Consider the following 71,745-nt stretch of genomic DNA (forward strand, 5'->3'; position numbering starts at 1 on the left):
GCTCCCCCAACCCCGTAGGCAAGGATGAAAAAGTTAGAGGTGGTGTAATCTCTGTCCCCAGGGCTCCCCCGAAGCTCTGTGCCTGAATGCACTCATTGCTGCAGAACTGAGGGACAGGTGTGGCCAGGCCACACCCTGTGGGAACCGCAGCAGAGCCAAGGAGTGTGCAACACCAAGAAAACAGGTTCAAAAAACACAAAGACTGAGGGGAAAGGTCCTGGGGATGGCACACAGCTGCCACCCCAGCACTCACAGAAGGTGGAAGGAAGATGGTGAGCCTGAAGCTGGTCCCGGTTACACAGGGAGATCTTGTCTCTTTAACAGAACAGAACAAGAGTAGACAGCCCTGTCTGCTGAGGTGGTATCTTTGAGCCTGTTAGCCAACAAGAAGGCACATGGCAAGGGTATGGGTTTCCGGAAAGATCTACCAGGGTCAGCTATATCAGAGCATTGGCTTTAGATCTGTTTCCAGCCATTAAGAGGCTGCTGGATGAGAAGTTGTTTGTAGGTTGAGATCACACTCCTCTGGCTTTGTTTGTTTATGTTGGTGTTTGTTTTGAGTATAAAGTTGTGTAAACAACTCCATCATCTTTTTTTTTTTTTTTCCAGAGCTGAGGACAGAACCTGGGGCCTTGTGCTTGCTAGGCAAGCGCTCTACCACTGAGCTAAATCCCCAACCCCAGAACTCCATACTCTTAAGAATAGAAAAGCAGAGGAGAGAAAGAGTGAAATCAATGTAGGTGGCTGTTGGTTTGAGCTGTGTCCCTAGCATACATGTTGGTGTCTGACCCCAGTCCACAGTCCATTTCCCAACACTTTCAGTTTCAGCCAAAGATGAGTCACCGGCACACAGGGAATGTTGGGGTTTATGAGAGAGGTAACCCAGACCCAGAAGGACGCACATGGTATATACTCGCTTATAAGTGGATATTAGCCACACAGCACGGGAAAACCGGATTACAATCCACAGAGCCAAAGAAGCTAAGTAACAAGGACTGCCCAAGAGAGAACGCACGAATTTCAGAGAAGGGAAATAGACAGGAAGTGCCTGACGAGAGGAAACAGGACAGTGTTCAGTATGGTGTGGTGGGGGTTGGGACTGGAGGGAGGGAAGGCTGGAAAGTGTGGAAGGTCACGGGGTGTGGGGTTTAGACTGAGGTTTGGAAGTTTTAGAAGGTTGAAAGGTGTGGGGAGTGTGCTGGGGGCCAGAGGGTGTGAAGGGTCGACGATTTGGAGGGTGGAGGGTGTTAGAGGTGTGGAAAGCTGCAGGCAGAGTGTAGAGGGTTGGAGGGAGCAGAGGGTTGGGAGTCAGAGAGGGTTGGAGGATGAGGAGCAGTGGTCCTCAACCCTCCTAATGCTGTGACCCTTTAATACAGTTCCTCAGGTTGTGGTGCCCCCCCCCCTTGTTAAAATTACTTCATTGCTACTTCACAACTGTAATTTTGTTACTGTCGTGAATTTGTTACTCTTGTGAACCTGTGTTTTCTGACTGGCTTAGGTGACCCCTGTGAGACGGTCATTTAACCCTCCAAGGGGTCACAACCCCCAGGTTGAGAAGCACTGGTGTAGAGGGTTGAAGGTTTGGGGGTGCGCAGCGTTGCCATCAGGGTGTGGGCAGTTGGAGGATGTAGAAAGTTGGGGTGATACAGCTGCATCTGAAGAGCCGCGGCTTCGGAAGCGGGGAGAGGTTTCTCTGGCACCTTCATAGGCAGTGGGGCCTTGCCACTAACTGGATCTTGGGCATTTATCCCTGGAACTGTAAGGCAGCGAGATTTTGTTTTAAGGCATGTATCTCGTGGTTAACAGATGTATCCTGTCAGCAAAAAGAGCCCAGCAAGGGAAAGTCATGGGCTGAGTGCAGCTATCTCTCCTGTGGATGAGACCAAGGTACGCTCCTCTGTGAACTCAGGAAAGTCACCTGGTTCTCAGGCAAAACCTCAGGAAAGCGTCTGGGAGACAGACACACAGAGCACTAAGCCCTGCTCACAGTTAGCTGTGTAACTCTGCCACCTCCTAACTATCCTGGAAGCTTCCTTCACCTTTAAGAGAAAGGCAAGGCTTTAACAGTAAACACAGGATGGGGCCCCAGCTCATCACAGGCAGCACAGAGCACACACCTCATCAGTGCGGGCTGGGGTACCAATATCATGGCCCCAGTGACCTCAATTTCTTCCACTACATCATCTCCCAGAAGTACCATGGCCTGAGGACACACCCTTCAACACACTGGCTTCTGTGGGGACATTCTGCAAGTGAGGACACAGTGAAACCACTGAACTAGACCACTCCATGGGTAGAAAGGAACATTTATTGGGGAACCAAACTTCCAGACTGCCTCAGAGAGTAAAGGACAGCAGCTTGGTGGAAGAGCAATTGGATTTTAAATGATGGTCAGTAGGGTGGGGTCCCTGAGCTGCTGCAGCTGTTCAGATTAATCAGAAAACAGATGCCCATGCTGAAGGCAGTAACTATGGAGTACAGATAAGGGAAGTAGTGGCTTTGCTGGCAAACAGAAACCTGCCTTATGAGATTCCTGAGGAATGCTAAGTTTAGGTTTCTGTTTACGTAATAATGGCCTACTCCATCATCTTAGTGTACTGTCAGCCATTTGGGGGGCTCACTTTGAGCCCAACACATTCAAGATCTAAACCATAGCAATTCTTACAATACATTTTACATTTTGTTTGTTTTTTCAAGACAGGTTTTCTCTTTGTAGCCCTGGATGTCCTGAAATTCCTTCTGTACACTAGGCTGGGCTTAAACTCAGAGATCTGCCTCTGCCTCCAGAGTGCTGGGATTAAAAGCATGCATCACAACTCCCAGCTACATTTTGGAATATTAAAATTGCATTTATCTCTTGAGTTTGTGTGTGTGCGTACACATGTGTGCCACAGGACATGTGTAGAGGTCAGAGGCCAAGCTGTGGGAGTCTGTTTTCTCCTTAGTCCATGTGGGTTTGGGGGCTCAAACTCATGTCATTAGGTTTGCAGATTCTTTTCTATTATGAGGTAGAGTCCAGCTCGTTACAGAAGAACTTTCTTAGTTTTGATGGCCTGACACCAAAGTCAAGCCCGGGATGCTCTAGGCTTTTCTTTCATGGGCGAGACTGTCAAGCTGTGTGGGGTTCATAACACTTAGGCTGCATCTCTAGTCAAACGATGTAGTAGAGTCCTGCTTTTATACATGGTCTGACAATGTCTCTCTTGAGGCTCAACTGTGTAGCTCACTTGCATTTGATGTACTAGTTAGTAGAGCTGGACTTAAATTGTCATTTTTCTATGTTTTTAATTTGTTTCATTAGGCTTTACTTATCAATCTTTTTTTTGTGCTTGAATTCTTAGGTTTAATAAAATCCTTGACTAAAAATCTCCGATTTGTTGGTGGTGGGGGAGTGAAGAAATGGCTTGGCAGTTAACATACACTGTTCTCGTAGAAGACTTAAATTTAAGCCCCAGCACCCATGTCACATGTAGCTCCATATTCAGGGGATCTAACACCTCTGGCCTCTGTGGGTAAATGTGTTCACATGTACACAGCCCCTCTCCCCGCCATAGAAACATACACACAATTAAATGTAAATCCTTATTTTTTTAATCTCAGAATTTTCTAGGTAACTGCTGAGGTCAGTAAGCTCTAAATTTTGGATTTTGAACTTAATTTTTTTTTTTAAAAGAGTATTTTCATTTTATGTCTGTAGAGTAAAAGGTCCAAAGCTCACTTCTGGGTTCGAAAACCCACCGGTCTCTGGGTTCACTCCAATTCCACCACCAAGAAACTTTATAGAAAGCCTGCGTCCCACTCAGTTTCCTGACACTTCGCACCTGAGCAGAGGCAGCCACCCTCATGTCTTTCCCAGTGAGGCTCAAGTGTGAGGTTTGTTGCATAGGTTTGGTCTTCCTTGGCTACTGACTGCCAGGATACCTTTCCCTTCGAGCTGTAACGCTTACACAGGGGAACCTCTCCCCTCAGAGCAGCAGCACTTCCACTGGGGAAATCTTTCCCCTCAAAAGTGTTTGGCTGGCATGAATGTATGTGTACCGTAAGTGTGCCTGGTACCTAAGGAGGCCAGAAGCAATCACTGAATCTCCTGGAACTGGCGATGGTTATGAGCCACCAAGTGAGTACTGGGAGAAGAACCTGTATCCTATGGAAGAGCAGGAAGTGTTTATACCCACTGAAGCTATCTCTCCAGTTCTTGTGAAGTTTTGTTATACCACATTTTCTCTACTACACATGACAATGATTATGAAGTTAAAATCAGGTTGAATCATATTTAATTGAAATCGTTATTTGGGTGACTCAAATAGTGCTTTTGCTGTTGTTTTTCTTGTTGTTTTTTTGTTTGTTTGTTTTTTGTTTTTTTGACCCAGGGTCTCATGTAGCCCAGGCTGCCCTTGAACTAGCTGAGTAGTTACAATGAGCATTACTGCACAGCAGTTTATCCTCTGAGATTAAAACCTTCCATATTAAAGGGCAGCTTCTTAAAACATAGGATGCTAAAGGAGAGGTAAACACAAGAGGATTTTTGAAGAGAGGTGGAACAACAAGATGTTCTTAGGGGAGGTAAAACGATCTATTTGACTAGGAAGCTACTTAATCTCAGGAAGTTAACAACTCAAGGCCTTCAGGAAGTTCCTGAAACTGACCAAATTCACTAGGCAGCTCCCAAGCATACCTAAGTGGTAAAGAATGATCAAGAGACACTCTCAGAAAAACTGACCCATCTGGAAAAGGCTCACATTAACTGAGCCACCTGGATAGGATACTCTACAACCTCTTCAGCTGTCTGCAGGTTAGAAAGTATGCTCCAGGCTCCAGATGTAAATTGTCACTCATGATGGTGTGGACTTTGGCAATGCAGCTGCCTTTGAGGTATTTCTACTTGTGTAAGTAACCCCAATAAAACTCTTGCTTCACGAAGTTGAACTTTGGTGGGATCCTTACTTTGGTCTGTCACTGGTTTTCTATCTGGAGTAAGATGTTTGCCATGTCTTCCAGAAATAGTGTCACACAACAACCATACATTCTTGATCCTTCTAAGGTTTGGAATTACATAATTTATAGCTATGTGCTCCCTGCTCCAACACTGTAATGCCCTCCCCAATTAACATGCATTCTTTCTATCTGTCTATCCATCCATCCATCCATCCACCCAGTTTCGAGGGCAGAAGACAACTTGCAAGAAGTTAGTTCTCTCCTTCTACCGTGTGTGTCCCAAGTATCAATCTTAGCTCATCAGGCTTGGCACGAAGCTCCATTACACTATAAACCAAAATAACTTTTTAAGCCACTGTTACAGGCAGACAGCGCCAATACCAACCATATAAAGAAGCTGTAGAGAGGGTGAGAGCAGTGTCTGAGAGTACTTGTTACTCTTGCAGAGAACCCAGGTTCAACTACCGATAGCCATCCATAACCCCAGTTCAGTTCCAGGGGATCCAACAGGTATGCAGATACATGCAGGTAAAACCGTCATCACATAAAGGAAAATAATGTTTTAAGATCCATATAAAAGAGAAGCTACACATGGAAGAGATTAAAGCATGTGGTGATTGAGTAATCATGGGAAAGAAGACAAGTTAAAATGGAGGCAATTAACATTTATCAGTCCCTGGCTATGTTCCCAGAAAATTCCGGTTGTGTATATAAGCTGAGGAGAGAGATGCAGCCCTCACAAGGAGATCAAGGCTGATGGGAAAACGCACCTGCAGGCCTGTGAGTACCACCTTTATGGAGGTCCCATGACAACCTCACCAGCTCTAGCACATGATCCAGCTGTCCCCCTTTAGGCACATGGCCAAAGGCCACGCCTTCAGCAGATTGTAGAGACACCTGCCCTCCCATGTACCCTACAGCACTGCTCACAATAGCCAAGATATAGAATCACCAAGAGAGCCACTGATGGGTAGATGGAGAAAGAAAATATGTATGTGCACAAGAGAACAGCACTCATCCATAAAAAGAACGACACCACGTCTCTGCAGCAGAGTGGGTGGGAACTGGAGACCAATGGGCTACAACATAATCCAGATACAGAGAAAAAGAATGTTCTTTCTCACATGAAAAAGTTAAAAAAAATTAAAAAGTGGACCCAAATGTTCAAAACTAGTGTTGACTAGAAGTTGAGAAGGGAGGGTGGTGGTATGGATGGATATTGGGTACTGGGTACCCAAACAGTCAGGTAGAGTAAGGGGTAAGAAAAATGTTCAAGGGATGGTGGGCTTATGGTATATATTGTATGTATTATGTTGCATATTTGATGGAGAACTAGAGAGGAGGATCTCACAGGCTACAAGTGAAATAAAATGAGCTAGAAATGGTAATCATTCTCATTTGGTAAACTTTCCCTGCTGTCCAAACTCTTAGGACCATCTGCCGGAGCCCACCGGCAGAGATGAACAGTTCTTGAGTGGGGGTGAGGACTCAAAGAAATAAAATATAACACACTACATGAGACCAGTTCGAGAGGGCTGTGAGTAGAAGCTGTCACCTGGTTTATTCCACAATTCCTTTTTACAGTTGGAGCAAAGCACCTCTACACAATGAAGGGGTTCATCGAGTCAAACTTGTTTACCTTGACCACCTGACTGTGTGATCCTCACACAAACAAAGGGGAACTAACCTGGAAGAAATCCTGCCTATCCCTGTCTTTAGGTGAAGGCGAGGGTGAAAACATGTTTTTCACTGAGAACTCAACAACAAAACAGCCTGACAAGCAGCTCTCCACAACCTTCTCTAAAAAATTAGAGTTGAACCTTATGGACTTATAAATCATGGGATTACCCCTAAAAGTTTCTATTTGGCCACCCTGCAAAGAGGAAGTCAGTTGGTACCCTTAATGACCTATACTCCAGAAACATTCACCCCAGGTCCCAAAGTATTTCCAAGAGAACAGAACCTGGCACACCAGCTTACACAGGAAAAAGGGTGAGTTTACTGCCATGAATATGCCACCCAACTCATGATATTCATAAAAACCTTCTTAAATCCCATCCACAGGGTCCTCCGGGCAGCTACCACCCTCGGGGCAGCCCGCCTTACCTTTTTCTGCAGTGTACAAGGGTCAATTCTCTTTCCGAGATGCCTACACTATGCTCCCAGGGTGTAGAACATCTTACCTTCTTCCTGATGGCCCCTCTATTAACTTCTATTTTTTAATCTGCTATAAATGTCTTTTCAGGGTTCAGCAAGATGGCTCAGTGGGTAAGGCACTTGGCACCAAGCCTGAATTTGATTCCCAAGACCCACATGGAGGCAGAAGAGAAGGAACTCCTAAAGTTATCCTCTCACTTCTAGACTTGTACCATCACATGCACACGTGTACATATACACATGTACACACACATGTACATACCATACGTGTACACATGTACACACGTATGTGCACACATTTGCACATACATGCAATTTTTAAATTTTTAAATTTTTCGGATGGTTGTGCTTGGCTTCAATCCTCTGGAGGCAGAGGCAGGAGGATCTCTGGGAGTTCACGGCCAGCCTGGTCTATATATTGAATTCCAAGCTAGCCATAACCACACAGTGAGACCTTACCTCAAAAAGGAAAAAAAAGTCTTTTACTAAAGCTGGGGAATGGGAGGGCGACTTCATCAGCCAGTGCTTGTTGTGTCAAGCTACAGAAGGCAGCAGCTAGGAAGGCAGGGCAGGGGCAGCCCCTCCTGGACACTGAGGAGTACAGCCTTTCTGGGTCATACTTGATTTTAGTTCAGTGAGTCCCATTCCAGCCTTCCAGCCTCCCAGGCTTTAACGTCACTGAGTTTGTGTTGTGTTCAGCCATCAAGCTGTACTATCTATGCTCTAATAAGAAAGCACATGTATCTGTATTAAAAAGGAAAACCAAGGGTTTCCTGAAGCAGCCATCTGATGTTGTTATTATTTCTATCATTATTATCACACATAAGACACCTGACTGCCAACTACCAGGAAGAATGTCCTTGGTCCAACGGCATTAGGAAGCTCTGTGAGATTTTTGTTTGTCTGAGACAGTCTCAGTGTGTACTGGCTGACCGGAAACTCGAAGATCCAACCTCTGCCTCCTCAGTGCTGGGATGACCCAAGGGCCTGCTGGGTTTGCTTTCAAAAGCTCAAGGTGGGGCCTGTGAGGTTGTGGGTAATGGCACTTGTCCCTAAGTCTGACAACTCCCCAAAATCTGGGACTCCCAGAGTTGTTCTCTGACTGCCACAGGTGAGCACCTACACACATATTGTCCACACCCAATAAAAAGGGAAAGTGAGAGAATATTCTCTAGTCCTCACTCCTCAAGAGGGGCCCTGGACCAGCAGCACTGGCCTCTCTTGGGGTTCACTGGATGTGCAGAACATCAGCCCTGCACCACACCTGCTGAACCACACGGTTTGCTAACAAGATGACTGATTCGGATGTCTATAAAGACTGAGAAACACAAATCAGGTTCAAGTGGAGCACAGCCTCTCCCATTTAGTTTCTAGGCTACACTCTAGGGCAGTGGTTCTCAACCTTTTGGAGGTGGCCAAATAATCATAAACAGGGGTCATCTAAGACCATTGGGAAAACACAGAGATTTACATTATGATTTGTTGTATCTTTTTTGTTGTTGTTTTGTTTTTAGAGGTGAGGACCGAACCCAGGGCCTTGTGCTTGCTAGGCAAGCACTCTACCATTGAGCTAAATCCCCAACCCCTTACATTACGATTTGTAACAGTAGAAAAATTGCATTATGAAGTAGCAATGAAGTAACTTTATGGCTGGAGTGACCACAACATGAACTGTGTTAAAGGGTCACAGCAGCAGGAAGGCTGAGAGCTGCTGGTCTATGGGCTCAGCCGACCCTCCTGGCTTGACTTTCTGTAAGGATACTTATTACCTGCCCCAAACCCCCGCTGAGTGCACTCGTAAAGGTGCTCTACCCACTCTGACACAGCATGAGGTAGAAGGCAGTTTCTCCACAGAATGCCTGTGTTGGTCCTGCAGATGCCACAGCTGAAAGCGGAGAATCAGGGCTTTTGCAATAGGCCTTTCCAGAGCAGGTTTTGCCTGGCGGTCACATCACTGCCTCCCTTGATTCGTGCAGAATCTCAGCGAATGCACACAGCCAAGACTGCTCAGAACAAAGACTCACACTGCGTTGAGGAACAACCTCGCTTAGCACACCTTGACTTTCCTGAGGGCAGATCTCCACAGCAGAGCCTCTGGGAGCTGAGACCACCACGACAAGGAGCTAGATTTGAGGTAATCAGGGAAACCATGGCGGCATCTGTGCCTCCTAATGGCCAGGACGCCCCTTCATTGTTAAACATCCTTGAGGCTGCAGGTAGGTCTTCCCACAACCTCAGTAGCCCAGGCTACTTCCCAGTTACCAACGTGCACACCAAGAAAGGGTCTGAAACCTCGAGACCCTGGCTTCATTATAATGTCATTTTCTCTCTCTCTCTCTCTCTTTTTTTTTTTTTTGGTTTTTGAAAGACAAGGCTTCTTTGTGTAACTGTGGCGATCTTGGAACTAGCTCTGTAGACAGTCTGGCCTTGAACTCACAGAGATCTGCCTGCCTATGCCTCCCGAGTGTTGGGATTAAAGGCTACCACTGCTGGCTTATAATGTCATTTACATTATGGTTTTTACCCCAAAAAGGAGAATTGACATTTATTTTTAAGCTCAAGGGCGTGTGCATGCGCATGACAGGATTGTGTGTTCGTGCAGGCCAGAGGCAGACATCTCGTATCGTCCTCCATGCTCTCCACCATATATGTGAATGTATGTATGTATATAAGTACATATGTTTATATTTAAGGGTGTGTTTGAGACAGGACCTTACGAAGCCCAGGCTGTCCTGAACTTGTGTAGCTGAAGTGACCTTCCCACCTTTCTCTCCCAAGTGCCGGATTACAGGCATGCACCACCAAACCTGGTATGAAACCTTACTTTTTGAGACAGACTCTCACATTCTGAATCTGGCCTTTGCTCTTTTGGCTAGACTGGGGCACTAGCCCACTCCCTGCCCCCCGCCCCCTTGCTAATCTAACACACATGAGCCGCTGTGCCCAGCTTTTACATGGGTGCTGAGGATTTTCACCTGATGAGCCATCCTCCGGCTACCCCACTCTCAATATAAATAGGAGCAGTTGTTCTGAATTTTATCATTTTGGCTCAGTACTTCTTGTAGGTGGTTCCAAGTAAGTGTATTAAGACTAAGCCTTTGGGAGCTGGTGAAAATAGTTGATGTAAAAGAGCCAGGCTGGTGCTGTACTTCATAATCCCAGCACTGAAGAGGCAGGGACAAGCAGATCCCTGGGACTCAATGACCCAATTGGCAAGCTCCGGGACAATGAGAGACTCTGTCTCTAAAGGATGACACCCAAAATTTAGCCTCTGCATGCGCGCGCGCGCGCGCGCGCACACACACACACACACACACACACACACACACACACACACACAGATTAGGTTTCCCTTTTCTTCCACTGTTTTTCCTTACACCAAACTCAGCTATTTCTAGTTCTTCGGGTCTATCCCAAGAATGATAAAATCAAGGTCCTGAGCGAAAAGCCCAGCTGTTAAGACCAGGCTTAGATTTACATGATAACTGGATCTTATTTTCATGTCTCAGGTGCCTTCCAGAGTGATCTCCAAAAGCAGCTTCGGTAAAAAGACCTAGATGAGATGGCAGTCTAGCCAGAGCTTGGCCCTGAGGCTAGTACTTAATAATTCACTTCAAACAAGGCTATCTCCTGCCTGGCAAGGAGTGAGGCAGTCAGCCCCTCTCTGTGTGTGGCCTTGGATTCCCAAAGGGCCTGTCTGCTCTGAGCTGTCCACCACACTCTTAGAAATCACAAGTTCAAGCCCATCCCATGTCCCCCAACAGAGCCCACCAAAGCTGGGCCCACAAACATCTTTGGGGGGCCATGATGAAAGCCAGGGAAGCCCTTGGGATTCAAGAGAACAGGCAGACACTTGAACCAACAGAGGCAATTTCCCCCCTTGGTAAGGCCAGGTTGTATTAAAGACACACCATACCTTTGCTACAGGAGAATTTGGAGAACTCGGGGCAGGAACCAGAAGGCTTGTTCTAAAATGTAGTAAGCATTGTAGCCTGTGGCCCGGGTGATGTGTGTGCTGTCAGCTCAATTCTGCCTTGTGCCATGAAAGATCAGGCAGTACACACAATAATGTGCTGTTCACAAAAGCCGGTGCCAGGCAGGCTGCTGTCTGCAAACCTCAACTCTGGGCGCAGAGGTCAAAATGAGAGTTAATTCTAGGCCTGCTTGCAGCTGAGGTGGAAGAACGACTTTTCATGTCTTCATTTGACAAACATTTACATGGTGCTGAGGCGGGAGAAAACTGGAGGCCATGCTGCAGAGATTACCTAGGAAAGGCAACAGCCAGAGACTGTGGCCCTTAGTCCACCTGAGTGTCATTCAGCTGTGGGAGCAAGTTCAGAAAAGCCAGGGCTGTAGGAACTTGGGAGAGGTGGACAGTGTTAACTACCCATAAAAGGTCACTGGAAACCCCTTCCATCCTCTCTCCCCTCTTGCCCGGCCACAGGTGAAAAACACTTTACACTCCTCTGAATTGTTCTTCTTTCCTGTATGTCACTGCAAAGAGGCACAAAATCCTGGAAGCTCAGCGACTGTCCACTAGGCTCAGGTCTGCGCCTATTCCACAGTGTCTGTAAGAGCCTCGTCATAGTGACACATGCAGCTGTCTGTAAGAGCCTCGTCACAGCAATGCATGCAGCTGTCTTAAGGGCTTCATCACAGCGATGCATGCGGTCACCACAGTGGCCCTAGAAGCCTGGTGCCATATTCTCTGAAACCTGAGGATATGGTGGAGGGAACCCCCTGCAGTCACACAGTGGTAAGCGCAAGCTGGATCTGAAGGTGGGCAGCTGGCACTCTTCCCAGCACCCTCTGCCATGGAGCACAGGTGCCCTCTGCAGATGGATATCCACTCTGCCCCCTCATTGCCCTGCCTCGGCTGGCGGCAGCAATGAGGCACTCACAGCTCAAGGAGCTCCGGGCCTGTGGGGAGGGGCAGATGCAAATGGACAATACACCCACCAAGCTGGGGACTCAGAGCCAGAGCTCATTCCATTGACAGGAAGTTCAAGGTGAACAGAAGTCACCCATGGGGATAATGGTCAGAAAAGCAGTGATCCTGGAGAGGCACCCAGAAGCCTCCCCAGCACTGGAAAGGGTCCTGACCTTCATCTAAACATCTCATATACCAGGAAAGAAGTCAGAATGCAGGCATGGAACAGAAACACTTCAAGGAACTAGGAGCACACAGGTGTTGGGAGCTGGCCGGTGCGGGGCAGGAAGGGCGGCAGCTGCAGCTCCCTAAGGCCTCCTCTAGGAGCTGCCCAGCCCTTACTTCTGGGACCTGTCACATCAGAAGTCAATGAGAGGGGAACTGGGGTTTGGGGAATGGTACAATAAACTAACCTGTGAGGCAGCCTTTTCCATAACCTAATCTGTGCTGGCCTGGGGTCCTCAACACAAATCCTGGTCACAAACATGTATCCACAACAGAGCCATCCATCCAGACTGACCCAGAGAAAGGCTTGTTACCAGCCTAGACTCAGGCTCGTATAAACCTTCACGTGAAGCCCTGACAGGGGAGGCCCTGGTTGCACCTTGCCTAGGGAAGTTCAGTGGGTCAGTGGTCAGATACTTAGGGGCAGAGGTGTGGGCACTGGCCGGCCCTGCTTTGGGGCTGAACGGCCTTTAAGTTTGGCCCTGCACATCCTTCCTGACCTGAAGAAACGAAAGCTCTGTGCTTACTTCCACTCAGGTCCCAAATGTGACATTTGACTGGAAAGCCAGTCTCCCTTCAGGATGGACCTCAGTTCTTAGAATTTCAGCCCAAGCAATGCCTCCTACTGGTCATTACATTACAATTCCTAACAGCAGCAAAGTTACAGTTCTGAAGCAAAAACAAGACAATTTTATGGGTGAGGTCAGCACAACATGGAGAAGCGTACTAAAGGGTCTCGGCTTAGGAACTGCTTGCACTCTGTTGCTTGCTGACTGGGCCAGGCTGGCCAGTTCTGGGATCCCAGCCACACGCAGGTTCTCATAGCTGTTTGGCGAGCATTTCTCTGATGGGACTCTCTTCATCATCTCAGCCTCTAACCCTGGAAGCTTTCAGATACGGCAGGGACCTTAATTTACTAATGAAGATGTTGGTAGTTAGAAACTAGCAATAAAAACGAACACACCTTCTGACCTCTGACCTAAGAATTCCAATTCTGGGAATCTATACAGAGTAAAAAGCCCAACCCAAGGTGAAAAAAAAGTACAAATATGTTAACTGCACTGTTAACTTATGAAAGCACAGTTATAATATAAACAGTTAAGAAAACAGGACATGAAAACCTCATGCATACGCACTATGATGCTAAAAAAAAATAAGCCAACAAAAAAGTAACTTGAGAGTAAAATCATGTTTTTTTTACTTTAAAATTTTTCTATATTGTACACGTACACACACACACACACACACACACACACACACACACACACGTTTTATAAAGCAAATACAACTGCCTGGCACTGGGCTAAAGGTAGACAGCAGGAAGACAATTAGAAGCTGGCATAGCAACTTGAATGAACTGCCCAAGGGAGAATGGCTAGTGCCCTGGGACATTTAGGACAAACTGCTCCAGAATGGGCAGACATTTGTAGGAGCTCTATGTTCGAGATGTGTTGTCTGGGAAGGGTTTACTCTGCTTCGCAGACAGAGCCAACCTGCTCTGGTCTCTCACAGTGAAAGGAAACAAACCCATCTCTGCTGTTTCCTCTTTTGAGACAGTCTTGGCCTGGGCTGGAATGCATCACTATGCTCTGCTGGGAGCCCCCTGACCCTCTCTGAGAAACCAATCTCTTAATACCATTTAAGTTGATCCACTGTAGGGAGCACACGTATTAAGATCATAGCTGGGAGTCAGGGTCAGGGAATATTTAGAGCTTGGTCCTGAATGGCTAAGAATAGGGATAGTGTAAGCTAATCCCTGGCTAGAGTTCCCAGTGTGGCCAACACATCTCAGCTGCCTGAAGTGAAGAACACAGCATGGGGAGCCTCGCTGCTTCTCCACTGGTCTGCTCTTCACCCTTGCCTTTCCTGTTGATAGCCGCTGTAGCTGTGGCCACGGTGTACAGCAGTCACAAACTGCTAAGAATGCAATGCTCTTGAGGCTGCGCTCAGAGCATCCAGGGCCCCTATCTGAGCATCATGGCTTACTCCACCAGATACACGAGGCAGCATGGGAAACCTTAGCAGGCAGCTCCATCTTTCTCCTGACCCTGTGGGCAGTGTGAAGCTAGAAGCAGCTTATATGCCCACTACTTGTGGGACCACCTAAGTGAGCTGCCAGACTGATTTGCAAAGGCGCAAAGAGACTGTACACAGGAGCTGACGTTAGAAAGCAGACACAGGCCTCCCTCCAGCTTCTTGGCTAAGCCACTATCCATGTTCCTCTTCAGCTCACAGAAACCAAAATGTTTCCAATTCACTTACTTTGCAGAGGTCCTCTTCGCACAGGGAAACCTGAATGTAATGGAAGGCTCTAAAAATTAGTGTCCTTCACTTACCCAAGCAAAGGAGGTGGACAGGATGTGACAATCTGCGATACAGAAATATTCTAGGCATGAGGAAGAGTGAGCAGAGCGAGCGTTGAAGCTCAGCTGGCTCCCCTGGCCCGGTGCCTGGGCGGCACTGCCTCTCTGCTCAGCCCAGGCATGTGGTGCTCTGCTCCAGACAGCAGTTCTGACCACAGCCCCTCTCCAGGCACAGTCAGAGCTGTGACATCAGTGTGCCAAGCTTGAAAGAAGAGTTCTGATTTCTGATTTCTGGTTTTGCAGTGCTGAGGATGGAACCCCAATCCTTGCATAACCTAGCCAAGTGCTCTTCTACTGAGCTACACAAACCCCAACTGTTTAAAAGTTTCTCGGACCTGTGCCTGCCCATTGCCACAAGTCTCTGAGGTAGGTATTATCAACTCATTTCACAGATGAGGCAACTAAAATACGATATTCACTTAACACCTGCAAAGGCCACTAGACTAATTATGGAGACAAAGATTATAATTTACAAGTATTTTTGTCTTATTTGTTAAGAATGTGTTTGTGCATATAGACACATATATTAAACAGGTATTTGTGTTCTTTCGTCTATTATCATTTAATGTAACATTGAGATAACAGTGTTTAAGTACTGTAAATCTGAATCAGAATCAAAAGACTAAGTATTCCTCAAAGGACTTGGCCACCTATGTTAAAATAAGATATATCTGCAGCTGCACGTGGGGCAGAATTATGAGCTGGTTATTGTTTTCATTTGTAAATTAAGCATTACATAAGAAGTGGGTGTGTGTCAAGACGTGATGGCTAACCTTGTGAGCTTGAGGATGCTGGGGGCCTCTGCTGGGTGCTCCTGTGAGGGATTTTCTTCATCACATTATCTGAAGGGGACCCACCCTAAATCTGGATCTCACTTATGGTGGCAGCCCATGTAGGAGGACATGAAAAAACGAAGCTTGGCTTTTTGCCTGCTTGCCTTCACTCTTGCTGGCCAGCTCGTCTATCCTGTTGCTGTGGCCAGTGTTAAATCTAACTTCTTCAGGATTCCAATACAGACTGGCAGCGCTCCATAAATCTAGCACTCCAGCACCAGATAGGGAATGCAAAGTGATCCAGCCTTTGGAAGTGAACTACCAGAGTCTCAGCCTTTCGAAACATCATGATAGCCATTGCTGGACTACACAGATCACATTCTGTAAGCCAGTCTAAGTAATCCAGCCCCTTCTTACATACATGTGCATAGATCTATATACATAGATATAGATATATGTAATAATAATTGATAAATGTTTCTGCCATATATGTGTGTATTCATCTCATCAGTTCTGTTCCCTTTGCAAACACTGACTAATACAGATTGACAGTAAGCATCAATGTGAGGTGATAAAAAATCATCTGTAATTGTCAGGGATACCTACCTGAATAAGTGGTGAGGGCGCAATCACATTACCTGGCATTTACTTTTAACACTCATCACATAAAAAATCATCTTTAGAAATATGTAAAACAGGCAAAGATAAAGCTACACTGTATAAAAGAGAAAGGTAAAGACCTTAAAACAGATGTGGAATAGAATTAAAGCAATCATAGCCTTCCTCAGCACCAGGGAGCTGGAGACAGTGCCCTTGAGCCATTCTGTCACACCCGTGCTTGACATTCACCTAAGACAGTTGCAAGCTGGTCTCCAGGTTTGGGACATGTGGCTTCCTCAATTTTACTTCATGGGGCTGATGAGTGGCCCCATCAGCTCACATATTTGACTCGTTGTTCCCCAGTTGGTGGAAGTGTCGGCTTGTTGGAGGAGGTGTGCTACCATGAGACGTCAAAAGCCCATGCCACCCCAGTTAGCTTTCTCTCTGCTTCATGCTTGTGTGTCAAGGCATGAATCTCAGCTCTGTTTCAGTGCTGTGTCTGCCTGCTGCCATCATGTTCCTTCCCATGATGGTTGTGGACTCTAAACCCTGGAACTGTAAGCCCAATAAACTCTTCTACTAGTTGCCTTGGTCACTGTGTCTCATCAGAGCAACAGAAAAGTGACTTGGCCAGGACTTATGAGCCATCATCAACAGAAACCTTTAAAAGGCCGGAGGTGCTTGGGAGGAAGGAAGAAAACAAAAAGACGCTAGATGGTGCTGCTCTGAATTCTCAAACAAACAGAGATTCTCAAAGTGACAGAGCAACATTCCCATCAACGCAGGGATTCGAGCTGCAGATGGAGCCTGTGAGCAGAGGATCCAAACAGTGTGCCACAGGGTAAAGGTTTAGATATGCAGGCCAGTGTACTAGAAAGCATTCAGCTCCTTCTGGATTCTCAAACCAACCCAAAGGCCACAGAGCAAGAAAGAAGCCTCTGCTCCTCATCAGACACAAGCTGAGTGCAAACAACTGGGCAGAAGCCTTGGCTGTGAGCTGTTACAGGATAAAAGATTTTTATTTGAGAGTATCTGATGCTTTTAGAAATGCACTCACTGGGTCCACTTCCAACCTCTGCAACACAGGAAGCAGCTTCATTCTGCAGACAGGGCTTCCAGCTCTGCCTGCGCCACCCCGCTCCTCCATTCTGGTGGAGCAACTGTCCCGAGCACCGGAAGGGCCAGGGAAGGCATGGAACAACTGAAGCTACTTCCCAGAGTGAACTCCTTGTACCAGGTCACTCTCCCTGCAAGGAGATGCTGACAGGTAGATCAGGTAAAGCAGCATGGAGAAGGACACTGAGTACACTGTTCCTGACTGGGACCAAAGTCAGCAAGAGACAAAAGGGCTTCAGTGTCCCATGAGTCCTCTGGAATTCAATGACAGCACACCACAGGCTAGGAACAGGGCTGGATTCAGTCCTCACACCTTATAATCTCTCTTCCTAGGACAGCAGAGGGCTGTGTGGGCACTGCGGATCTTCAACACCTTTCACATTTCTTGAGTGCTAACACAGGACAAGCAGGCCCTCGGGCAAACACTTCAGTTCAGAAGCTCTTGTGTGCTCATTCATTACTGTGTGGAAAGAGGATGGCAGAGTCACTTGCTGCTGGCTAACAGCGGAGTCCAGGATGCTGCTGGAAAGCCACTCCAGGACGGGCTGGAGGGTTTCTGGATGGAAAAGCTGCCTACTTGTTCCACTGCGCATGGCTTCCACTCAGGTAGCTGGGCCATGTGGAGGCTATCACTCACAGGACAGCAGGGCCCGCACTGCTCCTGAAGGCCCATTCTCTGACAGCATCCACGGTCCTCTGGGAAGAACTGGGTTCACCTCAGCGTCGGAGCCGCAGGAAGAATGCATGCTTACACGCTGCACTTTCCAGTGGGTAATACTTATCATAGAAATCCAGAACATACTCCTCAGTCTTGAAGCCGAACTTCTGATATAGCAGCATGGCAGGGTTGCTTGCGGAGACGTGAAGCGTCACATCCTTGCCCATGCATGTCTGCCAAGGAGTGGAAAACACACGGTGAAGCCACAGGGCCAAAGGGAGACGAGCAAATGAAAACACTCTTCAGAAGGAAGCAAGTTGGGTATCAGGGAACGGGGCTGAGGCACGGCAGCACCTAGCAACCAGTGGAAACCAGAGCACTGCCTCTAAGCCGTGTCTGAGGCTAAAGGATTCATGTGCTCTAAAGGGCCGTTATAACCCTGAAGCAAAAGGCCACAAGGATACTTTATTACATTACATTTATTTACTTATATCATTTATCTTATTTTACCATATGCACGAGTGAATGTATGTGTGCAGGAGCCTTCGGAGGACAAGAGGCATGGCGCCCCTGGAACTGGAGTTACAGATGGTTGTGAGCCACCATGTAGGTACTGGGAACAAAACGAAGGTCTTCTGCAAAAGCAGCTAGTGTTCAACAGCTGAGTCATCTCTCTAGACCTGCTTTATTACTTCAGTTATACTTTATTTACCTACTTAATATTGTGTCTGAGCGGTGGTGTGTGTGCGGGCCCACGCATTTACCTCAGGCCATTGGGGTCAGTGGACATGCTCTTACTCAATGAGTCATCTCACCAGCTCCCATATTACTATATTTATAATTCAATTAAGTTTAAATATCAGACATACCAGTACCAACAATATGACAACCTTGAAGAGCTAGAGAATGAGAATTCCTCTTTTCAATATAGATAACAGCTATATCATCTCCAAAACCTGTAATAATTCCTTTCTTAGAAATGCTAGAAAATAACCTAAGTTATATACATTACTTCAAAATACTAATCTTTAATTTATAAAGCCTGAAGATACATATCTGAGTCCTTAGGTCCCTTTCCATCTGACAGAATCAATGTCCCAGAACTGAGGCCTCTGGACTTAGGAAAGAATAGCAGAGATGTTTCTATGAACACGAAGGCATATTTTTAGATTCTTTAATCCGTCACAGAGAATGATACTCCAGGCCACACAGACATGAGCTTGTTTAATGAGGAAGGTACCAAATGCTACAGTTGACAGTTCTTAAAATTGATGATTTCTGGCTGTCAAGGACACCACAGAAGGCAACTGACAGTTTCCTTCTTTTTCTATTTATTTTTTCACCGTGCCCCCTAGAACAATTTGAGCCAATATTTGGGCCCTGGGGCTACAGTTTGATTGGGACCCAAAGTGCCCTCGATATAAAGATGAGCCGAGCAAACAGTCAGCAAGAAGCAGCCTCCCTGCCAGACCTCACACTAAGCACCAAGGACGCTTCTGAGCTGTCATCCCACCGCAGTCCAGCCCCTGCTGGGAACACAAGAGCCAGACACGTGCATAGGCACCCTTTGAGAGGAAGATGGAAACCGTGGCGATGCATCCTGCATGGAACATGAAGCACAGAGAGGGATGTGGGAAACACTGAGCTGCTTCCAACAGAACTGACACAAGGCAGCACGTGTGAACAAGAGATGGCTTGCAGCCTCTGCCTTAGGAGTCTTCTAGGAAGATGCTCTTCAGACTCCTACCCATGTCCAGGAATTATTAAGTGCATTTCATTAACAGTTGGAAAGGCAAGCGTCATTAACCATTAGAAAAACACTATCACTTTTGCCCTTTCTCAAGGCAGGAAAATATAAGTTCCAGGCCAGCCAATGCTATACAGGGAACCCTTATCTCAAAATAAAACAAAGAATTTTGTCTAAATCAATAGTGCATAATTTTCTATACCAAACAGTTTCTAAATAGATTTACCAGAATAGTTCTTGAAAAAAAAAAAAAAAGTTCTTGCTTGTTGGTGTTGTACCTGAAGAAGCTTAAGGTTCAAAGAGACAAATAAGCTGCCTATATTGGGGATTTAGGTCAGTGGTAGGGTACTTGCCCAGCAAGTGCAAGGCCCTGGGTTCAGTCCTCAGCTCTGAAACAAACAAACAAAACAAACAAACAAACAAACAAACAGCTTCTTATACTTAGCTAATGCAATAAAAATATTTGTTTTATGAGAAAAAAGTTCATTGTTGGGCCAGAAGTGGCTACACAAGCCTTTAGCCCCAGCACTGGGAGGCATAGGTAGGCAGATCTCTGTGAGTTCAAGACCAGCCAATGCTATATAGTGAGAACACTCCTTGCTGAGGCCTGTAATTTGAGCATTCAAAGGCCTGAGGCAGGTAGACTACTCTAAGTTCAGGGCTAGCCTGGGTGACTGTGGTGGTTTAACTGAGAATGGAGCCCCTAGGCTCATAGATTTGAATGTTTAGTTACCAAGAGCACTATCTGAAAGGATCAGGAGGGCCGCTCTTGTTGGCGATGTGTGTCACTGGGTAGGCTGTGAGCAAAACCCAGTGGTCTCCATTCCTGCCAGATACATCAGAGAGTAACACAGTAAGTCTCACACCAAGCAGGATCTCCTATCAGCACCGCTGCATTCACTCATTTCAGATGGACGACTTACTAGGCTGTGATAGATGGTTGTAAACAGTGTGCCACTTTTTGAGGCATAAGAGCAGAGCAGTGTCAATGCACGTGCATGTGCCTTGCTCACATGCATGTTTTGCTGTTTCATTTATGATACATGTTCACCTAGGGCTCTCTGACGCCAGGAATAAAATCTTATTTTAGAGGCTGGAGGTTTATTTTAGGGGCTTTCACAGTCTCATGACTGGTGAGAATGGCTTCTTGTTGCTTGGGCTATGCTGGACAGGCCAGCTCAGCCTCATGCCTCCTCTGGTTTTTCAAGGAAGCCCCGAAAGGTAAATCACTTCACTTAAAGTTAAACCCTGAGCAGAGAACTTGCCTGAATCAGATGATAGATCATGAATGTGGCAATCCCCGCTCTTCTCCATTCCGGATGAACAAGAAGAAATGAGATATAAGCTTCGTTGTACTTCACGTCTGGAACCATGAAGCCGAAGGCAACAATGAGCTTTTTATAAAGGACTACGACACTGAAGTCTGGGTACTGCAGACACTCAGAGAGGTCAATGCCTAAAGAAAAGAACCAGCCAGACACTCAGACCATGTGCCTTCTGGGGCTCATCCACAACAAGCGGTTCACGTGTACTCACTGCTACACCTGCATGCTAAAACATCCCCCAAACTGGAAACCAAGCCATTACCATAGATACCACATATTCCGTTCAGAAAAATACATTTTAGAAAATATCAAAATTAACATAGTCTTTTCTAAGTACCAATGTTAGAAGCAGAGAGACAGGACAGGTTGGGTAGCAGAGAGCACTCCAGGTTGAGAATGGACACACCTGGCTCTGACTCAGCCTCGCACCATGTGTATGACTTGGCACATTTTAAAATGTCTCATTTCCTGCACTGTGTTAAGATGAGGTACACCCTGAGGCCTGACAGAGCAGGGGTAAAGGTCCCTGAAAGTGCCAATACCATTCCCCGCCTTTCCTTCAAATGTTGTTATTATTGCTGCTGCTGTGTACGTGAGTAAGTGTGAGCACAGGTGCACACGTGCCGTGCGCAGCGTGTGTGGAGGTCCAAGGACTGTGGGAGCCTGTTCTCTCCTACTGTAGACTCGGAGGAAGAATTCAGGATGCAGGTTTGTGTGGCAAACACTTATCTACTAGACTATCTCATAAGCCTGCTAATATGATTTACTTTATCCCGTTTCACACCTTGACAAGCTTTCTATGAAAGCTTTCACAATAAAATAAAGTTTAAAGGTGGTGTGCATAATGTGTGGCTAATCCCTACCATTAGGGCAGAAGTAGGAGATACTCCCAGAATGTGACTTTTTGACCCAGTACCGCCCCTAAAGAGACAGAACCACATTGTTAGACCATAGGCAGGGCATAAAATCTGTGGCATCTGCAGAAGAGATGTGTCCCGTAGCTTTCAGAGCAGACCCACAGAGAGTACGCTTACATTTAGCAATGAAATTGCAGATTGATGGCCTAGGTCTTGGCTGACGAAATGACAAGTCATCCTGGCTTAGCCTGGCTTCTGAAGTCAGGGGGCATCTGGCTTCTTTAAAAATAGCTTTTGGGTGTCCTAAGACTGTCTAAGAAATAGCCAAACAACAAGATATAAAGAACTGTTAGGCCTAAAGCAAAAGCGTCCACATGCCCAGCCATGAGTCTGTGTATTTTGGAGAGACATTACCTGGTATCTAAACTTAGGCAGAAGCAAAACAGGATGAAGCTTTTATTCTAGAAGCAGAGACAAACAGGGAAGAAAACAAACAAAAACACTGTTGATTACTTTAATTGCTGACTTCTTGATCTTAGGAAAGCGAGAGGCATTTATGCTTTACTGTTTGTATGTTAGTAAAGACAGACCAGATGAAATCTAAAGTAGAGAGCTTAGGGTCATGGCAGATACCAGTTAAAAACAGAGCTAGGTGAACTATCTACAGGAAAGTCGATCTGCCTGGCTGAGACACAGAGACATACCAGGCCAGAAAAACTCCTGACACATGGAGTTGATCGTTGGGATGTGGTGTGGTCGGACGTAGCAGTAATCGAGAGGCGCATCAGGCTCAGCTGTCCAGTAAGGGTCACTCCTGTGCACGTGGGAACGAATCTGTGACAGGAGCTGTAGTTTGGGTGGCTTGGTCTCATAATCACGCCTCCAGCACCACAGAAAATAAACAAGTTAAAGTCAAGAGAAACACTTATTGCTGCGAGCTATGTACTCACAGCTACTCTGAATGCTTGCATTATCATCCTAAGTCGCATTGCTTTATATGCTTGCTAGCTACATGCAACTTTACTGCTTTCTGAATTCACTCTGAACACGGGTTAAGCCAGACCCCTCAGGTACCCACCAGGGACTGCATGATGCAAAATGAGAAACAGAAACTGTACCTAGATATACTAAGAAGTGCCTGACATGGGGATGTTTCTCTAGCATGACCAGAGGCCAGAGGAGGCACTGTACAAATCTGCTGACAGCAGGAGAGCATGAGAGAAAAGACCACAGCGGGCCTACAAATGGCCTTTCTACAGGTTTTCCCAGAAACCTAGTGCTAGGCAAGGTGGATCAGGTTGATGATGGAGTTGCAGAGTAAGCATGGCGGCCTCAGCTTCCATTCATTGCTTGGACAACATTCATTATCAACTTCTAATAAGAAGAAAAGCACAGGGCTAGGGAGGGCTGAGGAGGAAAGTGCTTGCTATGCATGAGCACTCAAATCTCGCATAGCCATGTAAAAGTGGGGTATGCCAGTGTTGGAGAGCAGACACAGGGAGATCCCTGGAGCTTGTAAGCCAGCCAGTCTAGGCTGAAACGGCCAACTCTAGATTGACTGAAAGACTCTTAACTCAAAAAGTAAGGGGCTTAGGCCATAGATAAGGACATTGCAACCATCCTGATGATACCTGATAAGCTAGGGCCAGACGGAAGGAGAGGAGGACACCCCTTCTCAGTGGACTCGGAAGGGGGCAGGGAGGAGATGAGATAGGAAGGGGAGGATTGGGAGGGAAAGAGGAAGAGGGCTACAGCTGGGATACAAGTGAATGTATAAAATTATTTAAAAATTTAAAATTAAAAAAAAAAAAGTAAGGGGCAATCCAGATATGGTGGCACTCAAGGGGCAGAGGCAGATTTCTGTAAGTTGAAGGCTAGCCTGAGCTACACAATGAGGTCCAAGGCAGCCAAGGTAATACAGTGAGAACCTGTCTGGAAATTAGTTAAATTTAATAAAAAGGTTCTGAGTGCTGAAGCAGGAGACCCAAAAAGCAACCACAGTTCCACATGTCAGTGCTCTTGCATGCGCACGCGTGCACTCCTGTGCAAACACAGAGTGTACCCAAAATATGCACAACAGCAGCTCTCCCCGTACTCAGTTCAGATGTTGGCTCAACTGAGACAGCTTTCCTTCTCTCACTTTTCAGTCCAGACTATCAACTCTACGTGCTGATGATATTTAAACTAAAGCAATGAGATCGTGGATACCTGATAAACGGCTTCAAGATCCGAGAAGTATAAGGGCTGACAATACTTTGATCCACAGCCAGATCTTCTGAGCCCACCAAACGATACAAAAACCTAGTGGTCTGGTGCCGGAATCCTTTCCTGGTTGGCAAGGCTGTCTGTGGGAAGAATATATATACATACATATACTCAAGAATGGTTCTCTTCAATGTCTGTCAGGAAGAGGTCTTTTTGCACTACCTATCTGGAAAGCTGAAGTTTTGACATAATGTTCATAGAACTTTGCCTAAAAATAGATTAAAAAAAAAAAAAAGCTACCATAGATGGGCTATTTACTATTTATTATACAAATATGCTTTTACCTTAAGAGCCATCAGGGCCAATGGACTTTTTTTTTAACTGTTTCCTCCTTTACCAAGGAAACACAGCAAACACAGGAGTGATGTCGGTTACTAGTCCTAACCCTTGTCACTACAGCAAGGAGGCCTCACCAAAGACTAGGCAGGAACTAGGCCAGACTGGTGGGCTTCACAGCCGTGCTTTAGAAGCTGCAGAGCTGCACTGGCCACACTGGCCACACTGGCGGTGTGCTGTTCTCCAGTAAGGGTTGCTGGGGCCCCAGGCCATGTAGCAACAGAACACCTCAATTAGGGCTGTAACAGCAAAGAGCTCCAACAACGATTAAAAGACCTTCACACAAGGGGTGCCAAGATGAAGCTAAGAAATCAAATTGTCTGTTAGTCAGTTTCTTCTTAGCCTAGAAAAGAACATGTTGAAAGGGCAAAGTTTTTTCCTTTGTAATTTGCCTTCAGACTTTCCCAGGCTAGACACCCAACTCCTCAAAAGCCAGCTCTGAAATTCTTCCAAAGCTTCAAGTAAATTTCAAAGCAGTCTTCAAAGCTGGGGCATGCAGTTTCCAAACACAGCCACTAGCAACTCCTCCCGTCTTTGCAGGTATAACAGCTCCTGTATCAGGAGTAGTGTACCCCAACCCAGCCATCTGCAAAGAACTTTGACCCATCAGACTGTGAGCAGCAACGCCTGGCGCGGGCGTGAAGCCCGCGTCCTAAGTCAGCCGGCAGCTTCTACCACCTCCATGCATGAATGACTGCCAGTGAATGACCAGAGGCACCATGGAGCCAGGCAGGGCCAGGACCCCAGTGGCCCAGCATGTAGCTCACAGGGCAGAAGAACCTGCAGGCTGAGTCCAGGCAGCCGCGGAAAGTCGAGCGTATTTAGTCATTATCCCATCGAGTCCCTGAGTTGGGGAGTGGCGCTTAGCACAGTGTCAATGATCTGTAGACTTGTCATCAGTCCACAAACAACTTCTCCCTCTGAACAGTCTCAGCACAAGCCCTGTGGAGACTCGCGGCCATTACAGAGCTCCTCCTACCTCCACAGCTTCCACTCCTCTCCAAGCACCTTCCATTAAGCCTGGACCACCACCACCACCTCCAACTGGCCTATACTTTTCCCATACCATCCAGTCTCAAGAGGCCAGATACTTCTTTAGTTTAAAAATAAACTAAATGAGCATGGCGGTGCATGCCTTTAATCCCAGCACTTGGGAAGCAGAGACAGGCAGATCTCTATGAGTTCTAGGCCAGCCTGGTCTACAAAGAAAGCTCTAGGACAGTCAGGGCTACACAATGAGACCCTATTTTAAAAAGCAATCATCAGGGGCTGGAGAGATGGTTCAGGAGTTAAGAGCACTGACTACTCTGCCAGAGTAGCTGGGTTCAATTCCCAGCACGGGCATGGCAGCTCACTGTCTGTAACTCCTGCTCCAGGGGATCCAATACCCTCACATAGACATATATGCAGTCAAACACCAATGCACATAAAATTAAAGTAAATAAAGTTAAAAAAACAAACAAACAAAAAAAGCAAACAACCCTGGTTCACAATTCTTATGTCGTTCCCACTTTGCATTCCGGGTTACATTTCCAAGTCCTCCTCTGTGCCTTGCAGGGAGCCTGCAGGACCTGTCCCTGTTACACTGTGGCCTCATCTCCCAGGACCCACCACTGTCACGAGGTTCATATCGTATCTACCAGTCTTTCTCGTGCCTCAGCGCCTGTGTCTGGCCTTCCACCCAGTTTTCTTCCTCCTGGCATTCCTTACTAGCACTTCTTACACAGTTACCTCCCTCAACTCCCAGGAACATACCAATCCTTTTGCTTTACCCCCTCAACACACACACAGACACACACACGCCCTCAGTCAGTGGAGCAACCCTGTCATTTCCCAGTGTGAGGATGTCAGCTGCAAAGGGCAGAAACCTAGCATTAATTCACCATGGTAGCCAGTTAGAATAGTGCCTGGCACATATTATTCAACTTACATTAACTGAATTGCAAAGTTGTGGGGAGAAGAGTTTCAAAGTCAAGTAATGTGTGACAGCAGTAAATGTGCTTCTTCAGGTGTGCTGGGCCTCGCAAATTCAGCCTGGGTGAGGACACAGGTATCAATAGAGGCTGAGGGGAAAAAGGAGGCAGTGGGAACAGAGCAGGGTTCTGCACCACAGGGCCCAAAAAGGCCTGGTTACACCCCTCTCGGGGACTGCTCTGAGTAAGTGACTGCCAACCAAACTGGCCAGGCAACTGTCTGCTGGAATCTCAGGAAGACAGAGAAGAGGCACCACTGTGGTGAACACAGCCTTCTACATCCCATCGGGAATGGCAGAGGAGTAAGACAGCAGCAAGGGTTTCTGAGGGCTGAGAAAGCCTGACCATGTGTAAGAGAGGGTCGGAGTGATAGCGCAGGGCTTCTGACTTTACTGAACACGGAGACTGTGGCTAGACCAGGCTCTGCTCTGCCCCTGAAGAAGGCAGAGCAGACTCCAGACGTGCTCAGTGCAGGGGCACTAAGCTTCCTGGGAAAGACGTTCAACAGGCATAGCTGGTATGTGACATGCTCTCAGGGCCAGCATGTAACAACAGATGGTAGTTTAAAGGTGGAAGTCCTAAGAACTAAATAATGCATAGAGACCAAAAACAGCAACAGAAATTAGGAATGACTTTGTGGACTCAATAACCTGTAGAGGACACTTTCTAAGTTTGAGCATCTATAATAAAACCTTCCCAAACCGAAAGACAGAGAAGCAAGACTATGAATGAGCGGAAGGGAACATCCAAGAATTGTGAGAAACTATGAAAGCACTGACAAGAACACTGGAAGGAAAGGAAAGAGAAAACATGAACTAGTTACAACTCTAATTAATGTCAAACACCAAAGCACAGCAGATAATACCAGGCTAGATAAATACCACGGCATGCGAGGCACCGCCCTCTAGACCTATCAGCAGCTGTGATTACCTCGAAGGAACCCTGAACAAGACTGGGCTCAGTCACTGTCCCAGGAGGGTGGGGAAGGGCTCCTGAGGCTACCCTCCCAAGGATTTACAGACAGTAAATGCTTAATGTACTCCTCTGCCCACGATCTGTAAACAGTAATGCAGAGATTATCCTGCTAGCGGTGCAGTAGCCCGCCAGCTGCCCAAGCTCCTCTAAGAACCCTTTTCCGTTCCAGCAGCAACTGTGACATTTGGTGTTAACTGTCAGTTGGCCTCACCCAGGAGCACCTGCAGACTGGCCTCTAGGATGACGGCTGGAGGTTGTCTGGATGGCTTTAGTTAAAGTGGGAACTTGCCCACTCCGGGCAGGCCATCACCTGGTTGGGTAAGAGAAACAAGGTGTGAGCAGCATGAGTTTGCTGCTCTCTGTTCCTGACAACACTCTACTGGCCCAGCTCCCAAGCTCTCGATGCTCGCTCTTCCTTTCTATAGGGGACTGTACTTGCACCATGAGTCAAAAGAAACCCTTGCTGCCCTAAGTCACTTCCACCAGGGTGTTCTCAAACAGCATCAGTGAAAGAAACTAACACAGTGACCCTAACTAAACTCGCTGGTTTTACCGGGACTTGAGTGGAACTGCTGCTTATCACTGGTGCCTGATCTGGTGCAAAGTTCACACAACACTTGCTAATCCAAGAATAGAGTTGTCAGGACAGCAAAAGACAGAAAAGGCAGCTGAGAGGTGGTGGCTCACACGTTTAAACCCAGAAGGCAGAGGCAGGCAGATCTCTTGAGTTTGTGGCCAGCCTGGTCTACAGAGTGAATTCCAGGACAGCCAAGACTACACAGAGAAACCCTGCCTTGGAAAAAAACAAAAGACAGAAAAGGCACTGAAAATAAACAAAAGAGCAGAAACAGGAACCCCAAAAGTTTCCAGAAGAAGTTGTTTTTTTTTTAAATGGAGTCCACAAAGAAAACATTGAAAATGGGGTTCTCACAGAAAAGCACAGTAGCTCATACCTTTAGTTCCAACACAGCAGCAGAGAGAGACAGATCTGAGTTCCAGTTCAGCCAGAGATACATAGTGAGACCCTGTCTCAAACAACAACAACAAAGAAACGGGGCTCTGAGGAACAACATGGTACATATGAGGAGAGTGAAGTTACAACTTCCAAGTGTCAAGTGAGAAAACAAAACTACAACTTGGTAAGTTAGTGTTTAGATGCAAGAGTGAAACAGATATTCTCGGCATACAGGTTTCCAAGCTATACCTCAAAAGGACCATATGCAGGGATGGTGAGCTGGCTCTTAGGTAGAGGCACTTCCGTCAAGCCTGAGACCTGAGTCTAACCCTAAAAACCCACTCGGTGAAAGAGAACCAACTACAGCAAGGTGTCCTCTGATCCCACATGTGTGCCGTGGCGTGCACACGCACACTAAAGAAATGAGTAAACACTGAAACAGACCGTGTTGTAAAAAACTGTTAGAGAAGGCAGCCCAGCAAGAAACTAATCCAGAGAAATAAAGAAAAAGCAGTCTAGCATCATTTCAATAAGCAGCACAGGAAAAAGGGAGAAGAGCAGGAAGGGTAATGCAGGAGGGGCAGTCAATAATATTTACCACTACAGAAAAACACATCTTAAGTCAGGACCTACAGGAGCAGTCTCAGGGCAATGTACCCTCAGGCCGAGCCCTAACATTTTAGTAAATGAACTCGCTGGGGTAGAGAGGGAGTTATTTACTGTGTGGCTGCTTCCAGCACAGGGAGGGCTCAACTCTAACACAGACTGTGTGGCTTATAGAGCCCACAGTACTTGCTATCAGGCCCTTTACACAGAAGGTGTGCCAGTTCAAAACAACAGGGAGTTCCTAGAGGACAGGACAGGTGAAATAGAACAGGAAATGGGGAGAACTCCAGAAAGGAGACAACCAAATGCAAAGGGCCCCACACAAGCTCCAAATACACCCAGAGGAAGAGGCCCAGTGCTTGGCTTGTCAGTGACAATCAGACCTGTGATAAAGATTCCCAAGAGAGTCCAGAGAGGCCAGGTGTGTGGTGGCGCACGCCTGTAATCCCAGCACTCAGGGAGGCAAACGCAGGTGGATCTCTGTGAGTTCAAGGCCAGTCTGGTCTACAGAGTGAATGCAGGACAGCCAAGGCTACACAGAGAAACACCGTCTCAAAAAACAAAAAGAAAAGAAAAGGAAAGGAAAGGAAAGGGAAAAGGAAAGGAAAAGGGAAAGGGAAAGGAAAAAGGAAAAAGGAAAGGAAAATGAAAAAAGGAAAAAGGAAAGGAGAGAGCGAGAGAGGACAAAATGGAAATGTCAAAGAGCAAAGAGTCTCTTAAGCAAGCAATTCATAGAGGACCAACAGGAAACAAAGTAGTCACTCCCGGATGTAATAAAGAGATGCAGTGTGAGACAGCATTACAGCTGAGAGCCACGGACTGGGAAAGGTTACGCACATGAGGCTCAAGGGCTGGTGGACCTTGATCGCTACAGCGGGGAGACAGCCTCACAGTCCTGAGCTGAAGTAGAGGTTGCCAGAGCACAGGTGGAACTCACCCGCCAGAAATGCTGATCCCATACTCCTTCATGTTGAGGCCTAAGTACAGATGTTTACACACCCAGCTCCAGCTCGGCAGCGTCTAGGCTACGTGTCCTCAACAAATCTGTCAGTCAAAACCATGAACAGAGCACATATAGCTCCCCTCACAGGAGAGAGACAGAACTGCTAGGCTATTCCTTGAGTGACGAGTGAGAAACTCAGGTATATGAAGGGCATGAAATGAATGGTTTTGAAGAGGAGCCCAACAAGTTTTGCTTGCTTTCTTCTCCCCAAACTACTGCTGATCTCAAATGTCACAATACCAATATCCGCTGGCTGGTGCTGTCTGCCAACCCTCCCGCCCCACATCACCTGGTACCGGTCCAGGATCCTGAAGTCCTGGCAGGTGGTCCGGTATGTAGCTTGTCCAGATGGGAGCCGGGACGCGCCTCCATCCTTGGCTCCATACATCCCATCAACCAACAGAAGTGCAGCGTTCACAACCTCATCCAAGTCGAACAGGGGTAAACCTCGCTCCCTCTTCGCTTGCCTGACAATCAGTTTCCGCTTCAGCCTCCGCGCTTCTGGGGTCATGGCCACTGCACTGGGGCACGCCTCCAGCCTCTTGAGCAGCAGCTTCTCCTCGTAGATGCTTACAGGTGTATACCTGGGCCCCTTGGGCTTCACATCCTTCTCCAGGGGTGGCTTCCTCTTTTCTCGAGCCCTAGTGTGCAAAGAAGTGTTCGAATCTGTGTCTTCGCTATCTCCATCCATCCTGTCTGGCTTCTCCTCCTCGCTGTCCACCTCCTGTTTTATCTGCTCGGGAGCTCTGACCTTCTTTCTGCTCCCGACCAGCCCAGAAGCCGCCGAGCCAGCTGGAGGTGGGATGTACTCCATCCCTGGGTCTATAACTCCATCTCCTTCCAGCTCATCATCATCTGTGCAAAGCAGAAGGTACTGTTGTCAGGACACAAGGAAGAAGAAAGGCCGAGCACCAGGCTCACCCCCCCGGTGGAAAACACAAGCCTTACCATGAAACAAGGCTTGGGGTGGCATCACGTCAGGGATGAGGTCTGCCTCAGAAAGCAAGCTCGGTGTGGCTGAATGTGAGGCGGGTGTCCCAGGGGCAGAGAAATCCAGAGAGGGAGAAGGAGACGGGCTTGTGAGCGGGGTGCGGTCTGAGGAGCTAAGGGACGAAAAGTCAATCACTTCTCCTTTCTCCAGAATCATGTCTGGCCTACGGCCTCTGCTGATGAACTTGACAGGGGTAGAAGAGGTGCTCCTGTCCAGGAGGCCAGCAGCTTCCTTCTGCGCTCTTCTGATGTCTTTAGCTTCCTGTGTTCGGGACCGCTTCTCCTTCAATTCCATGGCAGATTCCACAGGATTCCGGCTTGCCCTTTTCCGGAGTCCCTCAACAGTTATGATAGGATCCATCATTGGTTTTGAAGCTGCCAGGAAAGAATAAATTATTTCTATGTTAACTGTTCTTTCTAAAAATATATTTTATTCTTGTGTGTAAGTATGTGTTTCTGGGCATTTACGTACAAGTGAGTAAAGGCACCAAATTCCCTGGAGCTGGGTACAGGTGATCGTGAGCCACCTTGATGTGGGTTCCAGGAAATGAGCTCAGGCCTTCTGCAAAAGCCTCACATGCTCCTAATGGAAGAACACTCTCTCCATCTCCTTAACTATTTTTTTTAATGTTAACTATTTCTTTCATAATGTACTTCTGGCATCATGTTCCATACACAGAAATGTTCAACAAATGTTCAACCAAAAACCTTACCTTGCTTCCAAAAAAAATGCTTTAGCTGGGTGTGATGGTGCATGCCTATGAGGAGGCGGAGAATCTCAAGTTCAAAGCCAGAAGTAAATTACGAGTTAACACCCACCCATAATAGCAAGACCTTTTTAAAAAAAAAAAAAAAACTGCAATGTAAATCTAAACAAACTAACATTATCAATTCTCTTTCCTGTATTGGATCTGGTAAAATTTCATAATGATCATCAATAATATGATATGCCTTTCCTGACTTTTTATTTTTTGTAGAAAATAAATTTTACTTGCATTGTGGAGGGTAATTTGGCATTACCAGGAATACTTTTAACTAAATATACTCTTTGATCCAGCAACGCTATTTTCAGTAATTTATCATAATTTGTACATAAGCAGGAATTTGAAAATTTGTGGCACTGTGTAAAATGAGAAAAAGGATAAAAGCTGAGTACAGTAGTTCCTGCCTATAATCCTAAATCCTCAGAAGGTACAGACGGGAGGGTCAGAACTGGAGGCCAGCCTAGGCTCCATGAGACTGCCTCAGGAACTGGACCATAGCTCAGTCCCGAGCAGCAGAAGAGCCCAGGCACCTGTGAAGGCTGCCCGCCAGAGCTCCAGCCTGGGACCCACAGGGAAGGAAACAGACTCCTTCAAGTCGCCCTCTGACCTCCACAGGTTTATGTGGCACCCACTCCTACACACACACACACAAGTTTACTTTTAAAATAATAATTAAAAAGAAAAGCTCAGGCACGGTGGCACAACTGTAATCCAGGATTCAAGAGGAGGCAGGAGGACCAATAGTTCAAGACAAGGCTTGGCTACATGGAACCCTGTCTCAACCCACCAACCACACATGAAACGCCTAAAATGTCCACAGAGGTGTGCTGGCTAGCTTTATGTCAACTTGACTCAAGCTAGAGTCATTGCAGAAGAGGGCCTGCAGGACATTGTCTTTCTTTTCCTGTGTAACAGCCCTGGCTGTCCTGGAACTCACTCTGTAGACCAGGCTGGCCAGGAATTCACAGACTGCCTCTGCCTCCCAAGTGCTAGGATTAAAGGCATGTGCCACCCCCCCATCCCACCCTGGCTCTTATTTTTTTTTAATTGTTTATTATGTATTTGTGTGTGCCCTGTATACACAATAAAGCCCACCCTAGCTTTTATTTTTTTTAAATTGTTTATTATGTATTTGTGTGTGCCCAGGGAGGCCAGAGGACAGTATCAGAGTCTCCGGAGCTGGAGTTACAGGAAGTTGTGACATGGGTGCTGAAAACTGAACTCAGGTCCTCTGGAAAAGCAGCAGCAAGTGCTTCTCTCTGCTAAGCCATCCATCTCTCTAGCCCCTAGGGCATTTTTCTTTCTTTTTTTTTTTTCATTTTTAAACATTTATTTATATTTTTATAAATTACAGTTTATTCACTTAGTATCCCAGCTGTAGCCCCCTCCCTTATCCCTTCTCCATCCCATCCTCCCTTTCTCTTCTACTCCTATGCCCCTCTCCACGTCCACTGATAGGGGAGGTCCTCCTCCCCTTCCATCTGACCCCAGCCTATCAGGACTGGTGCATTGTTTTCCTCTGTGGCCTGGTAAAGCTGTTCCCCTACCCCCATCAGGGGGAGGTGATCAAAGAACCAGCCACTGAGTTCATGTCAGAGACAGCCCCTGTTCCCATGACTAGGGAAACCACTTGGATACTGAGCTGCTATGGGCTACATCCGTGCAGGGGTCCTACGGGTTCGAGGTTATCTCTATATAGACCTAAATGACAGCATTTTCTTAGTCACCTCCTGCTTCCAGGTTCCTGCCTTGCTTAAGTTTCTGTCCTGACTTCCTTTGATAATGGAAGTGTGCATCAAATAAAGAAAGCCTTTCTTCCTTGAGCTGATTTTGGTCACAGCAATAGGAACCCAAACTAAGATAACAAAGGAGTGTTAAGATACTGTCATTAAATGGTCATATACTGGAGTCAATGAAATTAAAGAAAAATAGGGTAGATTTGCATACACTGCAACAAAAGGATGTCCAGAGCATATTAAGGGGCACTGTGAAGGGTTAATATTACAGTATCTTTCCACTCTTTTATTAATTTTGTTTTGAATCAGTCTTGCTGTAGCTCAGACTGGCCTAGAACTCATAATCATTATGTCCCCAGCCCCTCTAGTACTGAGTTATTAGTGTGTGCTGGTATACCTGGTTATGCTTTGCGCATGCATGTATTTTGGATCTCACTGGATAGCTCTGGCTGCCTAGAACTATAGAACAGGCTGGCCTTGAACCTACAGAGATACACCTGCCTCTACCTCCAGAGTACTGTGATTAAAGGCTTATACCAGTTATGTAGTTTTTAACTTATAAGCTTTAAAAAGGTTTTTAGTGGAGATGAGGGAGGGTAGGATTGGGAGGAAATGAGGAAGGGGGCTACAGCTGGGATACAAAATGAATAAACTGTAATTAATATAAAAAATTTTTAAAGTTTCTTAGCCAGGCAGTAATGGCACACACCTTTAATCCCAGCACTTGAGAGGCAAAGGCAGGAAGATCTCTTTGAGTCTGAGGCCAGCCAGGTCTACAGAGCTAGTTCCACAACAGCCAAGGCTACACAAAGAAACCCTATCTCAAGAAACCAAAACAAACAAACAAACAAACAAAAGATAAAGAACATACTAGAGACACATACTGAAATATTAAAGAATAAAATGTTGACACTTGACAGGCACAGTGGTAATCCCTGTTATCCCAGCATTTAGAGAGGCAGAAGCAGGTGGATCTCTTTGAGTTCAAGGCCAGCCTGGTCTACAAAGGGAGTCCAGGACAGCTAGAACTACACAGAAAAACCCTTGTCTTGAAAAAAAAAAAAAATGTTGACACATGACATTTTAATTCCAAGGAGGTCAAGGGTAAAGAGGGTGGAAGGGTAGAGGAGATACCAGAGCACTGGATAAAGGCAACCCTGGGATCGACTGCTGCTGTGAGAGAGCCTGGGCTTATTTTATCACTCGGTTCCCTTCGCCTTCAGGTGGGTGTAATTTATACAACAAAAAAGCGAAAAGGTTCTCAGTCTTCTGTTTGGTGGATTGGTTCATGCACTACAAGGGAAGCAGAGGCATGCTGTCCAAAGCTAGCGTGTGCTACACAGTAGTTTCCGGGCAGCTTTGACTAGCGACCATGTGAAGACAGGCACACAGAAAGAATGCGGGGGGGAGGGGGTCAACAAAGGAAATGACAACACTAGTAACTTGATTAGAAAATGATCAAGTTTTCTATAGTATTTAGATATAGTAATAGCCCCCCCCACACACATACACACACTGTGGAACTGTCCCACCTCACAGCTCCACAGGCAGCTAGAAGGCTGGGTAAAGTCCCCATCTGGGCCCTGGGCGACTCTCACACTTTACCTTTCACTTTCAATGTGGAGGCGGACAGCTTCTCTCCCTCGGGTCTCATTGTTGGGGGCCTGTTATGCACAAGTTTCCACCACCCAGGCTCTCCAAATTCCTGAGCACCTGATCGGAAATAAACAGGACTTCCCACGCTGAGGCAGCCTGCTACCGTGCTCCACCACGTCGAAGTCTTTTTCCTAAAGCGCAGAGAATGTAAAGCTAGTGACGCTTCACTCTAATCACAGCAGAGTATGCACTACATAAACTCTCAGATTCCTGGATGGCTGGGTGAAGAGAGAGAGCACTGCAGCCCAGAGCAAGGGCCTGAAGTCTGCCTGGCTTCAAGTCCTTCCCTCTCACCTTCCAGCTGCCTCAGTTTCTTCATCTGGGAAACCAGGATTACCTTACAGGGTGGCTAAGGGGATCAAATGAAGTAATTCAAACATAAAACACTTATCATCACCAGGTGTGATGACACACGCCTTTAATCTCAGCACTTGGGAGGCCAAGGCAGGAGGATCTCTGTGAGCTTGAGGCCAGCCTGATCTACATATCAAAGTTCTAAGACTACAGAGAGACCCTGTCCCAAAAAAACAAAACAAACAGACAAAACTCAACCACTTATCAATTACCACAGGGGAAAAAATGATCAAGAAACCAAGCCAGCTTTCTTGACTATGAGCCTGGGCATTGGTGACACAATTAATCATTAGTCCTAGTGAAGAGCTGTTTCACCCAGAGAACACATCTCTGTCTGATTCATTGTGCCCTGATGTACCAGGGGTTCCAAGGCATGCTTCACAGACAGAAAACATAACAAAGTGAAGACTCATGCTGAAGGCCAACTGCTTATCCACTGAAAATTACTTTAATGGCCATAATCTCCACGCTGCAAACGTAAATCAATTACCAGGACTTCTCAAAAACTAGCTTTCACAAAAAGAGAACAATCTACCAGCCAGAAAACTCTGCTTCAAAAGAAAAGAAACAAACATGCACTAGAAAATGAAGGGAAAAGCCCTTCGGCAAGAGCTACAGCTTGGATGTAGTCTGCAATCCGTATGTAAAGGCTTGATCTCGGGGTGGTACTGCTGGAGCTGTGGACATTTAAGAAGTGCGACCCTTGGCTCACTGGGAGTGCACCCATAGCCTCTTGGTCAGTCCTTTCCCCTCTCTATTCCTGGCTCCAGATATGACAGTTTGTTTCGACACATACACCAACATGTACCATGCTCACCTGAGGCTCAGACAAAAGGTTTCTTGATCTTAGAACTGAACTTCTAGACTTACGAGGCAAAATAAACTTCTTTACTTCATAGGCAGCCCGTGTTGGATAGCCCATTACAGTGACAAGCGTTCCTAAGTGCTATCTGTCTTCCATCCCATCTCTGGGCTCCAAGCATGTCTCCTACATCCTCACTTCTTTAACCTTTCCAACACATCCTCTCATCCAAGGGCTAAGACTATGAGAGAAACAGTCCCCTTGCTTTCTCATCCCCAGATAATCATTCCACCAAGAAAATGTTTTTTGTTTGCTTGTTTGTTTGTTTTTGTTTTAAGGTTTATTTATTATATATACAGTATTTTGCCTGCATGCCAGAAGACAGCACTATTATAAATGGTTTTGAACCACCATGTGGTTGCTGAGAACTCAGGACTTTTGGAAGAACAGCCAGTGCCCTTAACCTCTGAGCCATCTCTCCAGCCCTAAGGATTTTGTTTGTTTGTTTGTTTGTTTTTTGAGACAAGGTTTCTCTTTGTAGCCTTGGCTGCCCTCTATCACTTGTAGACCAGGCTGGCCTTGAACTCACAGTGATCCACCCACCTCTGCCTCCGGAGCCCTGGGATTACTGGGGTGTGCCACCACACCTGGCCTAAAGAAGGTTTTGTTTTGTTTTTTTTAGGTTCATTTATTATTTATATAGCACTCTGCCTACATGCATTGCCTACACGCCAGATCTCAGTGAGGATGGTTGTGAGCCACCATGTGGTTGCCGGGAAGTGAACTCAGGACCTTTGAAAGAAAAGCCAGTGTTCTTAACCCCTGAGCCATCTCTCCAGTCCCCTAAAGGTTTTTAAATGCAGCCCTTAGGATGCAAAAAAATAACAAGGAAAAGTACAATTATCATGCTTCCCAAACAACTAATGTTCCTCAGAGCGCACCTGCCCTGGCAGTCCTTCTAAGTTTATTTCTCCTCTGCATGGGTGTGTGCAGGTGTCCTTGGAAACCAAAAAGAATGTTAGATCCCTGGGAGCTGGAGTCACAGATGGTTGTGAGCCGATTCCTACTTTGGCGCTGGGACTCAAACCTGGGTCCCCCCCCCCCCCAACAAGGTTTCTCTGTGTAGCCTTGGCTGTCCTCGAACTCACAGCAACCTGACTGCCTCTACCTCCCAAGCTGGGACTAAAGGTATGTTCCACCATACCTGGCTAAACCGGGGTCTTACAGAACAAAGCCAGTGCTTTCAATCCCTAAGCCATCTCTCCAGCCTTGATACCAGCAATTCTTAAGGAAAGGTCCAAGGATCCCTGGGGCTTAAGCCTCCCAGAGCATATGAAATAAAAATTATTTTTAGAATGTTAAGGTGCTTGTCTTTTCATGTTCACTTTTACAAGCGTTTAGTAGGGGCTGAAGAGATGGCTCAGAGGTTAAGAGCAATGGCTGTTCTTCCAAAGGTCCTGAGTTCAGTTCCCAGCAACCACAGGGTACCTCACAACCGATTCTACACAATGAAATGGGATAGTCAAAAGCACAGACAGTGTTTGCGGGGCTGGAAGGACGAGAGAAGGGAGAGTTGTCCAAAGTGTGCAGCACTTGAGGTTTGCTGGACCAAAGGGCTCCCGAGATCTGTGCACAGCAGTACTATTAACAGTTTGGAATGGTAACATTTAAAGATATTTAAGTCTGGGTATCTGGAGAGATGGCTCAGCAGTGAAGAACATGAGTTCTCCCAAAGGATCTGGGTGTCTCACAACTCCAATTCCAGTTCTAGGGGACACAGTACTATCTTCTGCTGTCAGAGGGCACACTACACACATGTGGTACACAGACATACATGTGAAAAAAGACCTGGGCAAAGCCAACTTCTCAGTACCAGAGGGAACAGGCTGCCAGAGCCCGGACTGTGGCCCGGCTTTGCTGTGCTGCAGTAATCCGGAGCCACTGTCACCTCTATGCTCACCTAACCCAGTGTTTCCGCACCTCAGAGAGCAACCAGGAGCCGTGACCTCAAAGTGCACCAGTGCAGCGCACTCACCCTCACCCTCACAGCTCTTCGGGCTCACATGGCCTTCAGCATTCAGCCTCAGCGCGCAGACCCAAGTCTGGCGCTCACCCTAACTCCAGCAAAGCAGCGCAGCCGGCAAGAAGGCTTAACAGCAAAACTCAAACACAATTACCCAAGAGCACTAAAGAGCCATGTGCACGTGGATGTGGCAAGCTTCACTAAGCTCTGAGGACGAGTGTGCAGAGTGCTCTCCAGAGTTAGTAAGGGACAACACTAAAAGACTCACGCAAGAGCAACCTAAACAGGTGCCGCTATCAACTGCCCTTTCCGTTTCTCTTCTGACCTCTATCGCTCCATTTTAAAAGGCCATCACAGTCCTCTTTCCTCAAGTTACTTACTTACCCAAGAATCCCTGCAAATGCATCATGCTCAGTAAACCTACCATCCCCTCTGGAAGCAGAATAAGAAAACAACACAAACCCACATTTTCTGGTCTACAGCTCCCCTTTTGTGCTACACTGCAAATCCCTATCAGGGCTACACTAGGTTCTTGGCTTGTGTATATATTGTTTACATCTTTCTACAAGGATAAGATGTTTTAAAACCCTGTTACCTGTTTCCTAGTAAAAAGGTCCAGTGTTTCTCAATAAAAGCACAAATATCTTCTTTCCACCGGAAATAGCCTTGACGTCCACTTCCTTCCAGAGACAAGTTGTACATTGCCAACATTACCACCTGAAACACAAATGGAAGACAGGCTGGGAGGGCAGCCTCAGGAGGGATGTCAGTATCCACAGGGAAAAGCTGTTCTCCACCTGAAACACAATGGAGACAGGCTGGGAGGGCAGCCTCAGGAGGATGTCAGTATCCACAGGGAAAAGCTGTTCTGTTTTAGAGTCCAAGCAGGAATGGGGGAATGGAAGACACAGGATGAGCTCTTGCAATCATCCAGGCAGGGGGTCTAGAGAGGTGGCTCTAGGGTTAAGAGCACTGACTGCTCTTCCAGAGGACCAGAGTTCAATTCCCAGCAACCCCATGGTGGCTCCCAACCATCTACAACTTGATCTGATGCCCTCTTCTGGCATGCGGGTGTACATGCAGACAGATTTATAGTCTTCCTTTTCTGTTTTCGTAAGGTATCACTAATTCAGTTATTAGGTACTCTGTATGTCACACATTAAGGGCTAGTATGTGGCTGGGCTGATCAGGAGGCACTGTCGCAAGTACCCTGCTCCTCACAACTCTAAACAAAGGGGTTACATGCAGACAGAGCAGGCCTGTAGGAGCTGACTCCACACAGCATGTTCGGACTGATGGTGCCAGTTAGTTATTCAACATTTTGCAAATCACTTCTGAATTCGTACTTTTCTAAGCTTTTTCAAGGTCAAAGACAAGACTCGGAATTTCACAGCTGGGCAATGTTACAGGCATCTCTCTGCTCAGTGACACGGCATTTGGAGCTTTGGATACCTTTCTTCAAGTGGAGTCAGCAGTAAACAAGGGACAGAAGTAAAGGCCTGGCTGTCCATCTCACTCATAAAGGACTCCAAGACACCCTGCAGCTCGGTGTACCAACTCCTATCTGGTCCAATCTTGTTACTTTACAGACAAGGATTCCTGGCCTACTGAGAAAAGTATGGTGCAGTACTTATTACATATATATGTATATATATGTATGTATATATGTATGTATGTATGTATGTTTGTATATATACACATATATCATATGTGTATTACATATAATAAAATCTTAATTTCTTTTAAAGTTTCTATATAAAAAAAGAAACATGCACTTTTTTAGAGACAGGGTTTCTCTGTGTAATAGTACCCTGGTTGACTCAATTAGTAGACCAGGCTGACCTCAAACTCATAGAGATCCACCTGCCTCTGATGAGTGCTGGGATTACAGGCGTGGGCCATCACACCTGGCTGAAGCATGCACTTTTGCTATGAACAGTTAGGAACCTATACTGTAATACTCAGGAGGCTGGGGTACGACTGTGAACTTAAGGGCAGCCTGTCTCAAAAAGCAAAAGCAAATAATAACAAAGGAAAAAAGCCATATTTTACCACTTCAATGGCTATGCTTTCACATAATTCCTGGCGCGCGCGTGCGCGCGCACACACACACACACGCAATTTTATAGAAACGGACAAAACTGTACAAGCTACTGAAAACCATGATCTCTTCCTACAATGAAAATCATAGAAGCTGGAGAGATGGCTACTCTACCAGAAGACCCAAGTCCAGTTCCTAGCACCCATGTCAGGTGGCTCACAACTGCCTTTACCTCCAGCTCTAGGGGATCCAACACCCTTTCTGGCCTCTGTAGGCACTCAGAGGTGCACAGACACAGATATATACACATGAAATGAAACCTTTTAAAACACCGTAACTTACACTGAGTGAACAAAGCTGAAGAACAGGGTCTAGAAAAGAATTATAAACTAACCCTTCGTTCTATAGTGACAACCCACACATAGAGCCACCTCCAGTGTGTTCACCTCACTGAGGCCCCAGTGACTCTATGCAAAGAGCTACGTCCACATCCACACCATGCACAGGGCTCTGGGAACTGCACCAACAAGCCTCAGCTCGCTGCACGTTAGCACGTGCACAACTCCTGTGCACTTAACCCCCACACAGGCCTTTCAAGTGACTTCTACTTATCTGTGCATCAGGTCAGCGGCAGCCAACAAGTGACTGACTTCCTTTAAAACTCACAGAATCACTTCACAGACATCAGGTGTCCATTTGGGCAGATAGAGTTTGGAGACGGTTACGCCCAAACAATGATAAAGGGTCCATCTTACAGTCTAAGTCTCTTACCACACAGAAAGACAAAGTTATTCAACAGACATCGTAGTTGTGGAATAAGCTTTACCCATTCTCAGACTCCTACTCAGAAACATGTTTCACTGCCAATCTCAAGCGTAGATGCCTGCCTGTTATTCATTTTCAGCACATTTCGGTATTTCATGAATGACAAGTTATTTACTTGGAAACGGCTCTTCTGTAATCACTTAGTCTTTGATGAACACTAATGTGAAAGGACCCACTGTGTCTCCTCTTCCAGACCAAGCTCACCATAAGGAAGCTGGTCTTCTGGACCCAAATGTCTCCAGGTCTGCCTCAACTGGGGACAGAGTGGACAGACAGTTGGGCACTGCCTGCTGCAGGCATGCACAGGAATGCTTCACCCTGTCAGAAGAGTGCAGTTCCAGCACGAGAGTGTGCAAGCATCTAACCCCCAAGGTAGTTCGCAAAGTTTCTTCTGTGCTGCAAGGCAACAGGCACAGGAAGAAGAGGAGACACAGAGGACCATAGAGGGAAAGGAGCAGATCTTCACTGGTGGGATTGTATAAAGAAAATGCTGTATGTCACAAGTATCTCTCCTTACTTAGATCAACAAAGTACAAGATTTAAAAAGCTGAAAACACAAGTTACAGTACTCTAAGCATCTGAACCCCTACTGAGGGCACTGAGACCCAACCAGCTGGTTCTCCTTCCAATTTCTGACAAAAGATGGACTTTTCCAGTTGCTGCCAGAAACACTGGTTGGTAGCTTACGGGAATGTATGCCTAACGTGTAGACGTTCTCTAAGATGTATGATTTAATTATCAGTTCTTCCTGCCAGGCTATTATCCACAACTACTACATCTTCCAGAAGTGAAAAAAAAAAAAAAAAGTTTCTCAATCAGTGCTAACCTGATTATGTAAGAACAGGGCCAACAGTACATATTCTGATGAATATAACCAAGAACTAACTTTAAAAAAATTTACAGAGGATATTTCCATAGAAATCTAACATTCTTGAAAATTATCATATATTTGCTTTCCTCCATTTTCAGCTTACCACAAGTCCAGCTATGTATTTCAATTCTCTTCGTCATAACACACTTTGCCCACATACAGTATGCGAGCTAGGGGTTGGGGGGGAGTGCAACTGTGACCCCAGGAGACTATACACTCAATTCAAACTTCCTTCATTTTCTACCTCTGGATTTTGGCAAGTCAGAGCAGCCTCCCAAATTGGTGGACAGGTGCCCTGGGGTGACCTAACTGAGCAGTGATGATAAAGAAAACCACTCAGGTTATTATGGCAACTACCGTCTGCAAGAGCCAACCTAAGTGGCCAACACAGCACATCTAAAATCTAAAATCTTCCACATTACTATTTATTTTATTTTCTTCAAAGGAGAAAGGGCTGGGGCAATTATCACATTTATCTGTCTGTGGAATGCCAATGGCCCCTAAGGCCTAGGGTGGAGGCTTTAGCTGACTCACCCACCACAGCATTCTCCAGGACTCAGATAATGCCTGTCTCACTGTAGGGACTCAGTGTATGTCAAATAAACATAAACCGAGAAATAAGAGACCCAAGGGGTCTGGAGTACAGCTCACAGGCATAGCCCTTAATGTCAGCAAGGCTGTGAGTTTGACCCCAGACATCAACAAAACCAGTGATGAATGTAAAAGTTATTCATAACTTAAGGACTAGATATACTTTGTCATCTTATTAGATATGCACATTTTAAAATAAAATCAATCAATTTAATATAACCTAAAGATCAGTAAAAAGTTACTTTCTAGAGTGCTGGTATTTGAGACAGCTAAAAGCATTCATCAACAAAGACTTGTCTCCAGGTTCAAATGCAGAAAGGCTGAACCAACTGATTGTTACCAAGTCAAACTGTTTCTGCCAAATCTACTTCCAGCTTAGCCACCTCTGGTTTATTAGGCTAGAAGTGACTGTCAGAACAATGTGGGCCTGATTTTCAGTTGAATCTAAACTTGGTATGACATAAATGAAATTAGGAGTCTCGAATTCAATAAATTAGCAGTGAGCATTTTTTTTTAGACCAAGAAGTGCTCTTTCCATACATTCTGTACCCATTTTCACTGTGAAATGTAAAGCACCCATCCCCATCCCACCCCGAAGTTCTCACTCCAGATAATCATTCCAGTTTCTTGGGCCACCCAACCTGATAGTCTAGACAAAAGCTGTGTACTCACTTGCTGCCATGTCAGCTTCAGCCTCTCGGACTGCTCCTTGCCATCTGCAGAGCAATCGGAACAAGTAAACCTGAAAAAGTTATCGCCCTTAAGATAACTGAGCTGTTCCCTCAGCTGACCTGTGAGAAAAAGCAGAAAGTCACATCACAGGTTTATTTCATTAGTGGGAACTCAACAGCTCAGTTCATTGACTACATTTCCAAGTTTCCCATGGTGGGCTCTTCTTTTGCTGCAGCCAGCTCAGAGTAGCAGCAGAGGAGAAAGCGAAAGATGTTTCCCCTCTAATGGCAGGTACACGTCCCTCCTAGAACCTTCGGCTCCTTAGCTTTTTAGGAGAGAGGTCCTGGAAAAGCAGGTATGATTGCTATAACTGGATTTCCCAGGAGTCACATTCCTGACTCCTCTAGGCAGTCTCTTCAAACATTCTTTGAGGGAATTCCTGAGCTTGTGCCGCCAGCCAGGAACCAGGCTGGGGACTGGACCTGCACCTGCTCTCATGGGCTCACCAATCTGGAGGCAGCTAAGAACCAGTAAACACAACTGCCCTGGTTCTAGATTCTAGTGGAGCTTCAGAAGCACCCTGGCGGCTGGGCTTTATTTCTTTACTTTGGTCATATCCACCCCCAAATGAAATGCTTCAGTCTCTGATGTCAGGCCTGGGCTCTGCATGAAAGTGATGGTGATGCACTGTGCGACGAAAACTTCCAGAACAGAATGTAACGTGCAGCACCTGGCGGTCCAAGGAGATGGAAAGGGGATAGGCAATGCCGTTAGGGAGGGAATGGGGTCTACTGGGCCCAGGGGAGAATAGCCATTGGCTAGAAGAGGGCTACCTGTGGGACAGGAGTGCAGGGAAGCTGCCCAGGTGCATAGTCCTGAGACAAAACAAAAACATATGAAATCCTAGGAACCAAGGAATTATTTGGAAAGAATGAAAAGTTTACCCTAAGCTCTCTAGAAAAGTTAGCAGGGCCCAACCATGAAGGTCATGACAACAACTGGAGAGCCAAAGATTTTACTAGACAGCTCAGCAGCATACAGCTAAATAGTCAGTTCTAGGTTTGTTTTCTAAGAACTGTTACTATTAACCTATTTACAGTAGCTATTAATCTTAATAGTTTTTAACAAAAGCTTCTACATACCAGAAAATGGCCAACTTCACTAAGTGTGTTATAGCTCCATTTCACCAGCTATGAACTCTTATACAAAGCATTTCTCCAGTACATGTGCCTTTTCTAGTCTCTTGCCTAATGGAAAATGCTGTTTGGGTAAAAATCATGGCTAGCAAAGCATGCTACAAAGCCGGCAGCTGAAAACCTCAAGATCTGTGCATTTTAACTCCTGTCAGGAATAAAAGAGGCCCACAGTGGAAAATAAGCCTGGTCTAAAGGCAGGAACCAAATACCGTTGGACTGACAATTCTCATCTCCCCTCAGCAGACAACAGCAGTACTGCACAAATGTCAACTAATTCACAGACCTTGAATTCTTATAACGGCAATAGAATGTGCCCCCAAAAAGCCCACAGCATAACCTTGATAGAAAAATATGGACAATTCCTTAAGTAAACAGGATTCCTAATTGTTCTTGGGCTCCCATCCAGAATGTTAATTTAACAATGGGACAGTGGGTGACGATTTTCATTAATACAAATGTGTCTTTGTGGGGCTGGAGATGGCTCAGCAGTTAAGAGCATTTACTGCCCTTGCAGAGACCATGGGTTCAGTTCCCAGTGCCCAGCGGCTCACAACCACGTGAGTCCAGCTCCAGGGGGTCTGACGTTTCTTCTGACCCGCAGGCACTGCGTGTACGTGGTGCGCACACACTCAGGCACACACACATACACACACAAAATACACGTTTTCAAAAACTAAAAGCAAGAAATGTGTCTTCGAATAAACTTACATTTGGTAAATTAGGTTAATAATAATAAATATAATGACTATATTTTTATTCAAGTCTATTTTATTACAGACTGGAAAATAAGCCATCATACAAAGATCAACTGATCATAGGAACTGAGAAGGTCCTTACTGGCTGGGATCCATTTCTGGCACTTGTCACAGAAGTACGACAGCTGCTCCTCCATCCAGGACACATCTCCCTCATCACTGTTGAGGGAATCCCCACTCTGGTCGTGAGATAAGTCCACCGATGCCTGATCCTCTGATTCCACAATCAGCAGAGTCTCTCCCTCCACCTCACCTTCCTCCAGCCCTTCCGAGGTCGACGTCCTTGTGGCTTCGTCATCATGCCTACTCAGCAGACTGCTCAAGTGGATGCTACTATCCATGGTGCCCTGTTCACAGCACTCCTAGGCTGACAGGGACTGCGGCAGGAATCCCCCAGCCAGATCTTCAGAAGAGCATCTACCCACAATTGCCCTGTCCAGACAGAGCAGATTCTTAACAGAAGCAATTTAGAAGACAAGATCCACTGTCCTTCATTTAAGAAAGTTTAAATAAGCTGGGTGTGGTGGTGCACACCTGTGATCTCAGAACTCAGGGAGGGAGAGGCAGGCAGATCTCTATGAGTTCGAGGCTAGCCTGGTATCCAAAGTGAGTCCAGTATAGCCAAGGCTACACAGAGAAACCCTGTCTCGGAAAAAAAAAAAAAGAAAGAAAGAAGAAAGTGTAAATGGACAGTTATTTTAAGGGGGGAGCAGGCAGGTCTCTCTACACTCCATCAACACACCACCTCCACCTTTATACACAAACTCAGCGCCGCCCATCGATCTTCACAGTCAGGAGTTCTGAGATCCCTTCTCCAACATCTTCTCTCTTTCTGCTTCAAGCTGCTTAGTCAAAATAATCTGTTCTCCCAAAAGACGAATGTTTTCTTTTTTCTGATTCTGCCTCTCAATGTCTCTGATCACTCCGTCACGAAGCCTCTAAAAACACAAGAAGCAGATTTTAGTTACCCCCTGAACAGGTGGCTCCCATCCTGTGCCTTCAAATCTAAATAACAGTGCCACCAAAATACACTCAAAATGTTCCAATTCTAAATACCCAGTTACTATTTTAACCTTCTGTACAATGTAAATAAAGAAACCACCAAGTAGATCTGGTAATGTGTTATGTTAATGCTGACGTGACTTCTTGCCACACTTTAAAATCCCCAACACACAAAACTTAATGGGAATAAATAAAAAATTCAAAACCAGCACTATGCTGAATTTTATCAATTTAGTTGACAAATGATACTTCAAAATGTGATAAGAAAAAGAAAAACGCCGGGTGGTGGTAGTACATGCCTTTAATCCCAGCGCTTGGGATTTTTAAACCACACCAGGCTGGCCTCAAACTCACAGATCTGCCTGCCTCAGCCTCCCACCTATCTGTGTTTTTGAAGACTGGCCTAACAAAGAATTAGAATCATCCTACTTTTCCACCAATAGATGAATGGACACACACACACATATATACATATATATCATATATATGATAGAACACTACTCAGCTTTAAAGAAAAATAAAGTTAAGACATTGTAGGAAAATGAATACGCTTGGAAAGTAAAATACTGAGCAAGCTCACACAACCTCATAAAGAAAGAAATCCCATGTTTTCTCGCATATGCAGAATCTCTCCAATGATTTTTATGTATACAAATAAATGCACCTGTAGATACAGTATAACATGAAGAAAAGCCTTTCTATACAGAAAGGCTATATAGAAGGGACAAGGAAGGACTGAATGGTAATGGACACAAGTTACGAAAAAGAATATAAGCTACTTGTTTTTCTAGTTCTAACTGTCATGGAATTTCTGGGTTTGGTAATGGGTATGTGCCTACGCTATGTTCAGCACTGAAAGTATGAAATTCAATGTGACGCTGCACAGCCTCTCTTCTGCACACCTATTCTAATCATACAGCAGAGCTGGAGACATGGCCAGGGGCTAAGTGCCCTTGCTCTCACACATGACCTGGATTCAATTCCCACGGCAGCTCGCAAGCGTCTGTAACTCCAGTCCAAAGGGATATGATGTCCTCCTCTGACCTCCATGGGCACCAGGCATGCTTGTAGTGCTGACACATACATGCAAGCCCTCATAAGTATAAAACAGTAAAATAAATTATTAAAGGAAATGTAAAAGCTAACAGTGTAGAAGTTCACTGAGTAATACAGTCTTTGAGTCTCATTAATTTTGGGGTGTGATGTTTTTATTTATTTGAAAAGGTTTTTTGTTATTTTTACAATAAAGTTCATTAAAATAAAAATTAAAAAAACAACTTGCCTAGTACTTACTGAGCTTTTTCTAGACCTAAAGCTTCATTTGCTATATGGAGGGAGTTGAGGAATTAAGAGTGAGGAGCTCAAATCAAACCTGGTGGTACACACCTATAGTTCCAGCACTTAAGAGGTAGTAGCAAGCGGATGATCTGAGTTCCAGGCCATCCAAAACTACATAGGAAGAACTTGTCTCAAAATAAAATAAATCCTAAAAAAGTACCTGGATAGCAACTGAAATTCAATTTTTGTTTTGTTTTGTTTTGTTTTCAAAACAGGATTTCTCTGTGTAACCCTGGCGGTCCTGGAACTTGTTGCTCTCTGGACCAGGCTGGCCCTGAACTCACAGAGATCCGACTGGGACTACAGGTGTGCACCACCACCACCTGGCACCCCAGGTCTTGTCAGTGTTCCCTCACAGAAGGATATCCCCCAGCTCCAGCCCTTCTGTAAAGCATCAGCAAGTGCTTATGATCTTCATCTCCACCCACCATCTACCTTCCTCCACGTGATCACCTCCCACACCTAACTTCCACCTGCCACACTAACCTAAGACTTCTTGTCTGCATGAGCTTCATGTCAACTTCACCAAGTAAGAGTCATTTAGGAAGCGTGAACCTCACTTTAAAAAATGCATACACCAGCTTGGCCTGTTCTTGATTAGCGGTTGATGTAGGAGGGCCCAGCCCATTGTGGGCGGTGCCAGCCCTAGGCAGGTGGCCCTAGGTAAGAAAACAAACTCAACAAGCCAAGAATAAAGTAGTAAGCAGAGCCCCTCCACTGCCTCTGTATCAGCTCCTACCCCCAGGTTCCTGAGTTCTTGCTCTGCCTTCCTCAGTGATGAACTGTGATACAGAACTGTAAACTAAAATAAACTTTTCCCTCCCCAAGTTGCTCCCCAAGTCATGGTGTTTTATCACAGTGATAGATTCCCTAATTAAGAAATTGGTACCAGAAGTGAGGTATTGCTGTGATAGACATCATTGTATTTGGGAAAGGAATGTGGCAGCATAATCTTTAAAGATTATATGATTATAATATTAAAATAATATTAAATATTATGAGGGTTCATATAATATTTTGCTCATATATTTTTGAACTGAGAATACATGCCTCTGGTCAGCTGGGGTTTAAGAATCAGCTATGATTAAGAAGAGACCAGCACCACTGAAGTAAGACCTATACTGACAACTTACAATGGTTGGGGAGAGCTGAGAAATCAGCTGATTAAGAGACCAGCACATTCAGGTGAAATCTTGAAAGTTATTTCCTTAGGATCAGCACACAGAAGCTGTGGTCCAGAGGCAGGCAAGACTGGGTACCTGAGCTGACAGCCAAACTTAGTGATGTGTAAGTCGCCTGGTCGTACTAGGTTTGAAGGCAGGGCATGGGCATGAAGAACAGTTGAGGCCATTGGTACAGCCATATTTGAAGGAGAAGCCCCAGGGATCATGGAGAAAAGCTGAGGCTTGGCACTACAAGGTAGGGTCACTGTCCCTAACAAGAGCCCTGAAGAGGCCTTCGATAAAGGTACAGCCCAGTTGCAGTGTAGACCACAATATTTTGAGATGCCAGCACCACGGGGTGACTACCCCAAACAGCAGCTGCTGTGAGCTGGAGCCAGCCTGAGCTTAGATGTGCTGTGCTGCGGATGGCAGAGCTGGAGAAAGGCCACTACCAAGCCCAAAGGACAGCAAGCAGGTCCTAGATGCAAACACTGAATTTTTCACACTGCTGGTTTTGGCTTTGCTTTGTTGAAAATGTAATTGTGTCCTGGTTTTTCCCTACCGGAGTAACAAAGTACTTAACTTATTTTTTATTTTACAGGAGCCCACAATTTAAAAGCATTTGGATATTTTAGAGAGGGTCTGAACTCTAAAGGAGATCTTTGATGTTTTAAAGACTCTGAACCTGGGCCAGAAATGATGGCAGAAGATTTTAATCCCAGCACTCAGGAGGGAGAGGCAGACAGATCTGTTAGAACCAGCTGAGTCTACAAAGTGAGTTCCAGGACCACTAAGACTAGAGCACTGGTTCTTTCTTTCTTTGTTTTGGGAGACAGGGTTTCTCTGTGTAGCCTGACTGTCCTGGACTCACTTTGTAGATCAGACTGGCCTCAAACTCACAGTGATCCGCCTACCTCTGCCTCCCAGAGTGCTGGGGTTACAGGCGTGTGAAACCATGCCTGCTTACTGTAGTGGTTCTTAACCTGTGGGTTTCAACTCCTTTTGGGGATGAAATGACCCTTTCACAGGAGTCACTGAAGACTGTCAAAAAACACAGACGTTTACATTATGATTCATAACAGTAGCAAAATTGAGTAGCAATGAAAATAACTTTATGGTTGGGGTTTGCTACAACATGAGGAACTGTATTAAAAGGTTGCAGTATTCGGAAGATTGAGAACCACTGACTGAGAAAACTTGTCTCACAAAAAGACATAAGAAGAGAGCCTGAACTTTTAAAGTGAGACTTTCAAAATTAGGAATGTTTTATTTTGATAAATTGATATTGAGATCTTGGGGATAACAAAAGCGAAAGAGCATAGCTTAGTCACTGATATGTTTGTGTCAAGCTCACAAGGGGTCAACTGTTCTGGTTTTTATTAACTTGACACAAACCTACACATATCTGGAAAGAGAAACATTTTTAAAAGATTTATTTTACTTTTTATTTCTCTCCCTAGTCCCCTCCTCCTTTTTTCTCCCATCTTGTCTATGTCTGTGTCTGTGTGTGTGCGTTTTCGTGTGCATGAAGCTGGACAGCTGAGAGTCACCAGACATGGGTGCTTATGGGTCCTTAGGAAGAACAGCAAGTGTTCCTCACTGCTGAGCCAACTCTCCAGCCCCTGAAAGAGGGAAGACAATGCCTCCTAAGACTGGCCTGGAGGGAAATCTATGGGATATTGTCTTGATTAGTGACGGCTGTGAGAAGGCCTAGCCCACTGCAGGTGGTTTCACTCCTGGGCAGTTGGTCCTGATCTATAAGGAAGCCAGTGAGCAGTTTCTTTCATGGCTTCTGCTTCAGTTCCTACTTCCAGGTTCCTGCCTCAACTTATTTCCATGATGGACGGTGATATGGAACTGTAGGTTGAAATAAACCCTTTCTTCCCCATGTTGCTTTTGGTCATGGTGTTTTGTCACAGCACCAGAAACTTTACTAATTCTAACATCTGGAGCTGTGATTCCTGTGCGATCATTAACACTCCTCAACTTACCATATGACTACAAAAGGCTCACAAGAAGCTGAGAATAACAAGGGTGCTCTGAGTCCACCTAACCCAGCGAGACTCAGCAAGACCCTATACCACAAACATAAGCATCCAGAGGCTCCCTGAGCTCTGTGGCCTATTCAGTTGCCCAGCATCTTGAAAGAATCCTACCTCTGATACCCAGCCTGGGAAAATACCAAAATTCCATATTCAAAGAAAGTGTCACTAAATAACAAACCACAGTGCTCTCCTATCACCACAGTCAAAAGCAAGTTGAACCTTTTATAAGTCGGGGACCATCTATACTTGACTTCTACTAAGTTGCCTTTGAGTTAAAGACAATGTATATAAAGTGAAAAACACCACCCCCCGTGTGGGGTAGACAGAAAACAAGCCACTGCTTCATTTACTGCTGCCCTGAAGTTTTCAACACACCCTTTGTACCAATCCTGCCTTCCTCTGTGTTACAGTAAGTCGCTAATTAAGGGCTACAGGACAGGCTATTTGGTTACCATCTCTATCACTAACTTCCAAGAAATAACTAGATCTTTCTGCTCTTCCACACTTCCGTTCTCTAGCAGTGATTCTGAACCCTGTCCCAGGAAAGCCTTTGGCGTAGCTCTTGGATGGAACATGGAGTCTCCACGCTCCTAGAGATCTGGTTTAATTGCTCTGGTCACAGAGCAAGTAAAAACTTCACAGGGGGACATGGCTTGAGACAAAACTCTTGATTCCAAACCGCTGTCTCTAAAACACATTAGCACGACATAGACATCCTGTGCTGTCCTCCAAGATTAATCAGAATCACCCTTTCTTCGTTTTCCTCCCAAAAAGGAAGCCTCTTGCTTCTACTCCAAAAGATAACCCTGTGGAACCATTCTTTAACCCTAAATGTCTGAATTCACATGTGCCTCTAAATCGCTGATTATCCCATCCTGCTCCTCAAAATTCGACTCCTCTCCGACTTATGGATAGCGAAGATCAAAGCGAATGGGGCCGTTTACTCTTCCTGCTTTCAGTGACTTTTCATTACTTCTGCCTTTGGCAAACCCGGTTCAAGCCAAATACCTGTAAAGGTGTTGCCTGAAAGGCCAAAAGTACTGGCCTGCAGAAGAAACACCTCTGTAAAAAGAACGCTCTCGAGAGGTTATTATTAACACGAGTTCTCAATGTGCTTATAGTGCACTAACCGCTGCAAACTTGAAAGAACATGGAGTGGGTCAGTCGCTGATTAATAAGCCAGATATTAAACGAGAGCACCCAAAGAAAACGTGGAGGGCGCTCCCGTCTACCGACTCCAGCACCTGCGACCCACAGCACTGTTCACTTACACAAAAATTACAGGTATCTTAAGCTCCCTCCGCCAGAGGCACTGGGAGTGGGGACGGGGGTTGGGCAGGGTGTGAGCTGCGTTATCTCGGGACCTAGCAATTACCGGGGATAGCTCGGGCCACGGTGCCCCAGGGCCTCGTGCGCAGCCTCCCAGGGCTCAAACCCAGGGATCCAGGCCTGCCCCGGGGCTTCCGCCCCAGCCTGAGGCCTCGAGCTCGGGAAGAGGACTCGGGAACCGGAACGCGCCCTAGAAGCCGGCCCGGCCGCCACGCGCGCAGGACGGCAGCGGGCTCCGCGCCCCGGAAGACGCGGTCACGTGACACCGACCTGCCGGTCCTGCAGCTGCTTCAGGTGCACGCCGGCCACCGTGGCCGCCGTCAGCAGCACCGAGAGGCCCAGCACCGCCTTCGAACTCCTCGACATTCCCGCTCCCGGCCGCGGACTCGCTCCCGCGCACGCCCCCGCCGCCGCCGCCGCCACGGGCCAGGCTCGACCGCTCGAGTGCAGAGCCGCCGCAAGGGCTACGGTCGCCAGGCTCGAGCAATCGAGCGCCGAGCGTAGCCCCTGCCCCACTTCACTGCTCGGGTGAGGGGGGGCTTCCCGCCTCCAGCAGGAAGTCGCTGTGCTGGGCGACTCTGGAGCCGCCGGGGTCTTGGACCCTTGAATGTGTACCGGGGTCACCTCGACGCTGACCAGACCCCGAATTTTCTTTGACTCTAAAAGCGGGGTGGTAGGTTTTTGACTAGGTCTTGCCCAGACTGGCCTTAAATTCACAATCCTTCGGCCTCGGCCTCGGCTACACCTTGTTGCTTACTCACAGCTCTGGTGGGGAAGTGCGCTGGGTCAGGCAAGGTTCCGGAAACGGGTAGCCCGCCTAATCTTTCAGAGGTGCCTTTGATGCCCTTGGAGCCTGCCAGGTATGCAGGATCCTTGTGTCGTACTAACCAGGAACATGAGAGACGAGAGTAGGTCACAGCAGGCTGGGGACGGTGTCGTTTGCACTTACCCCCTAAACGAAAAAGAATGAAAAACGTTCTGGCTTCCCAGAACGTTTAAGTATTTGGCTAAGCTGCCAGTGAAGAAGTACGTCACTAAATCACTCTTACCCACGAAAATACACGTTTGAAGATTCTGATAAAAACAGCGATGGACGACGCAGATAAGCTTTTCCAGGGGCTTCTTCAACATTCACTTCAGATCAAAATGCTTTGCTCCTCCATTTTCTGTAAAGTGAACCTACGTGGCACTAAGATGATGTTTTAGCTTTTGTTTTGTTTTTGTTTTGTTGGTTCTTTGAGACAGCATTTCTCTGTGTAGCCTTGGTTCCCCTGGATTCACTTTGTAGACCAGGCTGGCCTGGAACTCACAACGATCCACCTGCCTCTGCCTCCCAGAGTGCTGGGATTACAGGTCTGAGCCATCACTCCAGCTGAGAAAATACTGCTTTTATGAACCATAATGAAATAAATAAAAGACAGCAAGCATTTTAGTAGCCTACAAAGGTTGTATCTTTGGGTGTGAAAATAGAGTTTGGGGCCTAATGAATTTTGGAATGAGAAGAAATTCAAGATTTTTTTGCATATTTCTCTAAAGAAATAAAAATTATGCCACAATACTTTTTATTTATGGTAACCCCAGAGTTTTCATCCAGAAAAATCAGTGAGCTCAATAGCTATGAATGGCCTTGGAATGATACCAGAAAGCTAGATGGCCTATTGTGATTAATTTTTCAACTTGTCTTCTAGAAATGTATTCCATTTTTAAAAATCTTTTATATCAGGCGGTAGTGTTGCATGCCTTTAATCCTAGCACTCAAGAGGCAGAGGCACCAAAACAAGATGTTTTGTATAATTATTATTATTTAACTGAGTGGCTGAGTGGCTGTATGCCATCAGACACTAAAAGCAATTTATTTGCTTTAAAATAGTTACTAGAACATCTCATTTAGACATGCTTTTAGAAGTGGGTGCTGCGGTTGAAAAAAAGTGGTTTACTGGGCAATTTGAAGCTTCTACTAAACAGTTTGTCTTATTTTCTCTCTGTTATGCCAAGATCTTTTAGAGAAAGCATCACCGATAAACACGTATTACTTATCTGTTAATTCTTATATTTGAGGTACATCTGAAATGCTAGGAGGCTTATGATAGAACGAGACAGTGCAGAGGCGCCTCCATCTTATATTCTTGCTGAGGCCATTTTAGATTGACTACAATTTGATCTCCTCGGCGGAGAACACTGTGTAAAGTTACCCAACTCTGTTCTAGGATCCTGAGGTCAAGATGCTCCAGCTAAATTACCTACCTTCTGTTAAATTGCTTGCTTGCACAAAACCTCCCCCTGCCAAAACCAGGTAAGATACCAGGATGTAGTTTTTGCCTTTAAAAATCCTTCACCCTCAACACTGAGTGCTGCACTTGGGTCCCAAATACCTGAGTACCGTTGCAGCTGGCTGGAATAAAGACTTTCAATGGCCTATAAATTGTCTGAGTGGATTCCCTGTAACAGACTACCACAGGGACTATATCCCTCAGAGGAGGGAAAGCTATGGGCAAAAATGAGCTTTGTTGTTGTTGTTTGAAACAGGGTTTCTTTGTGTTGCTCTGTCTGTCCTGGAACTCACTCTATAGATCAGGCTGGCTTTGAACTCAGAGAGATCCACTGCCTCTGCCTCCTGAGTTCTGGAACTAAAGGTATGCACTACCACTGCCTGAGTTTGTTTGTTTGTTTGTTTTTAACCAACTGGGATCAACAAGATAGAAGAAGGATGAGACTACCCGAATATCATCAGGGCTCTCTACTTTGGTGGGACAGGACTCAAATTTTAAGTGCTAACACCCATGGACAAAGTTACAGTTTAAGGATAAAAAGAGACAGCCTTTTCAACAAATGATTGGGAAAAACTGCATATCACATGTAGATAAGCGAAACTTAAGTCCTTATATCTCACCATGAGCAAAAACTGAGTAAATGGGTCAAAGGCTACTTATTGGTAGTCCTGAAACTCTGAGGGTGATAGAGGAAGACAAGGGGAAGCACTTCAGGATATAGGCACTGGCAGAAACCTGGAAGTCCATGATCCTTGCTGCCTCTGACTGTAAAGGACAGGGAAGCTTCTGCAGTGGTATTGATGACGGCAGACTCACAGTTGACAATAAGAGACATAGAAGGCTTCTGTGACAACCTCTCCTCCCTGCTCCCCCCAAAAGAAACGATCTAGATGGGAAGGCGTTAAGGAGCATTCTTTAAAATTATGACGGAGCGCTGTGTAGCTCTTCCCAGTTGATGGCTTCTGGCGGGGATGGGGATTCAGCGCTCTTTAAAAGGCTGGGCACTGGGAGCTTGACCATGCTCCAGAGAGTATATGGACAACACAAACCGGGCTTGGTGGGTTGTTTGTTTTTAACTTTCTTCTTCTTTTCTTTAGGGGTCACAAGGTAGAGGTGGAAAGACTGGGAAGTGAATGTGATCAGAGTGTGTTATGTGAAACTCCCAAATAATCAATAAAAATGTGCTGAGGAGTTGATAGAGGTATTGCAAGGACTTCTGAAAAGGGCCCCAGGAAAGCAGGGAATAGAACTAAGAACTGAGAAATACAGTTACATGGAGGCATCCACATAGCAAAGGGGAGAACGTCAAGTGACAGCCTTCAGAATGGCAGGACAGCTCTACTAACTGTACATCTCATAAAGAGTCCAAATACAGAACACTCCCAGCCAGTAAGTGAGCCAATGAAATGAACAGATGGCTCTCAAAAGATGAAATACGAGCAACCGATAAACAAGAATGTCCGTATCCATGGCCAAACAGGAACTAAACTAAAACTCCTCTGAGATCCTATCTTGCCCCAGTTAGAATGGCTATCTAAAGAGACAACAAATGACAGCAAGGATTGTGCAGGTATGGGAATGCTTGTCCAAGGCTAAAGGGAATGTAAGTTACTCCAACCATTATGGAAATCCCAGCACAAAAACATAACTTATTATATGACTTCTGAGTATACACCCAAAGAACTGTAAGCCAGCATAACCCAAAGATACTCACACACCTATGCTTACTGCAGTGCTATTTACAATAGTGAAGTTACAGAATCAGCTAGTGGCGGTTGGTGACTATAATAGTGAGCATCAATAGCTGTACAGAGAAAATGGGGTAAGCTGGGAGGTAGTGGTGCACGCCTTCAGTCAAAGCACTCAGGAGGCAGAGGCAGGTGGATCTTTGCGTTCAAGACTAGCCTGGTCTACAGAGCAAGTTCCAGGATAGCCACTGTTACACAGAGGAGCCCTGTCTTGAAAAACAAAACAAACACAACACACAAAGGAGAAAGAAGAAAAAAATGGAATATATGTCCTCCTGACTCCACCTCAAAAATGCTGGGATTATCAGGCCCAATTTATGCCCCAGTTTATGGGGATCAAAGTCAAGGCTTTGTGCATAATACCCAAGCACACTACCACAACCTTGTCCCCACAGTGGAGTTTTTTTCAGCCATAAAGAAAGATGAAATTATGGTGCTAGCTGGAAAATTGATAGAATTTGAGACTATGATGCTAAATAAAATATATGGCACCAAAGAAAGGAGATTAAGGGAAGGAAGGGGATGAGAGGGCAAGAGCAGGTACAGGAAGCTGAATATTGTAAAGGCGTACTTTAGAGACTTTTTTTGCCTGAAGCCCAGCACAAACAACAGCCCATACACACCAATTAAAAACAGACTTTAGAAAGACTTGCTTTTTAAATCTGTCTTCATATCTTTCTTGCCTTCCTTCAGCAAAAAAGCAGTTGCAACACTCCAGCAGACATTATTATCAGGCATTAGCATTTCTAAACAAGCAAAGCTCTGTAGGGAGAAAGAGGCTGGAAGCAGAGCTTTGGACTTGACACAGCTGATCACTTGCTCTGTGATTTGGTGCCTATCTTTTGTTTAACTGAGCTTCAGTTTCCGCCTCTGTCCTATCCAGGGCCAGGGATCTTCTTACCCCTTGGTGGGTTACTTGAGATGATTTGGGACGAGTATGACTGCACCAAAATCAAGCTTCTGGGAGCATCACAGAAGCCACCGTGGTTCCCTGGGAATCAGACAATCTGGGTCCGCTGGACCCTGTGGAAGATGGACCATGCAAGAGGGTGTTTCTCACTACCACTGTGGGTGGTGGCCCTGGACCCATCTGGGTACAGATGAGTGAGCTTTGGGGGGACATCCTCCCTCGAAGCAGTGTGATGCTGACAGAGTTTATCCAAGCTGTGAGTCAGAGCTTCACTACACATGTGTTCCTTGACTTAGAATGGTGTTATGTCCTGACACACCCATTATACAGTGAAAACCTCATACAATGGTGTTAAGTCCTGACACACCCATTATACAGTGAAAACCTCATACAATGGTGTTAGGTCCTGACACACCCATTGTACAGTGAAAACCTCATACAATGGTGTTAGGTCCTGACACACCCATTGTACAGTGAAAGCCTCGTACAATGGTGTTAGGTCCTGACACACCCATTGTACAGTGAAAGCCTCAGCCGTCTAAGATGTACGGACTATATCCCACCTACCATGAACACTGACTCAGCAACATGGCGCACTGTATGTCAGTTGGTCCCTTGTGGTTGTGAGGCTCTCTGGCACTGTGACTTGCTGCATTGACGAGCACCATGAGAAAGGACTGCAAGAAAACATTAAAACTCAAAATCTGGAACTCGTGTATAGCGCAGTGCTGTGCTACAAGGCAGTAGCTTTCTTCCATGCTGTGCAGATCTCACTCTTGCAAGTATCAGGAAGCCAGAAATGTTAAGTGGAAGCATCCTAAGTCAGGCACCCTCTGTACATGATTCGACAAACTTATTTTAGATTCAAAATCCACTCAAAGTATTAGAAAGCAATATCAATTTTACCAGTGATGATGAAAGAAGAAAGTTGTTAGAGCCTGTAAGTATAATTTAAATAGACTTAAAAGTTATCTGCCGCTGCTTATAAAAACAGTGCCTTTGGTTGACATACGGTGCTTTGTGCTGGCAAACACGCTGGAAAGCTGGCATTCTCTCTGCACCTGGACCCCATAGTCCAGCAAATACACCATGATTCGTACAGCCCGCAGAGCTGCATTTGTTTGTTTGTTTTTGAGGTAGGGTTTCTCTGTGTAGCCTTGGCTGTCTGAGCCCAGCAGCACATGTCCTTAAAAGATAAGGTAAGGCTAGTCAGGCGCAGTGCACATGCCTTTGATCCCAGCACTTGGGAAATAGGGGAAAGAGAATCTGTAAATGTGAAGCCAGCCTGGTCTACATAGTGAGCTCTAGGACAGCCAGGACTTCTGAGAGACCCTGTCTCAAAATAAACAAGCAAAGAATAAAGGTTAAAAAAAAAAAAAAAGATAGGGAAGGGATGGATAGAAGGATAAGTGGTTAAGAACAATGCCTGCTCTTCCAGAGGATGCAGGTTCAATTCCCAGCACTTATGTGGCATCGCACAGTCATTTGTAACTCTAGTTTTTCCTCTTCCGGCCTCTTCCGACACCAGGGCACACATATGCTGCCCAAACATACATGCAGGCAAAATATCCATACACATAAAATAATGTAATACTTTTTTTTAAATTAAAGATAGACAAATGTGCACCAAACACAAAAATAAATGTTAAATTATTTAACATATAAACATTAAATGTATACCACCCAAACATCCACCAGCAGGAAAAAGGACAGAGAGGCTGTGGAACTGCTATATAGGTAAATACTAAGCAGCCTTAAGAAACAATGAATTGCCAGGCTCTGTGAGATGTGGTGGCTGTAATCCCAGCACTCTGGGAGGCAGAGGCAGAGGCAGGCAGATGGCTGTGAGTTCGAGGACAGCCTGGTCTACAAAGTGTGTCCAGGACAACCAAAGCTACACAAGGAAACCCTGTCTCAAAAAAACTAAAAGATACGAAACAATAAATTGCTGTTAGACACAGAGATTTGCAGGAGATCGAAGACCTAATGCAGAGTGTAGGAATCCAGACACAAAAGGCTTTATCTGCATAAAATACTCTTCAGAAGAGAGTGTGGTGGGGAACTTGTTGGGGTGAGGAGAGGATCAGTCTTCTCGGAAAAATGTGAGAGGAGCTTCAGGGATGATGGTATGATTCACTGTCTTCATCTGGGCTATTCATCCTGGCTGTGTGCAAAATATGATCCAGTGGTACTCTTGGCTACATGCATATATCCAATGCACAGCTTACTTCTATACGAAATCTTATATAAAAATAGGTATTTAAAAAGTGGCTTTTCAATTTACTATGAATTTTTTAAATAATTTAAATATATTCTCTGTGCATTGGTATGAAGGTTTTAGAATCCCTAAATTGGAGTTATGGTCAGTTGTGAGCTGCCGTGTGGGTGCTGGGAATTGAACCTGGGTCCTTTAGAAGAGCAGACAGTGCTCTTAACCACTGAGCCAACTCTCCAGCCCCCTATGAATTCTTACACATGCATAGCCCCCTACCAAAAAAGATATGTTTCTTTTTTCACTTTTACTCTCTGATCACTATTCAGAATTGAAGAGTGGCCCTCAGCTGGTTCACATGGCAAAGGCAAAGTGCAAGCCTGGTGGCCTGAGTTTGGTCCCGAGAGCCCAGGTGAAAGTGTACCCCATAAAGTTGTTCTCTGACTTCTTCAGAGGTGCTGTGGCATGCTTATGAGGAGCCACCAGAGACGGCCACTAGGACAGTTTACCACCCACTGAAAGTCCTTATTCCAGCTGGCTGGGACTACACTCAGGTATTCAGGACCCACAGGTAGCGCCCAGCATTCAGTTTAAAAGAAGCTAAGATAAGTTAGTTGGGGCATCTTGACCTCCAATTCCTAGGGTAATTTTCCATCGGTTTCCCATCAAGGAAACCTAATTCTAGTCAAACCTAAATTAGCCTGAGCAAGAATACAAGATGGAGGAACCTCTGTACTGCCTTGCCCTCTTACATGCACACTCACCCCACCCCCACATTATACATATGCACAGAGGCAAAGGAATACTCTGAAGATTGTGTGGAAATGGGTTTGAGAAAGTGGGAGGTGGAGTGGGGAGCTTTGTTTCAGAAGATAGAAGTGTCAGAAGAACTGGCATCAGTGACCAACATAGCAACATTTCAACCTCAGCACCAACTGGTAGCCAACATCCCATCTTGGGCAGCCCCAAGACACAACTGTAAATGTATAAAGCAAACAAGGCTGGTCTGTGGATGGCTCTGGAGTAGACAACACAGGTACCAATGCCAGGGAGTTCCATCTTCAGGAGGAAGCTCTGAAGGCAGCTATCAACATATAAGGAAAATTACCAGTATTCAAACCATCACTGAAATTTCCTCACCAGCAGCAATGTGATCCCCACACTTGGGAGACCAAGGCAGGAGGATTGCAAGTTTGAGACCAGTGTGTGCCACACAGTGAGACCTTATTAAGGAGGGAGGGAGAGGAGGGAAGGGGCCTAGTTGAAAGTCTTCTAGCATAGTGGTGCACACCTGTAATCCCAGCACTTGAGGGGCAGAGGCAGGTGATCTCTGTGATAGTGAGACCCTCTCTTGGGGGGAGGGGACAGTGAGAGAGAAAGTCTTCTAGTCGTTAAGGACAAGTCCTTGAAAGGACAGTGGGAACCAAGCTCTTCTTTTCTCTCTTTCTGATTTTGAACCCTGGCCACAAAGTGAGCCATTTCATTCTGCCTCACTATGCCACACAGGACCAGTGCAACAGAGGCTAAAATCTCTAAAACCAAGAGCAAAACGTCCTCCTCTGTAAATTTTCCTTATTTTATTGTGTGCATATATGACATGTATTTATTTATTTATTTCTATATGTGTGTGCGTGTGCAAGGGCATGTGGTCAGAAGACATCTTCCAAGAGTTGGTTCTCTCCACCGTGTGACTCCAGGAGGTGAAACTCAGGTCATCGGACTGGAGCGTAAGCTGAGAGCACTTGCTGTTCTTTTGGAGGATCTGGGTTTGATGTCTAACACCCACATGCTTGCTCACAGTCATCTGTAATGCCAGTTCTAAGAGATCCGATGCTTTCTTCTGTCTTATGAAGGCCCTCAATAGTCACAGAATACACATACATGCATGTACGCATACATACATACATGCATGCATGCATACATACATACTTGGAGGCAAAACACTAATATGCATCATTTTTTGAATTTTAAAACAGAATCGAAGATCATCAGGCCACCTTGCTGGCCCTTTCTCTCTTTTTACATTTATTTGTCTTGGGCATTAGTTACGGTACAGAAACTGACTGGCACAGAAGGCCACAGTGTTAAAGACAATTGACACTCTTCTCCTGAGTTCTGAACAGCCAATTTTTCCTCCAGCACTGGAATTAGTCACGGTGAGTTACACAGAGTGTCTACAGCACTAATTTATAACTCAACACAGATTTAATCTCTTACTTATGCTAATACAGACCCATGGATCCTTTATTCTTTGGGCTTCAGAACACTGATTGTTTTGTTACCAGGTGGCTCTCATGACAGCGCTCTGATGACAGAACCCATCAGCTGAGTCTTTAAATGCTTTCTAAACTACAATAGACTAGCAGATTTGGGGGTTGTTAACTAATTTGTTTGATGTATATGAATGTTTTGCCTGCATGCATATATGTGCACCGTGTGTGCCTGTTACGTGCTCTAGAACTGGAGTTATGGATGGTTGCCAGCCATCCTGTGGGTGCTGGGAATCAAACCTGTGTCCTCTACAAGGCCAACAACTGCTCCTCACTGCTCAGCCATCTCTCCAGACCCCAACTTTATTAGCTTTTAAAATCAGCATACAAAGTGATACGCTTCATTATTGCTTTCACACATTCTGTTTGAAACTGGGCCTCAACTATGTAACCCTGGTTGGCCTGGAACTCAGTATGTAGACCAGACTTGCCTTGAACTCAGAGATCCTCCTGCCTCTGCCTTCCAAGTGGCACACAGTACCTCACCCAGCTCCGTACTGTTTTTGTTGATCTTCCTCCTGGATTCTGCTGCCTCATACCCTTAACCTCCTTCCTATCTGTTCCTTTTCTAGCATCCTAATCCATCCACACACGCTTGTGTTTTCATGTCACATACATTCTCTTCCACTCTGTTGTATGACACTGCTCCTAGGGAGATGTGAACAAATCTACTCACCAGGAACAGAAATGACTCACAGACAGCTGAACTCCCAAAGCCCGCTCTAGCCTGGGCGACCACTGATAAAAGCTGGAACCCTGGAGCCCATTGCCCAACTTGCAGGTAGCTGAACAGGTTAGAGAGTATCTCTGTCATCTAGCTCAGGTCACCTGAGCCTCTTCTAGGCAGCTAGATGGTCTCTGACTCTCACATCTGAGAGCTTCCTCTGAGATTAAAGCTTTCTGGTATTGAGGGAAGCATGTTAAAACACATGACATTTAAGGGGAAGTTAAAAAAAAAGATATTTGGGAGGTAAAATATTCCATCCTTCAAAGAAGCTCCTTAGACCAGATTCACTAGGAGGGGCTAAATGAAATACAATTTAAACAAAAACAAACAAACAAAAACACCCACTGAAAAAACAATAACTGAAAGGGAAAGAAGATTTTTTTTTTTATTTGTACCTAGAAAAAACAGTTTATTTCTACGAGAAAAGAGTTTATTCAAAATCATGGCAACAATGCTTTAGAGTATATAATCTTTCCCCCTCTTTTTTTTTTTTTTGAGACAAGGTTTCTCTGTGTAGCCCTGGCTGTCCTTGAACTGGCTCTGTAAACTGGACTGGCCTCCATTTCAAGAGATCCACTTGCCTCTGCCTCTGAGTGCTCAGATGAAAGCCATGCACTGTCATGCCTAGTTTGTTTCTGATTTAAGTAGAGATAAGGGTCAACAAAACCCTCAGTAGCCACCAAGCCTGAAAACCCAAGTTCAGTGTAGGGACCCGCGTGGTGAAAGGAGGGAACCTACTTCTACAGGTTTCCCTCTGACCACGCATGTACTGTGGCACACCTGTGTACACGCACACAGATAAATAAGTGCATAATAATTGTAATTTTAAAACTTTAGGGCTGGGGAGAACTCAGATTTCACTTCCAGCACCCACATCACTGTTCACAACTGTCTGTAACTCCATTTCTAGGGTGTCCAACACATTTTTTGACCTCAGGCATGCACATGGTGAATAGACATACATGTAAGCAAAACATACATAAAATACATACGTTGAGCTCTATTATCCCTAGCCCAAAGACTTTTCTTGTTCTGTTTTTTCTCACTTTTATATATATACATTGTCTATGTGTTTTTTAAGTGCAAAACTGTGAATATACAGACTCATACAAATAAAGTAGAGTAAATCTTTTTTAAAAACACAGAATTTGAAATTAAAAACATAATATCAACCTTGGTATGGCAGAACACACTTGTCATTCTAACACACAGGAGCCTGAGGCATGGTACTTGCCAATTCAAGGTTGGCCTGGGCTACATGGCTGATTTGTATAATAGCACCCTGTCTGAAACAAACAAAAATCCAAGCCAACAAAGTGCAATTTACATTAGCATCACCAAAACTAAATATTAAGGTACAAACATAACAAAATATGGAGAACATCTCTATGAATAAACCTACAGAGTGGATAAAGGAAATCATATCACTAGAGAATAGAGAGTTATAAAAAAAGAATAGAGAGTTATTCCATGTTCACAGGCAGGAGGACTCAGCATTGTCATGGCATCACTTCCTCCCAATTTGATATACATAAATAAATAAAAATAAAACAAATATTTATTTTAGTGAAATAATTATTTAAATGAAGTAAAGATCTCAGCCAGTCAGTTTTCACGTATTGACAAGCTTATCCTAAAGATTTTATACAGAGGACCCTAAAGGGCTGGGGGGTCGCTCGGTGACAGAACACTTGTCAGGCACGTGTGAGCATGTGTGAGCCAATAGCTTCCATCCCATTGATGTAAGCAAGCAAACAAACAAAAGTCCATTTCTTCACAATTTTGCGCTTAAACACACACACAATGTACATACATAAAAACAAAAACAGAACAAGAAAAATAATCATGTTAGGACTAATGGAGCTCAACAGTAGACTGCTTTACTAGCATATTGAACCCTAAGTTCAATATGCAGAACACGCACACACATGTACACACGCATACACACACAAGCCCCAGTAATCAGAACAGTGTGATATCAGCACAACAATGGACAAAGAGGCTGATGGAACAGTATAGTGAGGGCAGAAGTAGACGCACATACATACAGTCAAGAGAGCTGACAAAGGAGGCAAGGAGGAAAGATAAAGGAAGCTGATTTATGTGCGAGAACACTGGGAAAGCTCAGAAAGCAGAAGTTGAAGAGACTGCTAGCGATATGGGGTGTGTTAGTTATCTCTGCTGGGTAGCAAACGGCCCTCAGAACATAATTGTTTAAAGAGAAATAGTCATCATTTGTCACCTCTCCTGTGGACAGGAATTGACACAGGGCACCGTGATGGTTAGTCCCTGTATCTGAAGCTCAGCCAAGCCTCAATGGTGAGGGGCTGCACTCACCTTGAGGCTCGTTCATGGAGAATCTGGTCGCTAACACTGAGACAGGCCAGAATCTCCTCAGGGCTGACTAGAGTACTCAGATGACCTGTCCGTGGGCCCTACACTCCCTCATGGCTGGATTCTGTGGCAAACATCCCAAGAGAAGAAAGGGCAAAGATGAAGTCTTCTGGGATCTACCTTGCACATCGGAGAATGCTCGCAACAGGACAAAATTCTGACGTGTTCGCCAGATGTGGACAGACACCCACCTCAATGGAAGTGTTTCGATGTCAGTTTAAGGGAGTGTTTGTAAGGTCAGCTTTGTTAATATAGAAACGTGCCATTTGGGAAAATGAAATTTGTAAGAGGATTGAGAAGGTGCGGCACGCTGCAGGTAGTAAAGCCACACAGGGAGAGAACAGTTGGCAGCCGAGGGCACCGCCCCTGCATGACGCTCTAGTCACAGATTCTGCCCAGGCCCAGAAATGAGGGTCCGAACCGGAGGGTCTCCACTCACGGATACTAGGCAGGGGTGAACCTTACTGGAAACGGCCGTTGAGCTAGAGCCCGCCTCCTGATGAGGGAGATGGCTTGTGTCTTCCTGCCTGACTCCAAGGACGCTGACTACCACACTTAAGCCCTTACCACATTCTTAGTCACCTGTCTGTGATCTGTTAAGCCAATCCTGCTTTTCAACCCACTTTCTAGCTCTCAAAACTACATTGAGATTTTCGTGTTTCTTGTTGCTTCTCTGTGTCCTCACGCTGCTGGCTCATTGATTCTGTGAACTCAGGAATGAATGAGAACAAATACATATGTTCAGTCCACATACTTGATCCGTCATTTCTTCTGCCTAGTCAGGTTAGACTCTAAGGTGAGTGGATTCTTTTCTGAATCCCTACAAGATTCCATTGTTTAATTTTGTGGCGAGAAGTGGAAACAGTCACCTTGGAGTTAATACACAGACGAAGACTACTGCGAGGCGCGGTGGGGGCCTGGACTGGGAGCCATTTTGTTTAGACCATAGTTCTCAACTTCCTAATGCTGTGACCCTTTAACAAATGCCTCATGTTGTGGTGACCCACAGCCATACTACTTCATAGCTGTAATTCTGCTACTGCTATGAATTGTATGGTGAACATCTGTGTTCCAGTGGCCTTAGGGGACACTGTGAAAGGGTCAGTCAAGCCCCAAGGGGGTCATGACTCTCGGTTGAGAACCACCAGTCTAGAGTAATGCTTTACAGGAGACAGATATGAACCATACTTTTTTTTTTTTTTTTTTTAAGAAACCACACAGGCAGGGAGAAAGGAGAGAAGAAATTTAAAAAAGGGAATAAAACAGTAAAAGGAGGGGAGAAGAAGGAATCTTTCTAAGTGAGAATTGATCATCTTACCCTGGGTCCTCTTTCTTGTTTATCTTCTTTAGGTGTATAGATTTCATTATGTTTATCATATCTTCTAGGTCTATATAAGTGAGTATACCATGTGCCTTTCTCCTTCTGGGATACCTCACTCAGAATGATCTTTTCTAGATCCCACCATTTGCCTGCAAATTTCACTTTTACACAATGGAATACTACTCAGAAATTAAAATAAACTTGCATTTTTGTTAATTAATTAATTTACTTTCCATCCCGTTCACTGCTTCCCCTCCCTCCTCTCCACTCAGTCCCTCCATCCTACCTTCTCTTCTCCCCACCCCCCGACTCCTTCCTTTCTCCTCGGAGAAGGGGAGCCTCGCTTATATATCAACCTGCCTCGGCATATCAAGATGCAGTAGGACTAGGCGCATCTTCTCCTACTGAAGATAGACAAGGCAGCCCAATTAGGGGAAAGGCTCTAAAGACAGGAACCAGAGAGAGACAGCCCCTGCTCCAGTTGTTAGGGGACCCACATGAAGACCAAGCTGCACATCTGTTACATATGTGAGGAGGGTCCATCCTATGCATGCTCCACTCCACACTGAATGGTCACTCCATTGTGCCCCTTCCCAGCACACACTTGCAGTGAGAGGAAAAACTAGGACCCATTTGTGCTTGGTCCAGCATTTGCCACGGAAAAGATGCCATGACCTGTATGCTTCAGAATGATGCTCTCATCATCACACTTGTCTCTGGATGGACCAGTTGCCAGTAGCACTTGCCTGGTGTGTGAAGTCGCCACCCTAGCACATGGCTCCTAGAATAATTCTGCAAAAGTAGGAAGCCTTGTAACCACATCCTTTCTCTCGGTGTTCAGAGCAGATGGGTTTTCTGCTGACTTGCAACTCTTTCTGCAAACTACTGGAAGGAGAGGCCACCCAAAGGCTGGACAGCCACCGGGATAGAGAAGAAGACGGAGGGGTTGACCATGACTGACAGCAAGCAGATACAGGGGACTTCCGCATCCGCTTAGCCTCGTCCTAGTTTTCCATAGATCCTCCCGAGTTGCTTTAGTTATATTTAAGCACATAAATATTTCCTCCCTCCTTACCAAAAGAGGAGGAAGAAGAGGAAGAAGTACAGGAAGAAGCACAGGGCACCCACTGACTAGCTCTTACTCACCCATCATCTACCAATACAACATTTCTCATTGCGGGGAAAACGAGCTGACAGAAGCAGCTTCGGAACGGCTGGGGCTGGAGAGGTGGCTTAGAGCCTAAGAACATTCGCTGCTCTTCCACATGGCCTTAGCTCAACTCCAAGCAGCCACGATGTGGCCTGCGCCTGTCACTTCCAAGGCATCCGACTCCCTGCTCTGACTCCTGCAGGCACCAAACCTGCATGTGGTGTATATACGCATATGCAGGCAAAACACCGAAACAAATAGATCTAAAGATGCCCCACAGACATGCCTAAGCTGACCGCAGCTCCTCAGCTGGGACTCCCTCTTCCCGAATCTAACATATATACACGCATACATTTACAAACAATATACACATACTCGACCAAACTCCCTAGGGCCATCCCTGCATGACCCTGTATGGCCATTCCTTCCCCTTAACCTATCTTTACATTCTCCATCCTTCTACTTTGGTATTTTTGAGGCTGTTGTAACGTGGGGAGGGGAATATTTTCTTCAGGAATGCAGCCTTTTGGGAGGCCACCCAGTAGATAGCCCAGCTCTCAAGCATGTTCTGGCAGCACTGGTGGTCAGTGAGTTCTTTAAAAGGGGCACATGGAGGATGGATAGATGGCTCAACAGTTAAGAGCTCTTGCTCTGGGAGAGGATGAGTTCCTTTCTCAGCATCCATGTTAGGCGGCTCACAACTTCCGATAACTGCAGCTGCAAGGAATCTGGTGCCCTCTTCTGGCCTCCACAGTGACCCGCACATATGTGGAATATGCTCACATGGACACACACTCATACACACAACTAAAGCTTAAAACTAAGCTGGGCATGGTATTGCACTCCTTTCATGCAACCACTCCAGGTAGCAGCACTTCCAGCAGAGGCAAGCAGAGGTTTGTGAGTTCAAAACCTCTGTGGGCCAGCCCGGTCTACACAGTGAGTTCCAGGACAACCAAGGCTGCATAAGGAGACCCTGTCTCAAAAATAAATAAGTGCCCGAAATAGGATCACACCATCAACAAAACTCCGGAACCTAAGGCTTGGGGCAGGGAGGGGCATGGTGGCTCAGACATGGGCAGACTGTAAGAACCAAAGGACCAGGAAGTCTGTGTCCTCAGAACAGCCAGGAAGCTACAGGCCCGTGATTCCTCAACAAGAAGGCTGCCTAAACAAGACCTGAACAATAACATCAATAGACACACCAATAATGGAGAGAAGGTAACTACAGACAATAACTGCCGGGAGAGAGAGAGTTAGCCTCTCCTACGGACAAGCCCCAAACTGCTTATCCAAGCATATACAACCAAGCTACAGGAAATGGGCCCAGCAGGTTGTGTTTGCATATTTATCCATATATGTGTAATAATAATAAAGGGCCATCAGTTTGAGGGAAGGGGTTCAGAAAGGATGGGAGGGCCATGGGAGGGTTGGGTGAAGGAAAGGGAGGGGGAAATATGTAATTATGTTTTAACTGAAATTCTTAAAAAAAAATCTCGTAATTAATTGTGGAATCATGCACTTATCTCACGTGACCAGCAGATGCTGGCTTCCGTCTCAGTGCTAGGGACCGAATCGAGGTCCGGCGCGAGCTAACCCAGCGCTCTACCACAGAGATGCATGGCCATCCCTTTAAAACGTACTCCGACCTAGCTGCCCAGGCTCTTGTTGACCTTGTGACCCTCCAGCGGCAGCCTCTGGAGTCCTGGGACTCAAGGCATTCAGAACCAGGCCCAGTTATGACGTGTCTTTTTTAGACCTGGGCAGTCATTTACATTGGGCAAATCCACAGGGTAGAATCGCTTTGTCGTGGGGTCTCCGTGTGTTTAAATTGAGCGAATTCAGGCAAGTAGTCTTCCAAAGTGGCTGAGCTAGAAACGTGAGACAGTCCCAGCAGCCGCCCCCACCCACGCCTGGGAATGTTCTGACCCACGTCCTTGTGTGACGCTGCAGACGTTCTGTGTATGCAAATTCGGTTTTAGCGTTGTCATAAATCACGGGAAGAATTAGTCATCTGCGGTGGCAGACGCTGCCACTGCCCTGCCCACTTCTCCGGGATCCTTTTCCATTTACAGCTGTCACAGGCGAAGCTGCTGAGGGCCCTCATGTTTGCACTGTCACCACGCGCAGAGGTCCTCAACCTGTGAGTGGGGACTCCTCCGGGGCTCGAATGACCTTTCCAGGGGGGTGCACAGATCAGATATCCTGCATGTCGGATATCCACATTACAGTTCGTGGTAGTAGCAAAATTACAGTGATGACGTAGTAAAGAATTTAATGGCTGGGGCTCACCACAACCTAAGGAACTGTAGTAACGCGTCAAAGCCTTAGGAAGGTTGAGAGCTACTGACCCAGAGCTTCCCTTTGGGCGAGGAGACATGGTTTTGATACTGGCCCGATAGGAAACACGCTCGCATGCACGCACCCCCCCCCCCCCAGGAGATGATCAAGTGGAAGGCTGACTGACACACAGAGACTGAACCTGGACTTCCCCAGAAGCACATCTGCTCTGGCCTTTCCTCCTCCAGCCCTCGGTCCTGGCTTTTGCTTTCCTCAGTCCAGTGTTTTCTGTTTGACCACTAAGAACCTGCCCCACGATGCCTTTGCAGCATTCATTTCTGTCCTCTTTCCTCCGTTGATGGCAACTACTGAAAACCCATTAGTCAGCTTTCTGCTGTTGAGTAGCAGCTGAAACAGTCGTGGACGATGACATCAAAACGGTCCGAAGCAGAGTGGAAGAAAGCTGCTGTGTCCACCGCTCCCGCCAATGCTGGCCGCTGTAGGACTCCCGCATACCAAGGCTAAGAAGCCAGGCAACTCATATTCACAGATGCACACAACATGGATTGTTTAGTCTGTGAGCACAGGACATGCGATCATTGAGCAGTTTTCTATCCCTTTTTCTTTTCTAATTGTCATTATTTTATTCTAAACAGTTTCTGTCACCTTCATAGCTTGCTTTATCAGATCCTTGGATCTTACTGCTCAATTGCTGGCCTTCCTTAAGGCTTTTGCTTGTTTGTTTGAGACAGGGTTTCATTGGGTAGCTCTGGCTGGCTTGTGTAAACCTATGTAAACCAGGCTGGCCTTCAACTCTCAGAAATCTGCCTGCCTCTGCTTCCACAGAAAGCATGTGCCACCTTAAGGCATTTTAAAAAGATGATCTTTGAATTTTGTTCTACTTTCTTTCAGGTGTGTCTTTTTTTGTGAAGAGTTTATAAGTGACAATGAAACAAAGCAAGAGTCTTTGTTTCTTAAAATGAGAATTTAGAGGTTTTTAAAAAGACGCATTTACTCATTATGTATACAATGTTCTGTCAGCATGCCAGAAGGGGGCACCAGATCTCATTATAGATGGTGTGGTTGCTGAGAATTGAACTCAGGTCCTCTGGAAGAGCAGCCAGTGCTCTTAACCGCTGAGCCATCTCACCAGCCATTATTTGTTATTTTTAAGACAAGGTCTCACTCACTATGTAGCTCTGACTGTCATGGAATTCACTGTGTAGACTGCACTGGCCTTGGACTCATAGAGATTTACCGGCCTCTGCCTCTCAGGTGCTGGGATTACAGCCGTGTGCCCAGCTGAGAATTTAGAATTTTTAATCTTTATTTGTAAAAAAAATACACAGTTTGGGAGGAATAGAGAGAAGACTCAGCAGTTAAGAGCACTGGCTGCTCTTCAGAGGTCCTGAGTTCAATTCCCAGCAGCCGCAGGGTAGCTCATCACCATGCATAATGGGGTCTGATGCCCTCTTCTGGAGTGCAGGCACACATGTGGGCAGGGCACATAAATACATAAATAAATAAATCTTTAAAAAGAACAGTTTAGACTTATAGAAGAATTGTGGGAGTAGCACAGAGTTTGTTCATATGCTGTGCCCAATTTCCCCATTCTTCTTATTTAATTTATTTTTATTTTATGAGAGCGAGCGAGGTACGGTATTTATGAGTACATGTGTGTGGCTGAGTTTAAGACCAGCACAGGTGTGCAGGGCCTGTGAAGGTCAGAAGAGGGCGCTGGATCCATAGAACTGGATTTGTACAGATAGTTGTGAACCGCCGTGTGGGAACTTAGTTCTGAACCAGTCTTCTGCAAGAACAGCGAGAACAGTAAGGAAGCTCTCAGCAGCTGAGCCACCTCCAGCCCTCATCTGCTGCTCCTACCGTCTTCCATTAACATGGTACACCCGTCACAACCCGTGAGCCAGCGCAGAGATGCCGCTGTTAGCTAAGCCCGTGTTTTACACTGCTCTCATCAGTTTTTCTCTGTTCGGTGACCCCACCAGGCCAGTTCATTATTGTGAGTTGTGGTTTCTCTGTGTCTCTTCACTGCTAATGTTCTGAGATTTTACTTGTTTGTTTTAATAGCCTGGACCCTTGTGACGCGTGCTGAGATCTTCAGTAGGATTTTTCTCACACCAGGGCTATGGCTTGGAGGTGTACGCTGTGGAGGTGAAGAGCTGGCACACATATTAAGTGTTTACTGCCTGCTGTTGTATGGCTCTGTAATCTTCTCTGAAGGGGAGCTCTGTGTCCCCAGCCTGTGTTCTGTTGGGTGGAAGCTGTCCATATGAAGCAGAACCTCCTGGAAAGAAACTTGATCGTTACAGGCGTGCCCTTGATGGGAATATTGAGACCAGCTCCTCCTGTGTGTTTTCTTATTTCTCTTCCTTCCCAGCAACCATGCAATAAAGACATCTGAGAATGAAGGCAGATGGATCCGTTAAGACATAATCACAATTATCTAGGAGCTAGGTCAGGAAGCCCTAAAGTTAAAGGTTCATGAATCTA

At 45.8% G+C, this 71,745-nt stretch overlaps 2 protein-coding genes and 1 long non-coding RNA gene across 3 annotated transcripts; 1 reads left to right on the forward strand and 2 right to left on the reverse strand.

Annotated features, from left to right (window-relative positions):
- Positions 1–842: 842 nt before the first annotated feature.
- LOC129673005 (uncharacterized) lies at positions 843–2,861 on the forward strand. Its single transcript, XR_008719599.1, has 2 exons — positions 843–1,887; positions 2,698–2,861. It is a non-coding gene; the product is annotated as an uncharacterized LOC129673005 (long non-coding RNA).
- A 12,241-nt stretch (positions 2,862–15,102) lies between these two features.
- Positions 15,103–45,424, reverse strand: Kat14 (lysine acetyltransferase 14). Its single transcript, XM_055602650.1, has 10 exons — positions 45,158–45,424; positions 43,125–43,243; positions 38,720–38,841; positions 34,895–35,076; positions 30,748–31,164; positions 30,089–30,654; positions 23,895–24,031; positions 22,391–22,566; positions 20,770–20,960; positions 15,103–17,990 (listed from the first exon to the last, which is right to left on the reverse strand). The coding sequence occupies exons 1-10, from the start codon at positions 45,414–45,416 to the stop codon at positions 17,817–17,819; spliced, it is 2,343 nt and encodes a 780-aa protein (XP_055458625.1). The 5' UTR covers positions 45,417–45,424; the 3' UTR covers positions 15,103–17,816.
- Positions 45,425–45,866: 442 nt separating this feature from the next.
- Positions 45,867–52,375, reverse strand: LOC129672991 (protein PET117 homolog, mitochondrial). The gene is made up of 2 exons (XM_055602651.1): positions 52,223–52,375; positions 45,867–46,013 (listed from the first exon to the last, which is right to left on the reverse strand). Exons 1-2 carry the CDS (start codon positions 52,316–52,318, stop codon positions 45,867–45,869), a joined length of 243 nt encoding a protein of 80 aa, XP_055458626.1. The 5' UTR covers positions 52,319–52,375.
- Positions 52,376–71,745: the final 19,370 nt, after the last annotated feature.

Source organism: Psammomys obesus, unplaced genomic scaffold (genome assembly GCF_907164565.1).
Source record: "Psammomys obesus unplaced genomic scaffold, mPsaObe1.curated_primary_1811, whole genome shotgun sequence".
NCBI lineage: Eukaryota > Metazoa > Chordata > Mammalia > Rodentia > Muridae > Psammomys > Psammomys obesus.

Bases quoted from the DNA above. Each gene is read 5' to 3' on its own strand.
- Kat14 (XM_055602650.1), bottom strand. From the start codon at position 45,416: ATGGATAGTAGCATCCACTTGAGCAGTCTGCTGAGTAGGCATGATGAC. The intron at 43,244-45,157 runs GTAAGGACCTTC...TTTTTCTCACAG, and splicing joins CCAGAAATGGATCCCAGCCA to GTCAGCTGAGGGAACAGCTC. The intron at 22,567-23,894 runs GTATCCACGATC...GTGGTGCTGGAG, and splicing joins ATCTTGAAGCCGTTTATCAG to GCGTGATTATGAGACCAAGC.
- LOC129672991 (XM_055602651.1), bottom strand. From the start codon at position 52,318: ATGTCGAGGAGTTCGAAGGCGGTGCTGGGCCTCTCGGTGCTGCTGACG. The intron at 46,014-52,222 runs GTCGGTGTCACG...TTGTGTTTTTAG, and splicing joins AGCAGCTGCAGGACCGGCAG to AGGCTTCGTGACGGAGTGAT.